This window comes from Calypte anna, chromosome 4B, assembly GCF_003957555.1.
Source record: "Calypte anna isolate BGI_N300 chromosome 4B, bCalAnn1_v1.p, whole genome shotgun sequence".
Taxonomy (NCBI): domain Eukaryota; kingdom Metazoa; phylum Chordata; class Aves; order Apodiformes; family Trochilidae; genus Calypte; species Calypte anna.
The window spans coordinates 342,895-399,719 of NC_044249.1; the positions used below are offsets into that span (position 1 = coordinate 342,895).

The 56,825-nt window shown below is 39.1% G+C and overlaps 1 protein-coding gene across 1 annotated transcript; it reads right to left on the reverse strand.

Moving 5' to 3' along the window:
• Nucleotides 1-806: 806 nt before the first annotated feature.
• Nucleotides 807-32,233, reverse strand: TRPC3 (transient receptor potential cation channel subfamily C member 3). The gene is given in 12 exon segments (XM_030450650.1): nt 807-966; nt 2,992-3,067; nt 4,077-4,160; nt 5,027-5,236; nt 5,895-6,090; nt 6,561-6,825; nt 7,890-8,123; nt 9,653-9,894; nt 23,259-23,737; nt 23,739-23,783; nt 23,785-24,010; nt 32,132-32,233. Coding segments are annotated over 12 exon segments (2,202 nt in total). The 5' UTR covers nt 32,134-32,233; the 3' UTR covers nt 807-823.
• Nucleotides 32,234-56,825: the final 24,592 nt, after the last annotated feature.

Here is a 56,825-nt window from a genome sequence, read left to right on the forward strand (position 1 = left end):
ACAGACTACGGCGGAGTCACAGGGTACCGGTAAAGTAGGAACATTTTATTTAACAATGAAGCATCGGAGGCGTATTTTGAACAGTGTAACAAAATACCAGCTCTGCACAGAGTCTGAATTTTTAAAAAAATCATTACTGCCACATAAAGAGTAGCTCTGGACAGAGGTCACATAGCCTCCCAAAGGGGTTTTTTTAAAAAAAAAAGTCTAATCCATCCTCTTGAAAGTAAAGATGCTTAATTAAGAAACAGGAGTGGTGGGTACATGTATATACATACGTGTTAAACAGTGCTACTGCAGTTACATTCACACCTGATTTTCATTAATTCCTTATAATCATAATTGAGTTCTCAGTTTATCCACATCCCTACCCTCCCTAATAAAGAACAAAGGCTTCAAGTCATCCTCCACTCATCTCTAGTTCATTTATGGTATCATGAAAAACCCTATTTCAACTCAGCTGCTGCAAGGAACAGAGTGCTATGCTGTATCTGTTGCTGTAATTTTTTCTTACAAATTTAGTGCAGAGAATTCTCAAAATGTACTCATGAACCTGTTAAAATACCAGCAATCCATACCATTATACCTCTTTAATGCATACATGAAAAAGAAAAAAATAAAAATCTTGCTTTTAAACAGTTAAACTTGAGAGCAATCTTCTGTGGTGAGTTAATAAAATTTCCTAAGACTAAATTCCAGAGCAGCTGTACATAAAGTTATTTAGTGCTAAAAATCTACAATACATTTTTCAAGTATAAGATACTGAAATATTATTGCCAATAAATAGTTGTGCTGTAGTCAAAGCCACGGTTCCTTTGTTGAATCATTCACATCTCAACATATTAGGATTTAGTTTCTCACTGAGTTTGTGTATTAAAATTGCTAATTCTTCTGTTGCTTGGGATTTATCCTCCAGAAGTTCATAGCGAAGACTGGAGATGTCCTGTTTGATTTCCTTCAGTTCACCTGTATTAATCATTGAAAGAAAGACTTGTTAGCAAAATCTAATATTAATTCAGTACTGTTAAGTGACATCAGTGTGTACTGCAGAATATTATCTCAAACTGTTGATGTGGACAGGCATGGGGCGGGGCAGAAAGCTTTACCTTTTCTTCACTGCCAGTGAGACATCAGCGTGTCGTCACCCCTAAATAGCACCAAGGGGTTTGAAGAGTCAAATGAAATCTAATGTTGTGCTCTACATGTATAGAGAACAAAGGTTCAAAAAGTGCTGTACATAGGTTAATGAATTAACACAGCAACACTGCTGAGCAGCTGGTGAATATTAGTATCCCTCTTTTAGAGAGAAAAGACGGAATTAAATTTTTTTCTAAAGTGATGTGCCAAAATCACACGGGAAAATTGTGGCAGAGCTGGCAATAGAACTCACAGCTTCTGAGTCTCCTCTTCCTTACCTGTATCCTTTGAATTAGAAAAAGTCAGCCTATTTAAAATTGTTACAATTTGACACATTCAAAAAACACATTTAAAATAAAACAACTGTCAAGACCAGACTCATCAGAAGCAACAGCGTATTTTCCATTATAGAATATATAGTTCAAGAGCAGAAACCTCAAATACTGTTCTTCCAGCAAGTGTGATGTATGTGAATTCTTACACAGTAGAAATTACCACAGGAAATTATTTGTCACATAATAAGACTATGTGTCACCTTTATCCTGGCCCAAACCAGGACACTATGAAATAATACCTGAGTTCCCTAGTGATGCAAAATAGGGAAACATTTAAAATAGCTGCAGTGCATAACAGTGAAGAAGTTCTTTATTTAGAATACAGCAGGCTTTAAAATTTGTATTTTCAAAGGTGGTATCTATGCTTTGGGTACCAATGAGATGGGCAGGACACAAAGAGCACTCACTACCACTACTTCACTAGCATTGAGTAGCACTCACTACTTCAGCTGTGCAGCTGAAGACTCAGTTCAGTTATTGGACTTGCCTGAAGTGGACTTTTCCCTACACAACTGGTGATAAAGCAAAACCATGATGTCCATGGACGACGATTCGCTTATCTGAACACAGATCCACCAGTACAACACAGGCATCAGAGAACAGGAAAGACTTGAAGCCTCTGATGCTGCTAGTCAGAGAGCAGTCTTTTCATCCATCACTAGGGAGGTGACTTTCTCTGTCACAGAGCAGGAATGGGAGGAAAGCAGTGGGAATTCAGCAGAGTGGCACACTGCGAGTCAGACACCTTTAGGAGCTTTTCTGCTTTTGTCAAAAGTTCTACTCAACAGTCACAAAGGATGGGGAAGAGTCAGGATAACAGTCAGTGCACACTGCTGCCTTTTAAAGGCACCGAATGGGATTGTATTTATATCTTCTTTTCTGCTCCTCACTCCAGAGTTAAAGCAGAGAGAAAGTAACAAGAAAAATAATTCTGCCTCAGTTCCACACCATAACCAGATGCCAAGCTCAGATCCACCCTTTCTCAAAACATCTCTTGCCACACACTAAACCAGTGGCTACAGTTGTCCTATTTCTGACCACACAGCTAACTCTATGAAGCTTTCTTTAATGATGTGCAGCTTCACAAATTAATATTTTGCACAGATTTATGAAGGAAGGTAGAACAAGTAGTTCATGTTGATAAGTGATAAATTGTATGTTCATTTGAATGGAATAGAGAAAAAGATACCCTGCAGCTCTAACTGGGACTCAGCAAATGTGACAGAGTTAGTGACTTCCTCACAAACTTCCTCTGTAACTGTGTCATGTCCATGCTCTCGTTTTCCACCTGTAAAATGGCACCCATATTTCTCATTCCTATTTTGCTCCTACTTGTCAATTTTGTCAAACTTTGTCAAACTTGTCAGAGTTATACTTCCACTACTATCTACTTGAGTTCCATGCCTTTGGAGGAGCAATAAAGCCTCTTATTTGAAACCTCCATGTACTGCTGTAACAGTGACACCTAATACGTGACAAAAATTGTCTCTGAATGTTGCAGGTGCAGTCTCTCTCTTACCTTCATTTACTTCATCATTTTCTTTATCCACTTGTGCTTTCAGAACGTAACGTTTTATCAGTCTTTTCATTATTTGCTGCCAGATGAAAACAGATATATAATCAGGTGAGTATATGTAATTAAACACTATTCATTTTTCTTTCTTAACTATCCTCCTTGTATCTGTGTAAATGAAAGAATCAACAGTCCTAGATCAAGCAGTTGCCTCACACAGGCTGCTGATTCATCATTACAATCAAGTGTCTTTCTCATCCAATTACCCATTATTTACATAAATTTCTGTAGGGAACAGGACAGCAAGAAAATACGTTTTGTAACACCTAATTTAGGTTTTAAAATAGGTCTATGTTAAACTAAGTTCACATGAAAGGGTGTGTACTGCTAGGAGATAGATGTTTACCTTTTAAAAAGAAAGAAAAGTTGACATTTTATGAATTACATTTTATGAATTACAATGCAGTGTCATCTCTAAAAGATTCATTAAGATGATATCTGTAGTCTTATATTGTAACTGCAGGTTCCTGGTACGTACTAATACTCTTGTACTGTGTTACCATACCTAATCTAATGTAGCTCATTCAGCAGAATTTGCACAGGTAGTTTACATACCTTCAACATTTGCACTAGAGAAACCTAGAGCTCCTTTTGACCCTTTTATTTCTGAGCTGGAAAGAAGACAGAAGGTACTATCTGACAGACTCCTCTGAGTCTGAGGAGCATTCCCATCTGCAGGAATGCTGAATGCCTCATCTCAGAATGTGAGAAGACAAAGGGAAAGTAATGCCAACATATTCAGCTCAATGCTTTTGCATTGCTTCCCCAGAAATCAGTTTCAGATGGTTGACTCTAACACTCTCCAGACTGGGATACTGAAGGAAAACAAAAGCTTAGTATGGGCTAGTTCTAAATGTTTCCAATAATGGGGCTTAAGAATAACTATCTTTTTTTTCAGTAGCATCCCAGAGTTTTATTTCTATTGGGGGTTTCTTCACCTGGTGAAGGCAAAATGTACTTGAAACACAACATTCAACTCATACCTTTACACAGTTTCATTATTCAAGACAGTGACCACTCTATGTACTTACCTGATAGCGTGTTGGCTGATTGAGAATGCTGTTAAAACTGTGTGATTCAAAAACTCTGGAGTTCGACTGAGTGAAAAGGTTTAACTAGAAAGAAATAAGACAAAAGTAAAACATTATGGAATTCACAGTTAAAATTCAGCTCAGTTTTTTTGTTTCTGGAAGACAGTTCAGTCCCTGTAATTTCTGTGACATCTTGGGGTTGTCTCCATATTCACTGCATCAGGATATCATTTTGAAAAAAAAAATAGTCTTTATTTTTAGTCTTTGCAATACACAAGACCTTGAGGCTAATTTGTAAATTTGTAAAATTTGTAAATTTGTAAAAAAGCCACATGTATCCTCTTTAACCTGTCTGTGCCCCACTCTGTCATCAGTAGAACAAGGGGAATTGTTACCTAATTCTTACAAGGGCACTGTAATGCTGCATTCCATTAATATTTGGAGAAAAACATTTTGATACTCAAATTTAGCATGCCTCTTTCCTGTTGTCTTCTCTTGTGAATGTAGCTTTTGATTGTAGGTTGTGACTGTCATGCTGACCACACTTCATTCCTTTCCTGTCTTAGTAAAAGGAAGTTTTCTCTCCCTATCCCCCTCTCTTTTTTTTTTTTTTATGTTAACTAAAAATCTGAAATGCTGAAAGCATGTTTATTCAACATTTAGGTCATTCCTTATGGGAATTATTTTCTTCTTTGAATACTCAGTTATTTTGGTTTTAATTGTGTTTTTCCAGTCATGGGATCTTCTTGTCCTGTGAAAATACATAGCTATTTTTTGTTTTTATGCAGTATGTTTACACAGTCTGAAATACAGATCTTTGAATACAAATGCTTAACTAATTACCATACTCTCATCAGAAGCACAGATTATACCCTAAAACTTGAAGAAAAAGTGGAATTCTGGAATGGACACACAGTTCTTTACTGCAGTGAAAAGATTTTAGTACCTACCCGAGATTTGGAATTGCCCATTCCCATTTCAATATCCTTCTGTAGCCGTCTCCTCCTGCACTTAAAAAAGTTGATGATCCTCATGATGAAATAGAAGAAAGATTTGGGGCTTGGTACAAGACTGAATGGTGGAGGTAATGTTTTTCCATCATCAAAATATGATAACCAAAGTTTAGAACGAGCAAACTTCCACTCTACATCACTGTCATCCTATGTTAAGATATAAAAACAAGTATGCAAATATTTAAGTTTCATTTCTATCTATGTGAATGTAACACTGTGAATAATGTCAAAACTCATGGTCTGGAAAACTTGTGTTTCCCCAACTTGGTATTTATTTAAAAATCTAAATATCTTCTCTAATTTCAATTTTTCTGTAATTTTTATTGAATTGGATGCTAAATCTAATTAAAAATAAAATAAAATATACTTTGTAATCATAACAAAATTTAAATAAAATACATCTCTTTCAATAAGCAATGCAGCCAGTAATTTTGTGTGATGTGTTCGTTACACTGAGCCATTTGGCAGACTTGGAGCAATACTGCCCCTGTGTTTTCAGGGCACATAGCAAAGCTCAGTATACCTAGAAACAAGTTTTAATATGATACCTCAAGTGGAAAAAAGCATGTATAAGAAAAGAAGCATGTAAGCACTGTGAAGTGTGACTCAGTCACAACAATCTTGAAGGTAAACATCCGTATCCTAATGATCTGTCCTAGGAACATGGTATTTCTTGGTATCTCCCCAACTGAGGGAATCTCTTCACCACACATTTGCATATCAAGATGCACTCATCAAAATAACTCCTAATAATTCTGATTTTTTTCAAAATACCAAAAGAGAGAACTTGAGAACAGAGCCCCACCTCAATTTCTTGATATGAACTGTTGATCATAGCAATCAGCATGTTGAGCAGAACTACCACCATTGTTACGTTGTATATGCCATAAAGAACATATCCAATATTCTCTATGAACTTATGATCGTATTTGAGAACAACAGAGGTTACTTCAGACAAGCCAAATATTGACCAAAATAACGTCTTGAAACTTTCTTCTACTCTGTAGGAAAAAGAGGAAAGCATAATTAATAACGACACAAATGAACATACATTGTGATAAGTGATAAGCAATCTCAAATCATTTGTCTGTGAATCAGGTTCGTAGAACATTAATCAGAACAACAAATATGCAAGAAAATGTTTTTCACAGTTTTTCTCCACTGTGCTTCACTTATCCATCACAGATAATAGAGTTGTAATAGATGTGACACACAGGTCTGTGTGATTAACAGAACACACAGGCAAAATTATCTTAGGCTGCAATGAAGGATTCCATTATACAAATAGGAAAGAACTTTTGCACTTTGGTTTCTGAGGTTCTGAGATACCCAATTTTCCACTGACTTCAGCTGTCTTCAGTTTCATTTTAAAGCTAGGAGAAAGCACACAATATCTCACAGACTTTGTTACCTTAGTGAAAAACTAGAAGTTTCCTATTGCCATTTCACTTAAACATAATTTCATACTTACGTTGTAAAGGCTGGGTTTAGTTTAGCTCCAAGGTAGTAGGAATACAGTATGAACATTCCAATCATAAATGCGAGAAATACCATAATAAAAAGGACCATAAACTTGAAGATATCCTTAACAGTCCTTCCAAGTGAAATTTGCAAGGGCCCAAAACTCTCATTTGCAGGCAGGATATATGCAATCCGAGAAAAGCTCAGAACCACTGCAATTGCATAAAGGCCTTCAGATATTATCTGAGGATCAGATGGGAGCCATTTATCTCTAGCTGGAAGATATGAAATACAGGGATAAATACAAGCAGTTACTAATTTGCCACAATGTTGAAAAAAAATTTTTTACCGTATTTTCTATTAACATGTCTGAATTTATCTGAGAAAAACACGTAGAGAGTCTAGTCTAGTAGCTGCTACTCTATTCCCATTTCCTTTAAGTCATAAGAATGAATAAAAGTTACATTACCTTTGGCTAGAAGAACAACAATACTGGAAGAAACATAACATTTTCTTCTACAGTTTGCATTTTACCCTAAACTAAATAGCAATAAATTGTTCAATATATGCACAGAAACAATTAGGTTACATATAAATTAATGAATTGTCTGTTACATGAATTAATGCACCATCTTAGCCAAATACCACTGAAATAAAATGTATTTCATATCAAAACACCACGTTTCTAAATGTGTATTCACTTACATAAAAATTCACTTAGATTATACAGCAATTAACATAATTAACAAAACTAAGTCTGCTATAACCATATATTGAAGTCAGTAAAGTATATGTTAAAATACACCATCAGCAAATATAGCCTTTGCTGGTGTTCCAAACAGTGATTCATCACACCTTTTATTACCATTTCTGCACTGCAATAACTGTTTTGTACCTTTATTCTATTTGAACAGATCTCTCCTGACCTTTCAGGGTATAAATTATTGTATTAAACAACTGAATCAATCAAGAAAAAAAAAATCACATCAAAATTTTATCTCTTGTGCATTAAGTCAAGAATAAAATAAAGCCTGCAAATACTTAAAAATCAAGAGGGTCAGATTTGGCTCTAGTATGAACACTTAGACCCAAATTATGGACAGCTGCATTTGAATTGATTTTGTCCTAATTCCTGCTGTTTGATTTTAATATACTGGCAAACTTACCTGTCAAATTAGCATCATGGCAACTATTGCATAGAGACAAAATTACTCAGGGAAAAATGGTTAGATGCTGTGAACCCAAATACGTGCAAATATTGTTTTAGAGCTTTAAATTACTAGTGCAGCCTACTAGTTTATCTGTGTTCAGATCTGTGTTGCAGAGAAGTTCAACTCACCATAAGTAAAATACTCTATTTCTGGAGGAAGTGTGACCTCTGAGAGATCACTTTCCTTAATGTGATTGTCCACATATTGTTGTGCTTTTGTGGCCTGCAGGAATGCCAGAAGCCTCGCTGTGAAAGCTGCAATGAAAATGGACAGCATCCCAAAATCCAAAACATTCCATAACTGCAAAATATATTCCCTGGGTCCTTCCAGCCACAGCTCTTTGCATTCTGACCACATCATACCTGCAACAAGAAATGAAAAAAACTATAGCAATCTCAGCCAAACTCTTTTCATTTAAACACTCCGTATTCTCCCATTTCATGAAATCAGGTGGTAACCCGGGCAACAAAAACTGATTTCTTTGCAGTGCCCCAGCAACCTGAAGTTGTACCAGGGGAGGTTTTACATTGATCTGAGGAAAGATGTAGCAAGATGAACCTCTCTTAGGTGTAGCAAGACGAACCTCTTTTAGGGAACGGCACTTCAAGGTCCAACCAGGCGTTCCAGCAGAGACTCACGAGCAATGCTCTAAGCCTATGGCTCTCAGGGTTGACTAGCCCGGATCAGTGCTGCTGCTCCAAGAGCAACTGGCCTCTCTGCTGGCTAGCCCAGGACTGAGCTGAGCCTATATCTTGGGCCTCACCTTTTATTGGCCCCCTGGTCCTGCTCATACGCAGTGGGGGCCCACCCTAAAAGCTCATGCTCAGTCCCTGGCAATTAGTGGCACCTGGTTGCCTCATTTCACTACAGAAACATTTCTTTACTAAGAGCAGTCAGATGCTGGAATGAGCTGCTCAGGGAGGTGGTAGAGTCACCATCCCTGGAGGTATTAAAGAACTGTGCAGGACATTCCTACTGAGCATGGAGATTTGTTTTGTTTTTCTTTTCTACTTTTTTTTTTTTTTTTTTTTTTTTCTGGTAGCATTGGTAACCATTGAATGCAGTGATCTTAAGCATCTTTTCCAACCACAGTAATTCTCTAATTCTGTGAGGAGGCTGCTCACAACAAGTATATGCTGGCACTATCAAAAGAGAGCATACAAGGGATCTGTATCTCCCTACCCTAATGAAATTGAAGATAAAGCAGTGCTTAAACCAGGAGATCCAGGCTATTACAAGTCAGAGTGAGGCTACTTCATGCAGCATCCTTTCTATCCCCAGTCTGTCACAGCTGAGAGTGTTGCAGTTATCATTTGGCCACCTGACATTTTGCTACCCAAAGGGCTGACTTTGATGAAATGCTCTAAGATAGAATTTTTCTGCCATACAGTTTCAAACAGACTGTCAGCTAATCAGGGTTTGCATGGGGAGGGGAAAAAACACATAGGCAGAATTGATTCATTAGTCCCTTGACAATGGTAGAAACCGTGATTTCCCTCAGATGTTATCTCAGCAGCAACACCACATGAGCACTCTGATGCTTATGAACTCCTGACTTTGACACATACAGCAGCACAGGTTTCCTCATTCTGTTTAAGCAAACTGCTTCACTGAAGTATGATTTCTGTGGTGTTCTCTTCAGCAAACCTGTGCTCCTGTTACAAATTGCAGGATTCCCAAACAGAGCAGCAAATCAGCAAAGTCTGACCCCTTGCTGCAAAAGCATGGAGATGCTGTGATCAGTTCCAGTGGACTTGTCACTGCCTCAAGAACTTCTTCTAACCACACAGCAGCTGGAGCAAAGTTTGGGACCGAAGCTTCTGTGCTTTCTTTTAGAATTTATATCTGCAGGAAAACAGCTGAAATTCAGATGGAGGGGCAATATACCTACCCAGTACCCACACCATGATCAGCATTTCTGTCCAGGTAAACTGTGTAGTTTTCACCCTAAAGATCTGCTTAGGGTAATCAGTAACAGTGACATTGGGTAGTGTTGTTATGCCTTCAAATCTGTCTGAAGCATTGAACACCAGCAGGCCTAGGAAAATAATGAAGGATGCTGCATGTGCCACAAACTTCATAAATGGACTTCGAAGAATTCTTCCAAGCTGAAAGGCAGAATGAAAGTAATTACTCATATTTCTCGAAGAAACAAATCTATTCATCAGGAATTCCAGAAGCATAAATGGGCACTAAGAGCTCACGACAGTCTAAAAAACTCATTTTACAAGAATACTCCTTCAACTGAAATGAACTATGATGCTTTACCATTTCAGACAAAAGCCTCCCAAAGACAGCCTCAAGGATTATGTTGTCCTGTTAGTGAGTGTTCATGTGATTACATAAACTGCAGATGACAACATCTTCACTGCAAAGAATTACAAATATACAATGGCTTTGATAGGAAAGTTTGATCTACTGCCCACATAACAGAGAAATCTTCCTTCTGATTTACCAAAGATCTATCAGTAGATCTATCAATGTTCTTTGCTTGCAGAAAATTCACATGCTATAAAGAAAATACTGTTATTTTCACTGTGAAATCATCAGGGAAGCTGGAAGCATCCATATTTTTTCATGTAATTTTAATGAGGTAAGAGTTTACAGCTGTGCTCTTTAATGAAAATATACTACCACATGGTTGGGATAAGGCTTATAATTTAATTTCTGTTCTATGATCCACCTGGTAAACATAACTCCTAGGGCAGGAATAACAAATATTTTACTTAAGATTAGGTTCTGCATCAGTGAAGTCAACAGATGTTCTGTTAATGTTTTATATAGGAACAGCATTAGACCTTAAGGTGTCATCAGAGGAGACCTAATATAGAATCAGAGTGGTGATTCCATGTTCTTAATACAAATAAAATTACATAGCAGAGACTGTGAGGTAAGCACAATCTATGGAAATGTAAAAGGAAAAAAAAGCTCTCAGAGAATGGTCTTTTTCCTTTCTTTAAGCTTCACAACAATTTATTTTCATGCTTCATCACTGTTAATAGTGCAAATAAAACAAATAGCATCTTTTGGCTCAAGACTAGAGACAACTAAAATTATCACTAATTAGTTAAAATGTGGAAGCAGCAGAATTAAGGTAAAATACTGCTTTCTGAATGCAAGAAAAACAGCTCCCAGAATAGCACAAGATACATAATTTATAAAATTCATTACCCTGCTACATGGTGCAATCCAATAGCCAATGGCTAGAAATGGAAGTCCCAATGCCACAACCAGCACAACCAGACACTTGATAGCTATGGTCTGCTCCCGCAGTCCCGAGAGGTTTTCATACCAGATAGTCAGTAGCTGCTGCTGACAATTTGGATGGGCAACAAACTGCAAAAAAAAAAAAAAAAAAGAAAGAAAACCAAGACATATTCTAATTTATAAAAAAATTATGTTTATTATATTACATTTATAAGATTGTATTTATTATTATTATAATTCATCAGGTATTTAAACACAAATGTCCTGACTGACAGCAGTCTAAGCATACACAGCTACCACTGAATATCTATTCAATGAATATTGGGCCATTTTTAGAATGTTCAACCCTATATCCAAATTTTAGCACTCAGTTCTCTTTTACCCAGACATGGACATGTGAAAAATGATTTTCAAATATACTCACCCAGCTCTGATGCCCACTGTAGTCCATGGTAAAATTTCAACTAACCTTAACCAAAAAGAGCCAAGACATCAAAGATTTTTGTAGCCAACTGGTTTAAAATAGGTGTGGGGTGAAAATAGACAAACATCAAGACAAAAATAGGGCACCAAGTGATTTTATCGTGATTTAGTCATGAAGAGATGATCAGACAAGTGGAAAATAGGCTTAGGAATAAAGCTCAACTTCTTCTCAGTTATTGTAACACAGACTTGCTCTCCTAAACCTTTTGTGTAAGTTTCCTTCAGCCCTAGCTTCCAGGTGTGTGGATGCAATTCTTCCCTACATGTCCCAAAACTGAAGGGGAGAAGAGACTGAAATGTTAAGATACTAAACTGGCAGCTGTTAAGGATCTATTGCCCACTAAAAACATCAAAAACAAAACAACAAAATAAACTACTGAACAGTCAACTTCTATCTGTCTTTTATGCAGAAAATACATGCAAAGATTATTTTTCTGGTTTCAGTAAGATTTCAGTATATTCACAGGGAGAGAGAGTGATTCCCCCATTCATTGTGAAATGATAAAACAAGCTGATGCAAACAACTGCATTTGTTTAGATATCCTTTAAGTTTTATCTTACTAAAATCACTTCTGGTTGAGTTTGTTGAAGCGGGAGCATGTGTTGCTCTCTTAATAAAGCACTATTTTATTTCTTTAGGATTAAGAGGAGACTGTGCAGCCACTCCATCAGGATCATGTCACATAAACAGGAGTGTGAAGACCATATTGGGTGCTGCTGTTGATGGAACATAAGGAGGTGGGAAAGAAAAATTCTATAGAAAAATTCTATGTTCTTTGTCCATTATATTGACATGGTTAAGTCCATCTTTAAAATGTTATTGTACGCATTCTTATCACTATTATACCATATCCTTTGAGACTGCAACATCACAAGAGCACATGGGACATCATTACATTAGCACAAGGGCAAACAGACAACTTATCACAGTGATTTGAAGGAATATGGAAATATATTTGTCACATCAGTTGACAGTAACTAGTAAATCTGAATGAAGAATGCTAGGCAGTTTTACAAAAAGGATTTGAAAATAATTCTGATAACTCCAATAATCCGTGTTGGATTAAGAGCATGATTTGATCAGTGTTGCTTATACTATAAAAACAAACAAACAAAAACCTAAAAAAACCCAGTGTGAACACTGGATATCCATTTTATTATCCTTTGTACTCTGTTGAGATCATAATGTACTATATACACAGTTGTTTGCCAGGTCTTGCCTGTAAATCTCCAGTTATATTCCAAATCTCATTAAAAAGTGCATAAAGTAGTACAAAAGGGCAGACTTAAAATATCAAATTAAATCATTGGCAAGGGAAGCGAAGAACCTTAAAACTCTGAAGAGGAGTAATCTGAAGCTGTTGCATGAACTTTTAAAAAGGAAGTAATCTTCATATTTTAATCTACTTTGCTCTAAAATTTAAGGCCCAAAGTATTTTGTATGTGATTCATTATCCAGTTAGATCACACTTTCATGCTGTTTGCACCTGTAGTGGAATGGCCAACAGAAATAGTTCAAAGTTTTTAAAGATCTTTTAAGAAATTAATCCAAACTTGAACTATTCTTGTATTCTTTTTAGTAGGCTATTGTCTTTGAAGGTTATGAATCATAAAAATGTGTAGCCTGGCAGTTTTTGAAACAAAACCCAAAAACCTGTTTTTTCTGTGTTTGTGCATTCTCATATATGTCCCTGGTCTCATCTTTTGCTAATATAAATTTCATTCTCAACTCAGAGCATCAAGGAGCACATCCCACAGCAGACTATCTGTGCCTGAAGACAAGAAAGCAAATAATTATATTTCAAATTACAAAGACATTTCTAAAAAGCAGGCTTAAAACTGTAGGGGAGAGAGAAGAAACAACCCACGTCATTCCTCCTGTCACCAGAGGGAACAGGAAGAAGGAGCAAAGGAGCTTTAGGGGAGCTCACCTAAGGCTATGAGTCAGACCACAGGCCCTCTTGCATCTCATGCAGAGCTGTGTGCTGCACATTCCTCCTGGTCTATCAACATTTTGATCTGCCTGTGATATAATTTTCCCCAGAAAAGGGAGGATTTAGTGAATAAGACATTAATGGTTATGACAAGCTCTTCTCTGGCAGTAAGTCTAAGGGCTCTTGGGAAGATCCTTGCAACTTATTTAATTGTTGGCAACTGCTCCACTTCCACGCCCTCAGAGTAACTTATGTCACTTCTCCCACCTATAAAAAGCTCTGAAATTCATCCTTCTTTCCAGCTCTGCTGGTATATTTATGATTTTTTTTGTTTGTTTTTCTTTTTTAGCAGCTGCAACCTCTTCTTGCTCCCATCCTCCCGTCCCCATTTATATCTATCTCCCTCCCAGCTTAATCTCCTCCAAGGACAGCAGATTCACACCATATTTCACCTACCAGTCACACCATCTTACAACCTTATTACTTCTGCATTTCTCTTCTTTCAGCCTACTTTCTATGCAGGTTCTTACTTTTCATTACACATTGATTTTATATTTTGGGATCCCACTCAAACCCCAGTGAGTAACAAAAATGCATGAGGACATTGTTTGGTCACTGAAAATCAAAATCCCAATTTAATTTAACAGCTTTTTGAAGCATAATTGACTGTAACACTTCAGATGCAATCAGCTGCATGACTAACGAACAAGTAAATATTTTTACGTATCACTAAGAGTGATTATCATGTTATTTATTCATAAAATCATAATGACTGAGTTTAGGCATAACAGGAACATATCCTGACACACTCTGATACACAAACACACAATGAGAATGTTGCATATTCTTTCTTATCTATCAGTTTTACAACTTCAGTGTTTGAAAACTAAATCCTGTGCTTTTACTAAAAGCTCTTACTGATTTCATGTGGAAATCCCACTCTGATTTTTATCTCAGCAAGAACTGCAGAACTTGGCTAAGTGTGAGCAACTTCTCTGAAATGTCAGCAATCTGAGTACTAAGACACAATACTAAAAGCACTACTGCAGCAGCAGTTCAGCACACAAAGCAAGACTACTTGTTCTAACCAGTTTGTCTTGCTTTTTATTTTTTTTTTTAATTCCATTAGTCCATTAGGGCTGCAGCTTCACTCTGGATCTCAGCTTCAAAATCATACCCTGTTTACAAGATGTGCCTCAGGTATTAAGTCCAAGACTTTCGTTACAAAGAGAATTAACAACTCCATTTCCCTATCAGTGAACTCCTGACCCAGAAGCACAGCTAGAAATACTGAAAGCCAAGAAACAGAAGCCACATCCTTGTCTTCTTCCTACAGCTGTAGGGTTGAAAGCATCCTGTGTGGAGATCCCACATCTGAATCTCTTCTACAGTCAGAATATTGCTATTACCTGCCACATCTGTAATGGAGCCAGTCTCAGCATCAAAGCACCACCATGGCAGGGACATTCCTGGCTCAATACTTGTCACACTCTCTGTAATGGTCTTTTGCAGGCAACAGCAATGTAAACACAGAAACAACTCTGTACCATATACTTATTTTCTCCCACCAAGATATTTTTTTCTTGTAGGTTCTGAACTGTTTTTGTCACAAATTGGAGCAAAAAGCTTGAGTTTATATGCAAATAATTAATCTCTTGAAAGAGAACAAGCTATCTACACGGAATTGTCTTTTTTTGTCTTTTCACTGCATAGGTTTTTATTATTCTTATAGACCAGTGATTCCTTTAATCAGTGGCAAATACCTCCTAGAAAAAAAACACAGTCTTCAGCAAGGAAGTCTGAGACACAAGACTCAGCAAAGGTTTGCTAACATTAATATGAAATAAAATAAAGAACTCATGTTACTTAGATTTGACAACATGCTTATGTATTTTGATTCCTTCCCTGTTCCATTCTTGTAAATTAATTTAATACTTTTATATTTATACCTTGAATTTTCATCGTTCATATGCTGTAGACCAGTTTTATATTGGAGAAATTATTTGTTGTTTGAGATTTGTGCTTATAGTTTTTGTCAACCTGATTTTGGGGCTATACTACAGACCAGAACTTCCCAGTTGTTCTGGCAGGTTGCTTTCACAATTCATTTTACATGGCAGATTGGCTCAACAGGTGGCCACAGCATACAGTGTTATTTATTCTGAAAGACACCCTACTTCCTGCAGAGATGATGAAACCTTTGTGGCTGTTAAAAATGGAGATTTATGATAACCTTGTAAATAGGTAGCTGTAAATAATACATAGGGACTGCTGTATCTCGAGTCCCCTCACAGCAGGATGCACTATTAACTATTTTCTGTGCCAGGGTAGTGAGATCTTCAAAAAGAACAACATTCAAAACTACTACACTGAAAGGATATAAATTATGTCAAATGTGTGACACACAGCTCAATTTTTCAGCATGTAACATTCATTCACCAAATACCTGTTCACTAAAAGGAACTTGGAAAGAAGTATCAACTGAATACACATTACCTTTTACCAAACACTGATAAATACAGGTGGAAAGATAAAGGACTGAAATGACCTGATTAACTAGCCAGATATATTACTTGCATTTTCAGGACTGAATTTAAAATATTATTTAAAGAACACACACAGTAACTCATGTAGAATTTCTCACTATAGTCAGATAGACAAGATGCTTCATTTAGTGTAATATTTCTAAATAAATTTTAAAATAATATACTTACTGAGAATTTAGACTTCTCTTTTCCATTTTCAAACCAGTAAAAGAGTTTTGTTTTGTTTTTTTTTTCCAAAAAAGACCTATGTGTTAATAGGAACACTAGTAGAAAGATGCAAATCTTACCTCCCAGAATTTATTTGTCTGATAAAGTTACTTAAGATAGAAAGCAAAAGTAGCAAAAATAAATAATGCACGAACCAGTTCTTGTCACTGGTTGAAACCAACACTTTCACCAATACAGCTTTCTCTTTGATCTAGATATTTTCATGCCGACTGGCAGAAAGACACATCCTGAATTTCTGTTTGGTTTTTTTTTCTGATTTCGCTAAGTGAAAATCTGGCTCCACTGAAATGTCTTCTTTTGGCTGTGGAGGAAGGAGATGACACTGTTCCTACAGCACTGTCTGAAAGCACTGTCTGTGAGGAGTTACCTTTTTGACTTCGTATTTAATGGCCAGCTTCACACGGCTCAGTGATGCTCTGTGTCTCTGTGCTTCAACAGGCTCCGAATTCAAATCCCCATTCAGAATGGCCTCCACCTCTTCTGAGTCTCTGCACAGATCAAGAACACCCACCACAAAATCCTTGCACTGCATAGACAGCTTGCGATAGTCATTCTGAAACAGAAGGGTTAAAGAAAATGGCCTGTGACACACGTGCTTAGAATCACTGGCAAGCCACTAACCTACAGCCCCCGGGGTGCAGCTGTGCTGTGTTCTGCTATGGTCATACCTTACACCTTGTGATGCAGCTCACAGGGATAACTCTCCACATCCTCACTTTTGCTGCCTCCCTCTGAGCAACCTTATGTCTATCTTTCAGGTGCTATCTTTAAACTACTCAGCTGCTCATATATGCTGTCATCATGAAGATTTCCATGTATCTGATCTCTTCTCTCTGCTACCAAAACGTTTGTGGCTACATTTCAAAATTTTAAAGTAACTCTGTTGGCTGCTGCCAATCTTTGCTGGCACTTTTGCTTAAGCTTGTATGTCTTACACCACCCCTGTGCCATTACCTCTAAGTTCCTATCTGATACCTGCTTCAGCAGAAACCTTGGTCTTCATTTATGTGTCCATTTCCTCCCACTTAAATTTTTAAGAGACTTTTTAATCTGAGATGCAGATGTTGATTTCCTCACATGAGGCTATAGCTGGACATGGAAATTGACCTTTTATCAAGTGTTCCAGTCTTCTGAAGCTTTTCTTTTTCAACTACTTCATAGCTTTTCTTCATTTTTTCCCCCACTAGGCTGTGAGAAGTCCAGTCTAAGCCCTCTGTTAGTCTATTTTTGTGTTGACTGTTAATTTTCAGACACTCTCTTTTTTAAAAAAACTTCAGAGGGGTACAGACTTTTCCTTTGTGGTTCTTTCCTTCTCAAAAATTACTCCTTACTGCTTCTGCCCCCATCATTTTCTCACTTAATTTTTTTTTGAGAAAAACTAACATGCTTTCAGCAGTTTCACATTATTTTGGGAAAAGAGATTGCATGGGATAACTTGAGGAATCAGCTATCAGTCCCATAGGTCAGATTCAAGTATGAATCAAAATGAAACACTTGTGTCAGCTCCTAGGTACTGTGTTATTTTGAAGGCTAACACCCCAGATAGAGCCTTAGAAACAACCAGTCCTAACAGGATACCTAAACAGGACCCAGTTATTTCCTCTGGTCATAGATGATAAATTAATTCAGTCAGTGACCCAGCAGGATGTAAGGTTATTTTAGATTTGTTTTTGGTAACCAAGGACAACAGTACAGAAGAGCCAATTATAAAAATAATACTGGGATGCATGATTAAATTCAGTGAAAGGATAAGCAAGCATAAGCATGACTAAGATTTAAGACTTTTTAAAAGGCAAAGTCTAGTAAGAAAGCTAGACAAGGGAGTGAAACATACTTGTAAGCATGGAGGTCTGAATGCAGAGGCCTTTCAGTAAAAGATAAGAAAGTGATCAGAGACCAGATCCTACAAAAATAAAAACCTTGCAGAGGAAGACTCCAGAATGATGGCTAGAACAGCAGACTTAGAAAAGACAAAGGGGTTCAGTCATTCTTGACAGTCTTGCCAAGAAACTAAGTTTCATCACAGAGGCCAAGAAATATATGTATAAACTGCTGGGACAAGGGGCAGTGGTCTATAACTTGAAGAGGGGAGATTTAGGTTAGACACGAGGACAAAAGTGTTTCCTGTGAAGGTGGTGAGACACTGAAACAGGTTGCCCAGGGAAGTTGTGGCCCTGGAAGTATTCAAGGCCAGGCTGGATGGGGTCTTGAGCAATCTGATCTGTCGGGAGGTGTCCCGGGCCATGCAGGGGGTCCCTTCCAGCCCCAGCCACTCTGTGATTCTATAAACCCAAATTTTGTCCTGGCGTGAATGAACACGGGCTGTCCAGCTGTGGGGAATGGCTTCACTTACAGGATTCTTTTCTCATTCCTTTACAAAGGAAATTCTTTCTCTGAAGAAAGAGAAGGTGAAATAGTAGACTTTTAATAGTTACAAAATAACAATAGTCACTCTTGCTAAAGAGATGCTAAATAGTTACTCTTGCTCCTTTCCCTTTACCATTTTACCATTTTATTCTTAAAATAACAGAAGAAATGTAAATAGTAGAGTTTACATTACCAAGTAGTTTACATTCTCTAACAGCTTCCAATACAAGTTTCCATGTGCTTAAGCTACAACCAACTCTCACACACATACAATATGCAAGCACTGCCTAGAATAATGTTCATAAAATGTAAATATTCAACTAAGCTTCTGCTGTAGTGACACACACAGTTTAAAAGATCAGTTAAGATAGTTTTCTCAGTTAGTACAAACAAGAAAAAGAATAAATTTTGGAAGGTATTTTCAAATGTCAAAGTGGTATAAAAACACCTTACTTTGGCAAAAGTGGGACAAACTGAGATTGAAGTATCACATGAAGGCTTCTACATACAGTGCAAGTAGTTCAACAGACCTGACTGCATTGCTAATCTATGACTCAGGATTTGAATCTTACACTAGGGAAACTTGTCAGATTTCCCTCTCCAGGTCTTTACTTACTTAAGCAAATAAAATTTATCTCATTCTACTCAATCACTTTATAAAATTAGACAGACAAACACTACCCACATTGTATCTATGGGACCTAATTCTTAATCTTCTATCTCTAGGGTGTCGTATGAGTATCAGAAACCAGAATTTGTCACCTCAGACATCAACATACACCTCTGCATACTCTTGAGAAGATACAAATGAAACCACCAGATCACTACTCTTTTCCACATCCTAAACAAGGCTACCAGAGCTCCCTGTGGGTAGTATCCATATTTGAAAACCTCTGCTACATGCTGTGCCAATTTCCAGTTCATTAACATGAAGCTAATCTTCATGGGAACACTGTGCTAAGGCATCAATAGACCTGCTTATACAGTGGGGACTTTTGCCTGTATCTCGTCACAATGCAGAACTGTTTCCTTGATCAACAAAGTACTTCTTCACTTAATTCACAACCTAACTCAGATGGTCTGACTAGTAGTATCATCTCAAATTATCTCTCCCTAAAAAATAAAATAAAATTTTAAAAACTAGGTTACACAGACATATTTGTAGCATCAAAATATCAGCCTGTAATCTGCATTTCATAGGTACCATGGCTGACACCAGTCTACACCTGATGATGACTGGAATTGCAGAACTGTGTCTCATGAGCAGTTTTGGCAGATGCTGGCACATGGCAATGATTGGATCTCAGCCTGACTAACTCTGCATATTCTGTTCTCATTCATAATATTAAAAACCACCTTGTGAGTTCACCTGGAATCTTCACAAATAAACAGCAATCTGTGTGCAAAGAATTAAGCATAAGAATAAAAATTTTTCAGCTGATTTCATTCATGTTTACGGTTCCAATGGGAATCTATACTGAGTAATCAAATGCAGTTCAACAAAATTCACATATCTGTCTTCTATTCTATGAGTCACATTCCTGTAAGCACAGCAGTTTGTGACTAGGCACAAATGTGTAACTCATGCACACACATCCCTTGCAATCACAGACTCATGTTGAGCACAACCTCTTTAATGGCCATGTTGAGATCACGTAGGCAGTCAGTCTGCCTAGCTGCAGGATCTGCATACACAGATCAAGCACAGCATTGCACGAGCTATTATGGATCTGGGCCCTGTTCTTTTAAAAGCTGGACCTAAACATAGATTAAGCTTGAACACTCTTTGTTAGTTCAGCTGAGATAACACTATGTAAATTTACTTGGAACAGTGACAGATGCTGCTTTTAGATGCACGTCTACATCTTCCATTGGTTCCACTGGCTGGAGTTTTTAGCAAAACTGGGTCAGGGATTTATCCTATATAAAGCAGGACTACAACCTTTTTGATCCTTGCTGTGTTGGACCAAATTCTCACATGATACCAGCTAGTGCAACTTCCACTGGGAGAACCGAGTTTGCTTAACCCAGGACAGTATCTAGTTGAAAACAGGTATACAGAGACTATTCTGTGGCTTTTTAGCTACCTAGTCCTATTTTTTTTTCTGTGGTGACTCCAAAGGAAAGTTCCATCAGCTGCTCTGACGTTTAATGGTGATGCTAAAAACTTCCTTGCCTCTTCATTTTTCTATTCCCTCGCTCCCTTTTCCACTACAACTTCTCCCCAGGAAGGGTAGCCAACCAGCAATGACAGAGGAAAACAAATAACTCTCCTACCAGGCCTGGTAGAAACAGGAAGAGCACTCTGAGATGCATAAGAATCAGAAAGAAAAGAGAGATGTGATGTCATTTGGAGGAATAATCATTTCACTGAAATGTTTTGATGTTGATGAGAGGATGGAATTTCCATGCTCACAAGATGCCAGATTCAGTTACTGCTCTAGGCGCTGAAACTGAATTTTCTTGCACACATGGCTAGCTATGTAAGTGGTATCAAAAATACTGAAATCTGTGAAAATAGCGGATTTCTTGGATTCTTAGGTATCCCAGAATATCAACGAATACCAGTTACAAAGTTGGAAAGAAAAATGATAAAATTTAAAACCAGAATAGTTTATTCTGTGACAATTTAACATTTTTAAAAGTGAGATAGTTGCTTAAGCTCTGGTTTGAAATGAGTAGCTCAACCAAAAAACCATGTTCTCAAAAACGCCAATCCTTTTTCAGATGAAATTTGTATTCATGGTATTAGTACCTGTAATACATGAGCTTGCCATTAGTTTATATTTTTACTGACATTTTTCTATTCAGTTTTAATCATCTACATCGACCCCTAGAGAGAGTCCCCCCCAAACAAAAAACCACAGTGATATAGCTTGCCTTAATTCATCTTTTCATGGCTGAGATCGCATTTTCAGTTCCTAAGTAACTGTGTAATACTCAAATGGAGTCACTAAGCTCACCAGTGTTTCTGAACACAAGTATAATACAAAAATTTTTATGCGGTATCAGAAAGAAAAAGACAGATGGTAGAACTTCAGAGGTGCCAACCCAGATGAAAAATTCTCTTTTAAGAAACTACAAGAGGAAAAAAAACCCAAAACAAACCAAACCACGCTTGTATCAAGACCACAAAAGCGTTATTCAGAAAATCCCTAAATCTCCACACTTTGGGCACACGACTCTGCAGACCCTAACACTCTCAGGTTGCTGGGCTAGTTGAAAAGGAACCAAGGATAAAGAAGACAGAGTTAGGCACACCAGAGACTTAACCTTCTATATGGTCTCTCTATGAGGCCCCATAACTGTTACTCATTGTGTGAAGCATACAATGCAATGGGCTCAATGCAAATGATAAATTCTCCAGTTCTTCAATTTTATGTTCACAAAGAGCTTACTTAATTCAGTGCTTTTTCAGCAGAGGAAAAACAAAAATCTGACATTTTTCCTATACTTATTAAAAAATACATTAAGGAAGTACAATAAGCAGCATGGCATGAAATGGCTTCTTCAGCAAAGGAAGGAGAGGCAAGGTTTAAGTGTACCTTTACACTTCACTAGTGTATGGCATAGTACAGGAATCCTTCTCGGCACTGAAACCTTATCATATTATATTATATTATATTATATCTCAGCTACATCTGAAACTATTCTCTCTCAGAAATTCAAAGCTTTTCCTTCCTGTGCACTTCATTAGTTTCTGCCTACACTTCTCCAGTTTGTATATTTCTTCTATGTACTCCACAGGGTCAGCAGTGCTTGCTGCCCTCTGTTAATGGAAGTTAATGAATCTTCTGCCTCTCTCATATCATCTATGAAAATATTAAACAAACAAGTGCTACCCAATACAGACCCTGAAGAACCTTATTAAATTCTTTTGTTAAAGCCAGACACAGTGCTGTTAACATCACTACTCACTGAGACCAATTTGTCATTCCCCATGTCCAGCTTCTGTTTTTACAAATAGTCTACCAGTGTTAGATTTTTTTGGTGGGGCTCGGTTGAAGGGCAGTGGGCAAGGGGGAAAGGTGGGTGGGTTTGTACTTTTTAAGGTATTAAACAGAACTGCAAAATAATTTTTTTAAAAAAGCAATGGAAAATAGATAACTAATTCATTATCTGTCTGATGGAAAAGCTGAAATAGATAGAAAAGTCAAGGTACTGACAAACTAAACCAGATACAGCTCAAAACCAGATAACAGGACTTAAATCTGTCATCAGTCTAACAGCTGGTTTTGAACAAGTGACATTTCTAAAAGATGCATCAAACCTCCCCACATTCTGTAGTCTCAACAATGTGAAGACATCATTCAAAATTAGTACAAATAAAAAAATAGGAGTAAGGTTAATGCTGCAGTATGTTCATGAAAAGTAGAACATTTCTGCTTTCTGCGCTTACAGCATTTGTAACTAAAACCAACCCTTGCCTGCTTACAACAACCAATTTTTTTTTTTCTGTCTGCTTCAAGGTTATTAGAATGCACACAGAATTTTTCCAATTTCCTCTGTACACAGCATGTGAAAAAGTAATTTCGTTTCATTTTAAATATCTTTTTCCAAAGGCTTATGTACTGAAAAACGCACAATCAGGAACAAAAACATGAAAGCATTTGAAAAAATAAAGACACGACTAATAATTTCAAGCATCTAAGGATATCATGAAATAGCAACCACTTAAAAACAATTACAAAGACAGAAAAACACCATTACTTGAATTCTTTTTCAATGTGGCCAACCTTGGGCAAGTTCATTGCTGAGCTCTAGAGCGGTGAGTACTGGATCCTCACTGGAGAGGGACAGATAAGCTGGACTAGCCAGTCCTTTGTATGCATTTATTCTGGACCTAGAGTGACTGAAAGAATCATGCTTTTGCTTCTCTGTACAGTCATTACATTTGCAGAAGTAATCATGAGGTCTTTCTATCCTTGCTCCTTTCATCAACAGCATGTGTACAACTTCGTACTTTTGGCAGTGGGCAGCTAAAATGATGGGAGTGATATCTGGAGAAAAGCGGGTACCGTCTTCATCATAGGAATAAAAATCATCATCCTGAAGCTCCTGCTCACAAGGGCTCAGAGTCAGTCGCTTATTTACTGAAAACCCAGGATGATTCAAAATTGCTTCCACTATCCTAATGTAACCCTTGCTGATTGCGAGCAGCAGGGCATCTCCGATTCGTGCCAAGTTCTCTTTTTTTAACAGAAGTTCTGTCCACTTCCAAATGTTCATTCCCTACCGCAAGCTGCAAGGCGTTTTGGGCCCATGTAGTCAACACAGTTGACATTCAGTGTTTTGGACTCCTCCAGCATTTTGCGCACCACGGGGATGTTCCCGTACTCAGCGGCATCCAGGAACCGCTCCTCCTCAGCCGTCAGACTGGTGCCCCTGTTGTTGAACATGAACGCGGGCCCCTGATGGCCTTGGCGCCTGCCCTTCTCCCTCATCATCGTCATCCGCCTCAGAGAAGGGCTTTCTTCAACATACCTAGTGAAAAAAAACCAAAAAGGTAACAGGATTTGGCTGTGTTGATTATCTGTAGCTTCCACTTCTCTCGTGGCTACAAAAACAATGACTTATTCTGTCCCTTGTCATTTGCCTGTCTACTGACAGGAAGTATCTTTTGCTGTTAGCCTCTCTGCCTTCATGCTTGTTTGTCTGCAACCTAAAGGCATGTCCAGGTTCACTGCCACAGCTCACTTCTGGGTTTTAGCATGGGCTTTTTTTTTATTTTATTTAATTTTTATAAGACATCACCTCTCTTCAGAAATCCCTCCCAACTCACTTCAGTACCTATATACATAAAATGAAAAACACATCTACTATGCTACTTGCAGTAGTAATATTACTGTCCAACACAGGCAACATTCAAGCTGATCACTTAAGGCAGGCAATAGTTATGCACACTGTATCATAGTTCACATAAATGAGGTGAAAAAAAAAATTTTTCCTGATGTCTTGCCAAGCAATATCCAGTGAACTCTGCCCGCATGCCTTCTAGTTTTACTACTAGAAAAATCAACCAAATCTGGAAGATTCTACCCACAAATCAATTTAGACAAAGCACAAGTATTTGAAAAACAGCAGTTTGTACACATTGAACAGACTTTCTGAATGTTTGCAGCTAAACTGCTCACAGATTCCAGACGCAATTCAGCGTATAATGGGGACCAGCTCTCATTCCAACTGGGCTTCTGCAATGCTGTGGGTTATGTTGGGTCTATTTCTATTATACACCTACCATTCCAGAAACTGAAAGGAAGAAGCTATCTAATGTTATGAGTATATACATATTTATAATACATATATAGATATATATATATGTATCTTTGAAAGTCCTCATGCATTCTTGTAATGCAATCAAGAAAGTGGGAAATCAAAGAGTTACCAAAATGAAAATTAGGACATCAGACTGCACTGGAAGAGAAAACCTGAGTGCAGAATAGTGAAATTGCTTAGGAAAGATAATGAGAACTGGAGAGGCTGTGAACTCCCCTCAAAAATTAGATGCAAAAGCAGAAACAGAGGAAAAGTTAAGGGGAACAGAAGAAAAGAAAGCGTGATAAAGCTAATTCAGAAAAAAGAGAAACTGGAATTATGAAGCAGTGAAGATACTGACTGACAGCAGTAGAGGGGGGCATTCTGCCCTGGTGAGGCCACATCTGTAATACTGTGTTCAATTCTGGGCTCCCCAGTTTAAGAGAGACAGGGAGGGAGTCCAGTGGAGGGCAACAAAGATAACTCGTGGATCTTACAGGGAAAGGTTGAGAGCTGTGACTGTTTAGCCTAGAGAGAAGACTGAGAGGAGACCTTATTAATGTCTGTAAGTATCTAAAAGGTAAGTGTAAGGAGGATGGAGCCAGACTCTTCACTAATCCACAGCAATAGGACAGATGCTACCTGGCTGAAGAAAGAAACAACAGGAAAAAACTACTTGGTGAGTTCTGAAACAACAGTTGTATTCAGGCTACAGCAGTCACAGCTGGGAGAAGAAAAAAACATTATGCCTGCCAGAGCAGGGGACAAAAGCCTGAAAATGCACTATGTACACTACAACCTCCCTTCACAACTGTCTACAAATAAATGTGAAACCCATCAGCAATCTCCCTTTCCTTGCTAGTCCAGCTCAGTATTGAGAGGGACAACTTCCAGCTGCCATCAGTTAATCTATTAGCTTAAGCAGATTTCATGGACAGGGAGATACCACTGCAACTGAATTAATAAGGGCATGTTTTGAATATATATAATATATATATGCTGCATAGAGTCAGACAGGCCTTACAGTGTTACAATTTGGCCCTTAAGTACTGTCTGCCTCTATAGAAAAAAGAACAGTTGGCTTCCATTTTACAGGTGCATTACGAAAATTAATTTTGTCACTTTGTCAAAAAACTCATACAAGAGTAAAAGTATAGACAGAAAACTGAAGAGGAAATTAATCCTTTTAAACCCCCAGTGTAAAACCCAGGTAATGTGCATAAGGAGAGCTATGGGTCCATGTAACAAATGCTGAGGGCAAAGCAAAACATGAAACAGCCTTCTAAGCAAACCCATCAGTCTGCAAAATGCCAGAACCAAGGGAAAATGCCACACACACCTTTGGGCACACACGGTATTTATGCATTTAAGTGAATATAGTGGAACCTTGCATGGACAGCCTCCAAAGTGGCACATCCTAACTGCTGCAGGTTCAAAGACACAACCAGAGCAAGAGCCTCTTAAATGCAGATGGGGCTTTTTTGGGGTTTTTTGGGTTTTTTTGTTTTTTGTGTGTTATCTTTCAACAATGAGCTTAGCTATTTTACCACTGCCTAAAATAATGCCTGTTGACATCACTGAATTTCTTCATATGTAGCAATGTCAGTCCTAATGGTTTTCACTGGGCATAACTAATTCAGTTCAGGTCATAAGGATATGTTTGGCCTTCCAGCTATCTCCATCAGCTGTAATAAATTCAGCAAAATATAAATCTTAATCACTTTATCACAGATGCAAGTATCATAAAAGCTAGTCTATGCTCACAACGTTTCTATTAACACAGATGGGCAGTTTCAGAGCAGACCAGGTGAAGAGATTTTAACACTCGTTACCAAGGGCAGGTTTCTCCTGGGATAAAGCATTTGATTATTCCTCATTTTCATGTATGGCTGGTGCTTATAGACTACCAGAAATGATCTGGGTGGCACTGCAGTATAAGTAATGCTAACTAGTATTTACTTTACATGTGCTAAAACTGCTCTGCTGAACAGGACAGAATCCTTTTTTTCTTTTTCCACTTCTGTACCACTTTCTTCAAGTCTGTGAGAAAGGCATAACAGAAAGGATTTGTGACCATTAAACACAGAATTGATTTAACCTCTTAAAGCTCAGGCATATTTCACATATGGGAGTACTTAAATTTGAGCCCAGAGTGTACGTGGTGAACAGACAACGTATGCTACTACCTTATTCCTCAACAAAAACTCAAGTAAAGCAAGGCATTCTGTCTTTTCATAGTTACCTTTTAAACAAGGTCTTGCTGTCTGCTATGCTGTTGTGTTTCTATTCTTTCTTTACATCTAAAAGCTTACACCTTTTTTCCCTACATAGAGAAATGTGGTTGTTTACTGTAATGTCATGAGGAAAAAAAATATATGTGCATTAACAAACAGGAAAGACAGAGAACAAATTGACTCACGCCGACTTGACTTAAGAAGGCTCTAAATTGCCATCCTGAATCTCATTTACCTTTTATGAAATACAAAATATACATTTCTTCCATATATATTCAGTGTAATTTTTCAGCATATTTTTAAATATGACACTAAGGTTTATCTTTCTTTCAAAATCCACCGACTAAGGTGACTCATCTGACTTCTGTAAAAAGAGATAGATCCATCTAAAGGTGTTGCATTAGAATATCTTCCCAATAAGGAGGATTACCTTAGCTATAAATCCTGTGACAGAAATCATACATTAGAAGTGATTGCAGCATATTCTCAAAACAAAGATGAAAGTTGCTTGATATTTTAAAGAGTAAAATATTGTCAAGACCTCTCTGAGAAATAAAATGCAGAAAATCTGGTCCACCATCGTGCAGCCAGAGGACTTATTTATGCTAGAGGCATCAGGTACAAGGTCTCCTATTCCTGTTCTTACATCTAATATTTTTAAGCTGTCCCAAAGCATGTAAGAGTGGTTACAATTTCAGTTTTAACTATCTGACCAATTTCAGCAGCTTTTACATGTAATATTTGCCAACTGTAATAATAATTAAAACAAAAAAACCTAAAAATTCCAAATATCATTAGACTGGCTTAAAATATGATTAAATAGAAAGAAGTGTGGCATTCATTACCTGTGTTCTATTTCCTAAAGCCTTTAAAGTTTATATTGTCAACATTGTCTCTGCAAGATGACAAAAGGAATAACAGAAATCGTGACGCTCCCTTCCCAAACTGTTCCCAATAGTTAAAAACAGAAAAAATTAAATATTGAAAAAAAATTAAGCAAGAAAATGCCTAATTATTTTTATATTAATTCTTCAGCAGAGATACGCAACTGTTTTTCACATTTCACATCAGAAAAATAACAAAAGCCTTAAGCCTCTGCTGCTCAGCACAAATAAGGATGGATGGAATTGGAGAAGAAGGGTCACATTTAACTTCAGTACATCGGTTCTTGCCACATCTGGACAACATCTCACTTGGCCCTAAGCATAACACCACTTAAGCAGCTGTTTTCAAGGAACCAGAGCTTCCCTGGCAGGATGGAAGCACTTCAGAAGCAGTACACCAACCTTCAGAATTCATTCTGCCATGAGTTATACAACAAGGATGGTCTCCCTGAATTGTTAAATGCAACAGCTGGTATCAACAATTTAGAAGCAGTTTACCCCACTGCTGAACTGTACAATATTGGTGATCTTGATTCTATTCAAGCTCTGAAAAGGAAATGTGAGTCCAGTTATCCCAGACAGCTCAGGTGAGTACATCATGGAAACAGTGACACGCACACACATTTAAAAACAACACAGGAGTCAGCCACACAGGAGATGTGGATTGTGCCTTTTGTTCTGCCAAAAGATCCCATTTTTAAAATGAAAGAATGGTAATCGCCCTATTCCCAAAATGCTCACACAAATACATACAAGCAGCATTTTAGATCATGACTCCTGAGCACCCTTTAAACTAAGCAATCTCAAATGTTTGCCATCACAGGAAAAGGCTGAGTTGTTCCGTGTGAGGTAGCAGCTCCTGGTTCTGCTCAGGGCCACAGACAGCATTACAGGGGCAATCCCCCAGCCTCACTGCCTCTCACAGATGAAGGTTTTGCTATCATCCCTCCAAGCTGTGCTACAGCCACCTGCCAGAAGAGGATGCTGATAAATTTGTTTCTTCACCAGCAAAAATACTGTCACATTCATTTATGTTTGCATGGAAGCTTGTTCCACACTATTTGGCAAACCCTGCACCAAGTCTATAAAGTGGGAGCTTCCTTCTCCCTTCTGAGAACTACTGAGGCTTTCCAGAAGAGGGAGGCCTATTCAGCTGAGCAGCAGAGCATAAATCAGGACAGCTGCAAAGTCTGACTCGGGTCTATACTCTCCCACTGGTCTGAAACGATATAATTCATCATTCAAAATGCCCTCATGTCAGCTCACAGGAGTTTTGGCTCCAAATTGGAAAGAATTAGTCAAGAACTGGAACAAAACACAATGAGATATCAGGAGGTATACACATACTTAGTTTGTTCCTTCCCCCCCTGCCCCACAAACTATGCAGAGCTTTTTCCTACCATTACTCTTCATTAACTCAACAGAAAATACCAACCATTTGAATTCCTGTGGGAAATAAAGGTCTGTATTTTGATGACAGGACATCTGTGCATACACAGGAAAAGGCAAACCTCTCATCAGAAAAGAACCAAGTTAACAGAGCTGCAGCAACAAAGAATTTTAAAGCACCTTCTTTACACGCACTCCCTTATTTTTGTTCTATAATTCCATTCAGGAAACTAAGCTATCATTTCAGAGAGACTCAGGAAATCAGGCATCCAAAGCCTGTCACAACTGATCTACAGGTTTTGTCCACATTTTTCCTACTGGGACATATAATACTTTGTGAACATATATAACATGTACTCTGCAGTCTTGGGAATACAAGGCTAATTACTTTTTCCAGTGATATTTGGCCACCTGTACATTGATGGGTACCTTGCACAGGTCACAGCTCTCAGAGCAAAGACATCAAATACCAAGCAGTGCATCCTCTTGGCAAAGAAGGTGCTTCATGACTTTGTGCCTCGTTGCCCTTGCACTGCTTGTCAGTACTGAACATTTAGACTACAAACACTTCCAGTCAAGGATTCTCATACTCACTTTGTGCACAGTTAGGCCTTACATGTGTCAAGCTGAATGCATTATGAGCAAACAGATACTCATTTCAGTACACACAATATTATTCTAGACATTGTACTCTAGGTGGCCCTAGAGTTGGACTGGCAGGGGGGGTTGGACTAGATGATCTTTTGAGGTCCCTTCCAACCCCTAGGATTCTGTGATTCTGTGATTCTGTGATTAGCACCAAACAGAAAATGTTACTCCACAAGTAAAACCCCACTGCTATGCCCAGGATGACCATGGCACATAACAGGGGAAATGGTAACTGTGGGTCTTTTCCCCTATGCCCTGCCAGTTCAACACATTCCTACAACATGGACTCATGTCAGCCTTTTGGTCAGTCCACTGGGCTCACAATCACTGCTGCACACAATTCACCCATAGACTTCCAAGGCAGGATGGCAAGAATTTCATACTGGGGAGCAATTCCAACAGAGAGAGGTCACTCCAGGCTCAAATGCCTGTAATTGTGCAAAATGAGCTCAAATTTTAGTCCCTGGTGGCATATCTTTAAGAAAGAAATATGCCAGCAGTTCTATGAGGACTGTAACCTAAAAGGGCTCCAGAAGTTGAGGGCTCATGGCTTACAGTTCATCCAAGTTAGCTTCAACTGTCTAAAAATAAAGTGTCCGCGTTTAAACTTATGCTCCAGGCTCTTCTTTGGTGAATGGAGAAAGACAGGCACCTCAAGAAATAAGGTAAATGACAGTGGCCTGCCTACTGCTAATCCCTCTCTCATCCCATCAACTACAGAGGGAGTCCAGACAAACAACTTCAGAGCAACAGACTTTCAGACAGCTAAAGATATGTGAAAGACTCCTTTGCTTTAAGTCTGGATTGTTGGGCACATGGTATCTGTGAAGAATTTCTGCACTCACATTTATCTGTGGTTATTTCATTCTAAACACTATTCCAATTATTTCTGTACTTTACAGTTGTCTCTAGGGTGATTTTAATTAAGTGCTGGATATGTTTTCTTCAAACTCAAAATAAAGTGTTTGTCATTCGGTAATTAAAGTATTTAATTAAAAACTAAATATTGCCCTGAAAGTATAAAATACTCAAGTATTCATCAGAGGTAAGTCTATTTAAACTGCAGCATGCTACAAAAATAAGTAAATAATTCATGGACAACCTACATGTTTTAAGGCAGAGGAAAAAAAGCTAATATCCCTATTAGTAAAACTTAATTTATTTCTCTTTCAGTAAGTCTAGTCATAGCCAGTAATTATACATATGTGTGAATGCATCTTAAAACAACAACTGAAATTTCCAAAGCCAACATCAAATAGGGTAAGGTGTATCTCAAGAACTTCAGGCTTTTCAACACAAGTATGCTGTATTTCTGTGTGGAATCTAGTTCCATATTTTTAAAAAATATAAAAGGTCTGCATTAGCACTGCTAGTACAAAGACGTGCAATGGGTTTTCTAAAGCTTGCCTGAGCCTATAGTTAGGTTTTTGTAGCAGCTGTACTCCTCATAGAATGCCAAGGGTTGGAAGGGACCTTAGAGACCATCTAGTTCAAACTCACCAGCCCAGGTTGCTCCAAACCCCATCCAACCTGGCCTTGGACACTGACACGGATGGGGCATCCCAAGCTTCCCAGGGAAACGAAACCACGAAACCTGTGCCAGGGTCTCACCAACCTCACAGGAAAGAATTTCCTCTTAATACTAATCTAAATCCACCCTCTTCCAGTTTAAGGGCATTACTCCTTGTCCTGCCACTTCATGCCCTTGTAAAAAGGGCTGTCCCTCTCAGCTTTCCTGCAGCTTTTCCCCTTCAGTTATGGGAAGGCCGCTAAAAAGTCTCTCCGGAGCCTTATTTTCTCCAGGCTATACAAGCCCAGTCGTCAGGGAGGGGAAAAAAAAAATAATTAAAAAAACTAAAGAATAAATCTGTCATTCCCCGGTCACCCTGCCTGCCCTCAGCGATGTGCTGCCCGCCGCCTCATCGCAGGAGCTGAGCGGAGGGAGCGGAGCCGGCTCCGTCCGCATCATCCCCTAAACCTCTGCCACCTCAGCCAAACCGACCGGCCCTCCGTCCCTCGCTGCACAGCTCAGGCCCCTCCGCTGCCAGCCGGGCGGGCTGGGGGACGGAGAGAACCGCCCCACAGCGCCGGCTCTGCCCGCGGTGGAGCGCCACAACTTGCCGGGTACCACGAGAGGCTCCTCCGGGTAAGTTGCCGGCCAGCGCCCTCATAACCCACCCCGGGGCTCGACTTACATGGTGCTGACAAAAGGGGGGGGCGGGTAGTAGCCGTAGGGCTCCCGAAGGGTTTTAACGGCTCTCTGAGGTGGCGGAGGGGGCTCCGGCCCCCCATTGACGCCTCTCCAGCCGCGGCGCCAGCGTTGCTGCTCCTCTTCCTCTGCCCCCTCCTCCTCCTCCTCCTGCTGCGGGGGGAAGGTTACTCTCCCCTGCTCCTTGCTCTTCCTGCTCTTGCTCGATGGTCAGTGTCCCCTCAGGCGGCGGTGGCTGCTCCCGCTGTCGGCCGGCCTCGTCCGGCAGCCTGTGTGGTGGGGAAGGAGGCAGGAGAGGGAGGAGAAGGAAAAGGAAAGCCCTGCCCGGCTGGGGACGGAGCACCTGGAGAGGACAAAACCTTCACCACAAAACCACCGCCGCCCCTCCGCCCTTTCCTTCTGCCGCTTGTCAGAAAGGCGGCGCGATGCTCGGGCCCGGCAGCGGGAGCCGGGAAGTGCCGGGGAGGCGAGCAAGAGACAGGGCGGCTCTGCCCCGGTCCGCTCCCTGTCATCATCCCTCGCTAGGACAGCATCGTTACTGAGGCGGAGGGGACAACCCGCGCCGGAGGGAGCAGCTGCCTACCGCAGCGAGCGCTCCGGAGAGGAGGGGACGCCTCCTCCCTCCCCCTCCCCACCTCCGTCTCCGCCCCGGGGGGCGGTGAGGGGGAGGCGCCGTTACCACAGGGCCATCGCCGCTGCTCTTCGCGGGTCGCCGCTGAGGTAAAATCTTCTCCCTAAACACCCGGGCTTCAGGTACCGGTGTCGCCCCTGCTTGCAGGCAGTCCTCGGGAGGTTCCGCACCGGCATTCGGTCCCTGCAAAGACGGTGCCGAGTCCTTTTCCAGCGGTGCCCGCCGGTTCCGAGGAAGCTGGAGCTCCAATGAAACGGCGATGGCGTGAGGCGGGGGCTCCCGCCAGCAAGAAAGTGTTCGGCAGCGCGGTCCGCGCACAGAAAGCGCTGCACCTGTCAAATCCTCGTTAAAGCTCCGTCCTGATGTTGAGAAATATTCCGCCCTACAGTAGAAACAGTTGAAGTTAAAATTTTCAGGTAAAAACCGCAGCTATATACTGGCTTACCAATGATAAGAGCGAGTAGAGATTGCCAAAGTGTTCCAGACGTCTCTGCCTCAGACTCGACTGGTTTAATTCTGCCTGGTGTCAAACTGAAAAACAGTGCGAGGATGTTAAGACACCCAGCGTATGTAATCAGAGCAAATTATACGCTATAGATACCAGTCATGAAGGTTCTTGCTGTATGGAGCCGTATTAACTCTTTTAATATTACGAGACTTCCAGTGCATTATGCCATACGGGAAATTATTCTGTGGCAAAAGTGCAACCCCATTAAAATCAAGGCAATGTGTGGTTTTGATATGCAGAATATGCAGAACAGTAGGTACACAGAGACTGTGGATTAATATATACAATAAAGCTATTCCTTTGTCTACATACTGCTGAGATGCCATTTTCTGTTGCTTTAAACTTTTTTGAAGTGTTATGTGGCTATCAGTATAAATTTGCATGAGTTGATTTTAAAACACAGATGCAACTGCAAATGAAATTCATATAAATTTTCAGATTACTTTAGAGAAAGTGGACTTTACAACCACACATGACTGCTTAGAATTCTCACTGCTAAGCATCATAAAGTACTCTCAGTATAAAGCACTCGTTGCCTCATACTGTACAGATTCTCAATATCAACAGTGGGTTTGCCCTTCTTGTTTTCCAGATACACAAAATTCACGCAGAGCACAGGAAAAGCCAACAGTTTCATAGAGGTAATTTACACAGCTACAGCTTTGAAGAAAGAATTGAGATTTGTTTTCATCCCTGTAATTAGTTTGCATCTTGAACTATTTAGGGAAGCAGGGTTTTATGCCTTTTGTCTCATACAAGAAACCCTTTGACATTTTAGAGGCATTACATACATGGTGGAGAAAATAATGATCTCTAAGAAACTAATGTATTCCTTTTTCAAGAAAAAAACTTGTCTTATTACAATAGTCTAGAGGAATGGAGTTTCAGTTGCCTCTAGAATTTCCCTTGAGAACAAAATAAAAAAGTATAGACAAAAGCATATGAGAAATGCCCTTGATTCCCAAATGTATGCTCAGAGCAAAGCTTTCATGTGTCAAGGTCTATTTTCTTTTCAGAAATAGCTAAAAAAGGACTTTAATATTGGTTATTAGTAAGTCACTTCCTTGCATTTTCTATTGTGCTTCCCATTAGTGATTAGAATTATGTGCTCCGTGTTTTTCATTATTTCAGTATTGTCTAAATGGAGATTGGTTTGCTTTTTATACAATGAAAGATAATAACTACTCTCTAATCCATTATCCAAATCACTGATAATAACTGATATGGAAGTCATCCTTAGTGAAGCCTTCATAATATATCCCTCCATTTTGAGGGGCAAGTGATGATAACTCTCCAAGTAATTACAATACTATAGATTACAGTATGTATGTCATGCCATAGAACTTTCACCTAAGCTTTTTCTGTAGTTTGCTTCTGAGAATTTCACTGGAGACAGTGGGAAAAAAAGTCTTTGTTAAAGTCAGAGTATAACATTGGAAGTACTGTCTAGAAAGCCACTGTGTCTACTACACAATACTCCTGCAACATGGACTTCTGAGAAATCTGATTCTCTTCACTGCCTGTGCTGGAGGGGAAATGCCAGTCACATTTTTCAGGGAAATGAGCATTCCTTCTTGATGCTGAAGGAAAAGGATAATGTAAGAAAAATTGACCAAAATCTTTTCTCTTTACCATCACACTGTTACCAAGCCCAAATACATTGTCCTTAATGTGCATTTAGATTAAGTGCTTTTCTTTATCCTGCCTTCCCTTGCTTTACTTGCTTTCTGGTCAATTTTGGTCAGCACTTGCTTGCATTTAAGCTCTACAGTACAATCATAGTGGAGAAATGTTCCCCATTGTTTATCTGGAGGAGATCCTGCCTGAAAAACATCCAGGATGGCAACAAAAGAATCCATTACAAATCTCAAATCTACTTTGTGTGGTTAAAGTCTTAGAAATATTTTGTATTTCCAACTGAAATGTGTGGGGAGACAATCTCAGTCACAATAAAATTATGCATAGAGAATACACCCCAGTTTGAAATATCAGGCTGCTACCAGAAGACAGTATCAGAACAGGGATATGAGAATCCTTGTCTGATTAAATTTCAGCCATCTTGCCTTATCTGACAGTAAGAATTTAAAGATCATTGCTGTGTCTCAGTAGTGTGGTTGAGGCTCCAAAGGGACATATTCAGACAAATGAATTGCATGAAGCTAGACTTTTAAAACACCAGAACAAGCAAGAAACCCAGTAGCAGTGAAATTGCACCTTCGAAGTCCTAAGCATGACTGAATGTTATCAAAAAAGGGTTTCTGTTTGTGAGTCATTTATGGATTTTCTGAAAACATTCATGTCCATAATGCCAAATGTCCAAATGTCCATAATGTCCAAAACCATTATTATTGAAGTATCTAATGTTACCTGAGCATCAGATAGATGTCAACATAGGCAAACTGCAGAAAGTGAGGCGAAAAGAATGAGTTGATTTTAAATACCAGGCAGAGCAATATACAAAACCTTATGCTATCTTTTGTTTCAGCTGGTTAAAGACTTGACAGTCAAAGGCTGCCAGTCTGGTACATTCTGTGAATGCGACTTGAATTTACAGGGTTTTGAAGTGATGTAATTTTAATTTAGAAAACTGCTTCCTGGAAGTTGATTAGATGGGAGTAAAGTAATGAAAAGGATACTTCTCTAAGTATAGTGACTGAACAGAAAAGCATGAAACATTACAGGAAATAGTGAAACAGTATTTAGGAGCAAATAGCAGATATGGTTTTATACTACTGAAAGTGCTGTGTTATTCTTCATGCTTTTGTTTTTTGGGTCATGGACTTTAGGTCGTAAGTATTTCATGTTCAAGTTGGAAACGAAGCCAGAAGACCTCTTTTCATCAGAGTAGCCTGATCAAGACAGGATGGAATTGGAATGGAACAGGGTTTCATTTTGATCGATTGACTGCTCTCTGGTAAAATTTTTCTACCTAACTTCCTCAAAATTATGAAAAATACACAGTTCAGATTTTCAAGTTTCTATTGGCAGTATTCTTCAGCTGGAAGGGAGTGATCAAAAATAGCTTTTCTAAATTGAAATAACCCATCTAAAGAACCAACAGCAATAAATTTCCTTGAAATATTGTCAGGAAAGAGTTCAATATTTCTCTTCTACATTTTTTCAGCTACTTTAATGACATAACAGTCTGAAACATGTAAAGAGATAGCAGAGCTGGCATTCAGTATACAACACTATCAGAAAATACTTCCAGATTCTTAGACTCAACTCACATAGCAGTAATAATTTCCAGGTCTATGAGACACCTAACTGAGTGGATATGCAAATCAGTAAGACTGTCACAGGTGATGGGGGGGGAAAGGAAAAAATATGATGGGGAAAATATTAATGTAATGAGTATGCTCTGGGGTTTTCTTGTACCAGAATTTCTCTGAGAGGTACATTTAAACAGTGTTAATTAGAAAATAAATCTAACCTGCTTGTTGAAAATTGGATTGTTGACACTAAGACCTTCATGTTGAAACTAAGTGATTTAGATTTAAGAACCAGCAAAATCCAAGAAACTTCTAGAAACAATTGGAGAACAACCTTGTATGTCATATGATTATACCAAATTATTATTCTGCTTCACAAAAAGTTAAGGGTATCTGCTCTCAAGAGACAAAGCTGGTTTTTATTTGCTGAAGTGACGGGTGAAGAGAGGCAAAAAGACAGTCATGGTAATGCTAGAAATAGAATCCAGGTCGTGCAGTACACTGAACCTGTCTCTAACGTGTCTGTACTACTTTCATGAAAATTGGGAAGTTGGTGGGAATAGCAACAGTGTAATGAAAGCAAAATTGGCCTTCTTTGCCTCATACTGGGAATTTGCCTACTTGCCAAGAACCCCGTGTTTTCAAGGACGTTCCACTCTTATATCAAGGACTTCTGTGAGAATCTAAACAGGTTAATCAGCATGAAGAAAAAAGGAATGATGTGATGTCACTGATCTGTAAGCAGATCTCAGCCTCAGAACTAATATTATGGTTAAAGGCTTTTGAATGAGATGAAAAGAGAAATTCCTGAGACTTGAGCCTGTAATTTTGTGCACAATGTGCAGCAGTTCAGGTCCGTGCAAAGTGTGTGGCTATAAAAGACTGGTAAATCACCTGCTGGAAACTAGGCCCGCAGAGCTCTGTGTTGCAGTTATATTACATAGTCTGCTTTATGATATTAAAAAGCTACCTAGGTCTCCTGCCAATAAAACCATTAGATAGGTACTAGCTACATATTCAAAGGTCTGCAAAATGTCTATCTTGACAAGATGGACAAACACTCCTTTTTTTTTTTTTTCTTTCCTTTTTTTGATGAAGTGACAACTGTGTGTACTTCTTTGTATTGTGTATTTGTACCTGGTACTTTCTTCTTTTCTAAGGCAAGCCAGATATGTCTTTAAATAAATGTCATGTCTTTGCACACTTTTGAATGCATTTACAGGATCCTAAGCCTATGCCAGTACTAGCAGAAACTGGAAGTTTATGGAAGTGCTACTGGGAAAGGCCTACAGAACCAGTTCCTATATCTGTATATTGCCATGTGGGCTGTATGTAGCTTATAGACTTGAAAAATTATACTTTCATATGATTTGCTTTACTTATGGATATATAAGGCTTGATTTTCTTCCATACATTAGTTTCCTTGTCTCTGTCATGGTAAATAGACTTGGAAAATGTAAACATACATCTTAGCCTATTTCTGAGTGCTAGCAGCCATGTAATAGGTGAATTTATTGCTGCATGACATCTTTAACTAAGTTTTGTTTTTTACAGTGTTTCAGAGATGAGTGGATGAATGCAATGCACCCTGCTGTCCCCTTGCTAGTTGACAGAAAAAAAGTATTGCATGGATGTATCCAGTGTTTCAACTAATGAGACTGAGGGATGTGTGGAGAGCAGAGTAGGTCTTATTTTAGCAAATTAGCAATGATTCCAGTCCTGTGCAAGTAATTAAGTCTGGATATATTTGGACAGAGTTCGATCTTTCCCTAAGAGGGGGAGAAGGATTTGAGTCACTGTGGGGATCAGAAAGAGGAAACTGGACATGATAAAAATATTAGTAAGAGACAAACAGGTCATGTGATGAATTTAAACAGTTCACAAATATTTTTAAACCCAGAAACAAGTGGGGTTTTTCACATTGTTTTGTGAACTGATATTGTAACAAATATATTTAATTTGTGGACACATTCTCTGTTGTGATGTCTTAGCAGGAAGAAATTTAAGCAGGATCTTACCATTATAAAAGACAAATCTGAGTTAAAAAGTATGGCATTTAGAGGAGGAGAAAATCATTCATCCTGGTTTGTGCCACTCAAAGCCCAGCTGTCGAGAATGTCTGGGATTTTGACTGAGATTCTCCAGTGACCAAGACTGGCAACTGGTGGATGAGCTGTAAGCCTCCTGGCAGTAAACTTAAAATGAAGAAGCCACATGTCATCTCTGAAGTGAGAAGGGCTCACAAATGTTCACTAGGGGTTCATCAGAAGCAGTTTAAGAAACACAGTAAAGCTATAGACCTGCCTGATTTAAGTAGCCACAAGATGCCAACAGTCTGCTTTTGCATACCACACAATGTATTTTAACTTAGGCCAAGTTCAGTTGTCCTGCGAGGCTGGGGATCCCACATATATATGATGTATTACAAAATGACAAAGAATTCCTGTCTGTACTTTTGTTTTTCAGCCTTATATGTAAGGAAAAAACACTTTTCAGAAAAGCGAGTGAGGAAATGCCAAAGTTTCTAGCAGCTGAGAGGTGATCAGTTACAGGAAAAAAGGAAAACACAAAACCAAAAAACAACAAAGAGGATGTTTCTGTGAAAAGAGCCTACACTTACTGCTAACAGTCTTCAAAGTGACTGACACAGAAAATGGGAAAGTGTGGAAAACGTGAGACATGACACTACTTGCAAATTATTCCCTGAGCCAATTTGAAATTTAGTGAAATGCAGTATCTTTGCCAATATTAGAATAAAAATGCCAAAATTAGAATAACTCTGCTATTGTTGGTAACAGCTATATGTCCCATTCAATTAATATGGGTTTTGGGTAGGAAGATGATTTTAGAGATGAAAGTGACACCAGAGAACCTCAGCACTCCTGTCTTGTCCAGTCTCTGTGTTACCCTGGTATGGGACCAGGTGCTGACATCGAGGTTTGAATGACAAATTTCTGACTTCACTTTTCAGCTCAGGAGTGCAAAAACCTTTAAGGATATTGTCACTTCTTTTGGTAAGTTCAGGTCAATGGAAACCTTGCAGTCGCCTTCAATGGAGTTTGAATTTCATGTTTCCCTTTTAATGAGAACAGTAACCCATGTTCATGAAAAGCAGGAAGAAATTTTCCCAGGTGTTAGAACATAACCAAATCCAGCTGGTCTGATACCTCAGACAAATTAAGGAGAAGAAGCAAATCTCAGGAGAGCATCGTAAGTTGCATTAATTTTTAAAACACTCATGTCCTGGTTTTTAGGAGTGAACAGCAAATAGAGTTCCCATTAAAATTTAGAAAATGAGACCTAAGATGCTTATTCAGCAGAAGAGAAGTAGAAAGCAAACTATTTTTCAACAACATGACAGAAAGACATAAGGAAATGTCTTTCATGCAGAAAGATTTTAGATGCCCATAATGGAGGTTTCCATCTCCTTCAGTTCTTTTGGTGATGTGAGGAAAGTGCCTGCAACGATGAAGTCTTATCTAGGAATTCACCAAGAAAGCAAATGTAGTGGTCACTGTAGTGCTGCTTCTGACCTTACTTTCCAGTCATCTCCAGTTGCTCTGCCTTCTGATACGTGTGCATAGCTCAGAATATGATGCTCTTGATGTAGGAGGGTGGACATAACAGACATATCTGAGGTGGGTTGATTGACCCAGAGTCCTAAATTATAACCAAGGTTCAGGACAGCGAAAGGGAAAGAAAGGTGAAAACAGTACAAAATACATCCCAGGCCCTCAAACAGTAATGAAATCCTGAAGGAAAACAGCAGAGAAAAAGAAAACAGAAATGTTATTCACAGAAAGTGATAAATAAATAAATACGTAAATCATATCAAAAGAAATAATGAAAATATCTTTCTGTGGTTTCTGGTGTCTAACAACACACTGGGTCCCTTAGCCAACAGTTCACTAGCATTTGTTAGGCATGGGTCAAAACTGCAAAGTATCAAGATGTGAATTACAACCTTTTCTCACCTCAGAAACTTAAAAATACTCCCATGCAGCAACAGAATATGATATGATTCAACTGACAGAAATTAAGTGGAGCACTATTGTAATGCTCTGGTCAGTAAACACTGTTTTGGTACACCAGGAAACAGAATTTCCTCTAATGTCTATTTAAAATCATAACAGATTTTTCAACAATGATGTAAAATTGTGGGAAGTTGCTAACAGACTCAGTTTGCTTGGCTGCTGAGTTGAAGTGGAAATAGATGTAATGAGAATGAATGCAGAACACTGTATACAAAACCAATGAATGGACAATTCAAGAGAAACAGACCCAATAAGAGCATAAACATAGCCTTAAATATTATTAAAACAGTACATTGGGTCATTCGTGCCACTTGTTACCATAAGATTTGTAACCATATGGGACATATGGAATGGCTTTTGCACAATGGACTGTTACAACTGAAAAGTTGTCCAAGTGTATGATGGGTGATGCTCCTGCTTTTGCCAAGCAGAGTGGAGAATATTGGATTTGATGGATCATTGGCTTAATGGAGTATGGCAGATCCTATGTTCCTCTGAAAACTGACTGGAGGAGGGCATTGTTCCAAACAAAAGTTTGGTATTAAAAGTAAATGGGTATGCTCTCCTGAGCTTCCCTATATTTAAAAATTACAAGTTGCCTGGTTTCTGTTGAAACTTATTAATTTTATGTAGCCTGATTTTCTTAGTGCTGCACTCTGATTTACAGATGACCTCAGAATAACAGCAATTTATTATGCGACTGAGTGAGAAAGAAAAGAGCTATTCTGAAATTTAGAAGGGAATAGTGGTGTTGGTGAATTATTTTGTATGTCGCATTTCTAGGTTGCTTTGCTAGAAGAGGATCATGTCAGAGAAGGCTGTTTTTCTCAATTGCCATGTAAACAAACAAGGTGTTAAGATACGTGTAGCTGAGAAATGTGGTGGTCTTGTGACACAAGAAGTACTTCCAGCTAAAAGGAAGAGAAGAGACTTGAGAAACCAGAGATATAATTCAGGGATCACTGTCTTTATCATCTTTCAGCAAGCATACTGCCACAAGCCTACTTAGCTCACAGGCATAAAACCTCTTATCAGAATTAACCCAACATTGAGAAATAAAAAACATTCAAGCCTTTTTACAGGCAAAGGCAGGGCTGGAATGGACAAATATCTTAGGATTACATCATTCTCTGCTTTTGTCTTTGTTGCAGGTCCAAAACCTTGGAAGCAGTGCAAAGGAGCTCATCTAGTGTGGTTGCCTGGCTGCCCGTGAGCGCTGCAAAATCCTCTCCCGAAATTTACAAGGGCCTGTCTTGAAACTGGTTAGGTGTTTTATCTGCTGCTCTCTCCTCCTTTTTTTGAAAGTTATTCTAGAACCTTATCTCTTTGTTCAGATAACTCATTTGCCCTGCTGACCATTGTGGCTGTGGTCTAGGTGACTACATGCAGTAACACAGCACTGTGCAGCTGATTTGTGCATGTCTTTTTTTCAGGGCACAAGCTACAAACTGTCACAGTAATAAATGCAAAATCCTTCTACCTCCAATTCATTTACATCATAATAATTAGATTACATCAGAGCTTGGGTGAATATCCTGCAGTGAGCAGTAATAGGAGTGAAGGTGACTATCACAGGACCTAACTGCTGCTATCTAATTCAAGTAATGAATTAAGAGTCTGTCTTCCCAGCTTCTTCATATATCAAGGGAGAAAAGGAGTGGAGGGATAATGGTTTCAATCTTGAAGAGGGGAGATTTAGGTTAGACTTTTGGAATAAATTCTTTAATTTGAGGGTGGTGAGGCATTGGAACATGTCTAAGGAAGCTGTGGCTGCCCCCTCCCTGGCAGTGTTCAAGGCCAGGTTGGATGGGGCCTTGAGCAACCCAGTCTGGTAGAAGGTGTCCCTGCGCATGCAGGAGAGTTGGTACTGGATGAGCTTTAAGGTCCCTTCCGACCAAAACCATTCTGTGATTCTATGATCTTCCAAACAGTCATTCTAAATGCCCACATTAAGGAATATAACAAGAGCTTTCCAATTTAGCCACCTATGTTTGGTCCCTAAAGTCAGGCGGTGCATTCTAGTCAGGAAGAGGAAGCTCTAAAAGGGATTAAAAACCCTGGCTCTGCCAAAGGATATAACTTTATATCAGGAACAAAGTGTAGATGGGAGAATTCTAGAATTATGTGAAATACAGAAGTTCCAGGGTCACCGTATTTTAACACGAATTTTATCCGATGCCATAACTGAACTAATAGAGGTCATTTACAGCTGCTAACATATAATTTATGATTATGCCTTAGTCTTTTTTACTAACAAATTGCATTTAAAAACCTTGATATAGGAGCAGAATTGCAGGCAGAGCTGAAAGGCTGAAGTGATTATTTGGGTCCAGAACTCACTTCCTGAACACTTGGTTTGTCTTCTTAAATACATTTCCAATCATTTTTTTAATTTTTAGCATGATAAAATGAAGAAAAAAATAGTGGAACTCAGAAATGTAAGTCATTCTCGACACCTAATTTAATCTTTGTGCTTTCCTCTTTTTCCATTTCTGTTTTTACTAACGTAAACAAGAATTTATGGGGGTAACAAAACACAGCTTTACTTAATTGTGAGACTGTCATTTATGACAGACAAGATTTCTTTTCCCTTTATGTGCTAAAGACTTATTTTTGATTCTCATCTGGAAGAATCTGGGGCAGGAAATACATTTTTAAATATATTATATTTTTTTTTCCTCTGCAAAAAGCCAGTTCCTATGTATTGGCCCGTTGTAGGACAAGCATACTGAAAAGGGATCACATCTGCATGTGCTGATGACTGACTTCAGAGTAAAATGTTATGTTAAATATGGAATTACTGAAGTTAATAGTTTTATTGTTCTTGTGCTTTCCTTTTCGGTCTCGGGCCTTTTTTTGTATGTTTCTTTTCAGGTTTTCAGGAACTAAATTCTTTATATCATTACCTGCTTGCTTTTTCTTTTTTTTCCCCCAAAAGCTTTTACATAGCTTTTTCCAAGGTCCCAAATGCAAAGCTGTTTCCCCTTTATATTCAGAGCCTGCCGGGTTTAGCCTCCTCCATCCTGCTAACACACACTCAGCCAAGAGCTTCACTTGCAAGGAGTGACATGAACGAGTGATGAATGAGCATTGCTTAGAAAGGCTGGTGAGAAAAGTGCAGAAAAAGAGACTCAAGTGTATCTGAATTTAGTGCTTAAAAAGTGTTTTCAGTTTAGGTCTTTCAACATTGTACCGGTATTTGCTTGGGAATGGCCATGTTGCCAGACAAAGAGATGCTTAATCTTTACAGACTGCTTTTTTTTTTTTTTTTTTTAAAGAGCTTGAAGGATCTAAATAATTGGTATTGAGTACCCACTACTGAAAATGTTAAATCATATCTAAGTTCAGAACAACTTTAGGGACAGATCATCTGCTCCACGGCAAAAAAGTCTTGAAATTGCTTTCAAAAGCAGTTGTATCTGGCAGCTATGGAGATGATCCCTTCTTCTCTTTACAGCAGCAAGAGAAGACACTGAAAAGACATAAGCTGTCATTAATAACAAACATCTTGTCATGGTGTAAAACAATGAGCAAAGTGGTAGTTTTTCACTGTGGTGACATCTTGGCCACAGACTTAAGTAATTTCTGAAAACCCTGATGATGAAAGTGGAGATAACAAAGAAGACAGTTGCATGAAGAGATTGCTTCTCAAATTGCCTTATGATGCCTTCTGCTCTTTGAATGTGTTTCTTTAGAGCATGGAAGTAAAAAAGTTACGTAGGTCTACACAAATGCCTCCTATCTTCCAGAGCAACTTAAAGCTAAGGTTTACTGCAGCTGTCAGGTTGCATGGATTTATGAGAAGCTTGCCCTCATCTGAGCAGTTCTGTACAGACAGGGAATAAGAGGTCTCAAGGACTTTTTATTAGAACAAAAACAGTTTTATGAGCTTTTAAGTAAAGCATTGGCTACAGCAAAAAAAAAAATTAATTGATATAAAACATGCATACATCTATATCTCTGCAAGAGAAATTATTTTCAAGGATAAAAAATAACTGTGACATACATTTAAAATCAGGACAGGCTGGAGATAGGGAAAGTAAAACACTCTGTGTAAGAGCTGATCCCGACAAGCAAAATGTTCATTTCTCATCCACTAATTCACAGCTCAGGAAAATATATTTGGGTCATTGCCCAGCTCCTTTTGCCCTGAAACTGGATTAGCCATCTTGCTGCTGTATTAACAGCCACTGCCCTCTTCAGGGAATGCTTCTGGGAATACGTTTTTGTATTGCAATTGCACTAACAGTAAATAAAATTGGTCTTTCAGGCTATGAAATACTGCTTGTGTACAGTTCACTCCACTTAGTGCTGGCTGCTTTTAAAACGTGTTTTCTCTGCTGTTTTGACAGTGAGGTCAGTAAGTTGGACAAGAGTGATGACAGTTTCTTAGTCAGATTGTAGAAGATGCATATTAATATACATCCATTACTAGTGTACAAAATAACTTATAAATTATGCATTGAACTTTTTTACCTAGGTAAAAAACCACTATTCAAAAACCACTCTTTAGTCTTCTCAAATCACAGGCTTCAGGGACAGCTTCCCTGCAGGCAGCTTGCACTGATAGTGGTCAAGCCACTTGCCAACACAGCCATGGGCAGGTATATAGATAACTGAAGTCACATTGGACTATTATACTTCTTTTATCCAAGTACAGTGAATCAGATTTTATGCATTAAAAAAAAAAGTATTAAGTCTCTTTTTTGCCATTTCTCTCTTGCCTGTAATTCATCTCTTAAGTATCAGGCTGCTTCAGTATCTCCAGGCAGATATGTAAACAGAGAGGTTGCAAGCACTCTTAAGAACAAACACTTTTTGTAGCCTTTAATAACAAGTGAATATTGTTGAATTAGTAAGAATAGAAGACTTAGACTATTCAAGAATTATTTTTCAATTATCACAGTTCTAGTAGTTTTGTAGAGGACTTCTTTGCTTTTGCACATGCATTTATCAACAGTTTTGGAGATAATATCACTGTTTCAGCAAGAAAAATATTGTGTGTTCTCATTGGCAGACATGCAGCATTTTTTCACTAAAGATATAAGGACCGTATAACCAAGCATGGAGTTGAATGCACAAACTAAGATTAACAGTCTAATTTTACCATCTGATAAAGCTGGCAAGCCCTTATATGCTATACAGTTTGCTGAAGCAGATGCAAAATACTTGGCCAGCTAGAATATGTGCACAGCCTTTATAGAAACACATTAGAGATGCTTTTATCAGAGCAACATTTCTTCAAAATCTGGCGTGGTAGAGGAGACTCCCTGCCTTGGTAGATGGGATACAGGGGAAGACAGAGGCCTCTGAGGGGTGCTCCAGTCTGGCTGAATGTGTTTGTGACAAAAAATTACCACTTAATGGCTGTATAATGCTCCATGCAAAACTACCAAGTGGTTGGCTTGTCTGTGGGCAACCACCTTGCAAAGGTCCCAACCCTACCCCACCCAGCAGCTCTGCAGTCAGCTTTGGTGACTTGGTGCATCATCTGTTCTCCCAGAACTGATTCCAGGTGTCTTGCAGACCTGCTGACAGGTCAGAGCAGTGTGGGGCTGGCTGCAGCACTGCTGCTGCTGCTCTGCCTGCCAGGGAAGGGCAGACAGAATCGATTTCTGGAACTGTTAGTCTGGCATTTCAGAATCAGTACATCCAGTCCCCATTCTGAGAAACTGCTTTCTAAGAACTGCATGCTCACATCTTTTCATTTCTGTCAGAAGTCTTAGTTGGCTGAAATAATGTGATTGTTCTGATAATAAATGCTTATTTCCTTACCACTGTGAAGTAAAAATAAGTTTCTTTTAAGATAATATTTGCCTCTAACCACACTTACACAACACGCTGAATTTCCGCTGAGAGGCTAAACTAATGCTTTAAACTCAGCTCCGTGGGTTATTTATAGATCCTCTGCTGGCTGGTGATAATGATCCTCCTCAGGCTTAAGTCACAGGCAGAATAATCCCCTGAATTCAAGGCCTTTTATTAATCGTTCATGTATTTTTGCTTTGTGGGAGTAGAGCTACATCCTACCTGTGTGCTTGGTTGCTATTAAAAAATACCTCCAGCAGAGAGTTGGGTTTTTCCGAGAGTCCTACCTCACAGAACAGGAACCTGTAGTACTTTAGTTCCTACAAAGCTAATCCCAAGAAACTGCACAAACAGTGGGTTTTGTCTTGAGAATACACTTGCTCAGAACCACCATTACTGTCCTCCACGTGTCCACAGCTGCAACTCTCAGAAGTAGTTGTCCCAAGCCATACAGTCCAGCAGCTGTGTTGTCAGAGGTATTCAACTCTGTGGAGTACTAAAATAATTAATTTCCTCTCTTATTTTAATTGTTAATGAATTTGGACTGTAGCAAGCAGTAATCAGATAATAGGAAGGATTGCTCATTATTCAGAAAGAAACAGACACGGAACAAAAGCTCCCTCTTCTATGATGTGCCTTTGGAAACAAACAAGCAGGAAAATTGGAGCAGAGAGTCTTCACAAGAGAGAAACTATGAAGCCTTTGCTGTAGTTTCTCTGATCAGCCTCGCTCAAGTCTCTTCCATGTCCTCAGTAATGGAATGGTGCAAGTGCTACACAGGAGCAGGAGTGCACATGGTACAGGGAGTGGTCCCTGACTCCCACTGCCCCCCAGCACCCATTTTGTATCCTGTGGATTTCGGCTTCAATCAACTTCAACATCACTTCTCCTGGGGTGGTGAGACCAGGAGTCTCCAGAAGGCACCTCTTTCTGTGTAAAGCAGCATCTGACCCTAGGATTTCTCTGCTGGAACAGAATCTGCTGAAAAATTGTTAAGACAGGAATTTTCTGTGTTATTCCCCTTAGCCATGTGTAAATTTCTAGGATGAAAACAACGGGGTTTGTGCTGGTTTATAAAAAGAGGATGCATCTTTTTTTTTAAGTAAAAAAGTTTAGCAAGGTTTTATTTTATAGAATACTGGGAAACAGATTTTCACGAGTTTTTTTTCCCAAAATTTTACCCATTTTTATGCATATGTAGGAAAACAAAAAGCATTCAATGAAAATTCAGAAGAAGATTGAAGCATTTGAAAAATCTTTGGTATTGGAGGTTCCATACCAGCAATTCCACTGTGAGAACGCAAGGAGAAAGCAACTGGTAGATTTTCCCCCTTGCTTTCCAGGCTCCTAAGCCCTGCTGAGAATTACAGGTGGTAATATCTTAATAAAATCTGCAAAGACAATTCTTACACTGCTTGACAAAATAAGAAGGGCCAAAATTTTGTTAGAGGATCAGGTCCTATGCTAAAGGTAGGAAAAAAGGATGTTTAATTTATTGTCTGCAAGTGAACCATACCAAAAGTGAACAAATGTACAGAAAACCAGATTAGAAAAAGGAGACTTAAAGGTCCTGCAAGGTACTCAGATCACACAGTGCACAGGGGGATCTGAGAAAGGTAAATAGTCTGCAAAGTATTAATGCCACAAGAACAAAGAACACAGCAGAAATTAAAGAGAATGGTAATGAAATCCTCATCTTCCTTACTCTGAGTTGTGAGGGACTCTCCTTGGCAGAATGAGCCTCTGCAACTATAGAAATAACTTTGTCAAATGGTGCACAATATGAATCAACTGCCAGAAGAATAAGTGCAGACTGCAAAGATGGGATCTGCCAAATGAACTTCTGAAGGTACGAGCCTGGCTTCAGTTTATCCCTGGGTATGCATACACTGGGGTACATTTTTCCATCAGACAACCTTATGCTTTTTTTCACCCCATGAAGCAGGGAAGGGCCGGGAAGAGCCTGGGTGCAAAATGGAATTCTCACAGCAAGAACCCCATTTACCTCATACACAGGCTATGTTAGCAGTTCAAATCTGTTAGAATTATAAACAGTTGAAAATGGACTTTTCTGATAAGAACTATTGGATGTTTTTAATATTGATGTTGCTGTTAGTCTCCAAAGTAGTGCTCTCCTGTGCTGGTGTGTGCACAGATGTGTCTGTGTGTGTCTACATAAAATAAACACATTTTCTCTTACTTCAGTTCTGCTTCCTGCAAAATGGCAGCTGTTGGTTTCCAAAAGGAATAACAGTAAAGAACAGAGAACAGGAAGAGTATTTGGAATAACTGAACGATGGATACTGATAGTGTATGAGTAGGTGATCCATTATGAATGTTTTGTATAGACTACACAGTATAGCAGGGTACAGATATGTCTACAAGTAGAACAGCTTCCTATGCTTAGAAGTTAACGTTACAGAATAAAAAACCCAAAACATATTTGTAACCTGTGTTTGTGTTGCTTCCTGAGATTGCCACTGGTAAGTATGAGAGGGAATCCCATAACCAGCTGCCTCGTTTTATTTTGAAGAACTAAGCTAGTAGCAGCATAGTGAACACAAAATATGCTATTCAGTCACAGCTTTACAAAGCATCTGCAAAATAAGTAAATAAATAAAACCACAGAGATTTTGTTAAAATTCTTCAAATGAGCCTACAAAAAACACTTGCCACAGACCTTCATTAAACAGAATTAATGACATAATGTCTCTGTGTTTACTTCTTCAGAACAATTACTTGAGGCAGGAAATCTTTAGATAAAAACCTCTAATGATGCTAAGTCTCCTATCTAACCTCCTTCCCGAAAACATTACAGTTAATGATGACAAATTCTTTCCTTTTGTACCATAATACAATTCAGTCTTGTATGCAGTTCAATAAGAACAACAACAGACCATTAGGCCTCCTTCTTTCTTTAAATTTAAACTGGTAATTAACTTAGAAGTTTACACATGTGGAAAAATGTTGTTCTTTTTTTGTCACTGTAGTTCTTTGCTCTGAACTTGCACTAACAGATCTATTCTAAAAAAGGCCAGAAAATTCAGAAGTCCAGGGTATAGCAAATGAGGGACTTTGCATGTGATTTTCTCTTTTACTGGGCTTCAGAGAAATAAGCTGAACCTCCACGACACAGTCAGGAGAAGCAGGCCTTCTTAGATGGAAAAAGTAAAGCTTCATGTGGAAGAAAACCTGCTCATGTTCATAGTAGGTAAATGATAAATATATAGTAAGATATGCTCCCCTCAAGTGCTGATAAAAAGCTTTCCTGGGGCTATCCATAACCACCCCAAAGCAGCGAGTGCAGGCTAGGAGGGAGCAACATCCTGCAGCACCTGAGCTACCACTGTATCACTGGTGCAATGAGCTTGGAGTCCTACAAACCTGTGCCCATGCTGGTGACATGCTCCGTGGGCTGCTGCTGTCTGTGGTCCTGTGAAAGGCAGGAGCAAGGAGAAAGAACTTACAGACCAGCAGGAGGGAAGGGAAGCAAACAATGCCTCTTCAACCATGGCTTGCTGTGCTGTGCTGCTCTCAAGGCCAGACCGTGGTAAGTTCTCAGGCAAAGAGCTTCAGTTCCAGATAACAGTATCTAGGGGCCACATGCTGTCTGGGAGCACAAAGTGTCAGCTGATCTGCTTACCTAACTGATACTGCTAATGTGAGTTTATCAGAATTTTCAGCTATTCTGCAAAAATTAACTGTGGCCAGTTTCTATTTATATTACCTGAGAAAAGAGTTCACAGTTTTGCAGAAGAAATTATGGTGATAGGAATTAAGCATACAAGTAAGGATTGGAGTGTCATTCTTCAATTTACACATGATTTTGCATCTGAGTCTATAAAAAGTGCTATCAATATCAGTAACAGTTGCTGTGAAGACTCCTTATCACACTGGATGAAGCCAAAGACTTTACAGAACGAGCATCTCAGTGCTTGGTAGTGTGAAGCTGATGTCTGGGGCAATGTAGGTCTACTGACTCTGGATTCATTTGAAAAGCTCTTAATGAAACAGCAATGAAATTATCCAAATTATTTTGTCTGAGTGTGCCACTTAGCACTGCACATGCAAAGAATAAAAACACACATTCAATCCAACATTGCATGTCTCTTAGGAGAACAGGTAACTTTGTAAAGTTGTTACCAAGTCCTAAGGAAGCTCTTGGCTAACAGAAGGTTGTAGAAGTCACTCTGCTGCTGGAAGTGAGTCAGAAAAGGCTGAGGAAGAACTTTCACAGCCTCAGAACATTGCCAATACTTTCTAAAAAGTCTAGCAACAGACATAGCTAAAAGAATAGATGATACCTTAGTGAGGCTGCACCATGTGTTCTGTGTGCAGTTTTGGGCACTGCTGTGTAAGACACTGAGGTGCTGAGAGGGTGCAGAGAGGGGATAACTAGGGGTCTGAAGAACAGACCTTATGAGGACAGGCTGAGGGAAACTGGGGATGTTCAGCTTGGAGCAAGGGAGGCTGGGGGAGACCTCACTGCTCTCTACAATTAGCTGAAAAGAGGCTGTAGTGAGACAGATGTTGGCCTCTGAGTGACAGTGACAAAGAGAAATACATCTAGAGGACACCATTGCGATCTAGAGATGCCACAGGGCTGCTCCCGTGGCAGACTGACGAAGATTTTCTTTCTAGATTGAAATAACTAAGTCAGTACCTACAATGGAGTAGCTCACAAGAGAGTAGGTTTCCTTTTTGGGGGTTTTTTGTTTGTTTTTTGGGGCTTTTTGTGTGTGTGTGTGTGGAAACACAAGTGCTAAAGTAAGCAGTTCCCTTTTTGCTAGGTCTGCAATAGCAATTACTATATTATGGTCAAAGCAATACTGGTCAATTTAGCAGAAGACCAGTTGCTAAAGAATTTCAAGTCATACTTGTAAAATCTGGTAAAAGCAAAGTTGTTTATATTGCACTGTTAATACTGAAAATAGTGTCCACAAGAAGTTTGGTTTCCAGGTTTCTCTCCTTCCCCATTCTTTGTAAATGTAAATTTAATAATAATAAAATGTAAACTCTGTAAACAGTTTCAAAGCAAAAATCTAAAAAACCTCTGGTGTTCTCTCAAGCCTCAAGTCACATCTTGTCCTCTGGTAGAGTCTCCAAGGGAAGTTTGCTTTAGGAACTCACCAGAATAAAGTACAGTGATCATGAAATGAATCTGTAGACTTTTGCACTTTTCTACCATTTTTTTGACTCGTGGCAAATCCTGTATTTGTTGACACTTGTCTGAAAAGCCTAGGTGTGTTTTCTTTATTCACAAAATAGTAAAAGGTTGCATTTCTTTATCTTTTTGAGCATCTTCAAGAAAATGCATTAATGCTTGTCACATTTGCCACAGGGCACCAGCTTTGTCTTGTTAACTCTGACAGTTTAACTCAATTTAAGAGTCCTTGCTAGTGGATACCTGTTTTCAGGGATGGTTTATGGACCTTCAGGTGGATGGAGAAGGCACCATGTGCAAACAGAGAATGTTCAGCTGTCATTTAACAGCTACACATGAGAAAGAAAAAAATGAAGATAGCTGATTTTTTAAAAGGCAAAAAATCAACTCAGTCTTGCACAGTGACAAAGACCACTACAGTATAGTCAATATACAAGCAGTGGAAACTACATAACTTAGCAAACACAAATGTGATAAAGCACTTGTTTATGAATTCCTTATTGCTTGTAGATATAAACTGTGAAGTATTTTTTAGGTAAAATCATCAAAGCCTCATGTCTCAAGGGCTGTGATCTGCACATAAGCAATGAAACTCAGATTATTGCTGCTACCACTAGCCAGTTTTCATAATAACATTTTCATTACCTGTAACAATACCTTTGTTTGCAACCGCTTTGTGTACTACCCAGGCTAAGTGGGATCTGCAATGATTACACGTGCAAATGTGTCAGCAATATTTCACCTGTGTCTCTGGAAAATATTAAAGGCTGGCACCCATGGATGCCATGGTCAAAACTTTCAGTATTTTCACAGAGACCAAGGCCAAGGCTTGCACGTGCTGCTCTGCTCTCTCCGGATGGGTTCTGCTGGGTCAGACTCTGAAGTGAGAATCAGCAGTTTTCTGTGGGTCAGAGCTCTGTAGCTGATCCTGACTCCTCATTGCTTAATTCCCTGACAGCAGTATGTCTTGAAATGGCTCCTCTCCTCTTTCTACTGCTGCTAGTTATTTTATTAACATTTTTAAATGTTAAATGAATCACCTTGCTTAAGTGCTGGAAGCCTGGAAGGTAAGATGAGTAACTTTTCAATACAACACTATAGCCTTTACATGTGGAGGTATCTACTGTGAAATAGACACTGCCCTTACAGCTTTGTCAGTGCTTCATCTGTGTTTTCCTGTTTATCCTGGGAAGACTCTCAGAAGATGTGGAAAATACCTGTACAGCAGTCACTTGACTTTCCCATAGAAGCAGGCACTGCACTTGATGGGTGTTGTCACCCCGGTGGTCTTGTGGTAATACTGCACAATGCTGTCCCCAAAGGATTGGAAACTGATGACATTACAGATGTGTAATGTGTCAGAGGAGCTCCGGGCAGCTTCCAAAGCCCTTGGACACACAGGGCACCAGCATTTCAAGAGCTGAATGTGGGTAAGTTGCATTGATATATTTTTGCACATCTGACTAGTCGTTGCCTCCTGTGTTACATAGCTCTCCATGAGCACAATTTTGAGAGCTTTTGGTCTGGTTTTCTGTGCCACAATTACTGCTGTTAAGCAAATAATTTTTTCCCCCAGCACGTTTGACTTTTTCCTGTCTCTTCTTTCACTTCTAAATTATCTTGAAAACTGCACTTAAGCTCCATTATTCCCCCAGATGTGCAATTACATCACTCCTTAAAATGCAGGTTGCACTTGTGCATGGAAAATTCACTGTTGGATTCCCCACCCTGTTGTTTTGTTTTTTACCAAAAATTGAACAAGTAATGAAAGGAATAAACTCCCACAAAGTCTCAGTATTATCCTACTACACAGCAGTCATCGAGGCTGCAAGTGAAAAGCAGCTTCTGCAACAAAAACGCTAGAGGAGGGTTAAAAGAAATGTAGGTGGGTATTTGACATTACAAAAGGCTTGTGGTACAGAGCTACTATTAAACATGGTGTGACATCCTGCATGTGCCTTTCTTACACCCCAAACTTTAAGCCTGTGGGAATTTCCAGAGAGTGAAAGACACAGAATCTAAGCCAAAATTATTTGTAACATGGGATAGATGAGATTTATAGAACAGGCTATTGCAGATCTATGAATCCAGGAAAGGAAATAATTAACAAATGAAATTAAAGTTAAAATAGTCATGAACCACAAAAGGACTGTGCTTCACCACTTTCTCTGGCAACACAGCATTACACCCACTTGCTGGTGTGCCAGTTCATTCTTCTAGGTAACTAGAAGGGCCAGGAATGGGGTCTCCTGTTTAAAAAAGAAACCATACTTGGTAAATACTTCCTATTGTATGTTCAAAATAGCTTATAGATTGGTTAGACAAAAAGCTTACACAATTTGCCTATACATCTAGCACAAAAAGTCTTCTAATAGTGTGTTTCAGTACAATCCACTTCTTCTAAGAGCAGGAATAACTAAAAGAAAAAATTAAGAATAAAAACTAAAGCTAACCTGCGACCCAATGACATTACCAACAGAACACCATATTGTCTTGTGTTGTTAATAAGTGACATTGTACAGCTAGAAGATGTAAATGCTGAAGGAATGGACATAACTGTTGTTACCAGACTGACAATTATTTTGCAGGCCTGTAGGCACTCAATAAAAGGCAGTATAAATCAATACACAGAAACAAAATGGGGAGAAAAAGACAAAAGATGTAGCTTTGCAGTGCTGATATTGCTGTTCCCTGTTGTGCATGTTGTGGCACTGAGGTCACATCAGAGAGCAAGAAGGCTGGCCTGGGATCCTTCCTTTGGGAAGCCTTTGAGGCTTCCAAACACCACACCCAAAGCCAGGCAGGGGTTTTTAACAGGTCTGAGGAACAGGTCACCGGAAAGCACATTAGTGTAAAGGAAATCTCTGGGACTGTAACAACTTCCTTAATAGCAACAATTTCCCTGATAGTAAGGAAGTTATAATCCATACCCAAAGAATCCATACCAAAAAAAGGAAGTGGTAACACAATTAAGCCTTTATTTAGTGATTGATGTGGGATATGGGCAAGAAAGATGGGTTTTTAAAATAGTAAGTGAAGGACTTTGTTAAAAAGCACGTGCAGGGGCAACACAAGGAAACTCAAGGATGTGTTTGTGATTGTCAGGACACAGTGATGGCATCTCATGAGATCCTTACCTGTTTGCTTGTTTTCACCTGGCATTTTCCAAAATGTTTAGTGCCATCTGAAACCAGTTCTGATAGATGAATTTTACCAAGTTGTTGGTAAAAGCTTCTGGCTTCTACAAGCTAAGCCCTGAGCCTGCTGAAATCAGCATTCATTTTATGTTGTTTGATGCCAGTTTCCTCACAAGTTAATCTGTATGCAAGAGGTCTGAAGGAGATATGTCAGATCTTTCCTACAAATTTGGCTAACAGCACCTGCTGTGAAATGCAGTGTTATTATCACTGCTGATTTACAATCACATTCACTATTCATATCACGAGGAAAAGGTTTACAAAAATTTTGGAAACAGTAAAATAAAAGCTAACATGTTTTGTTAGTGATCTTAATATACCATTCTGACTGCTAGTCAAAGTGAAAACTATGCTGCATGAGAGGAGTATGACAATATATCCTTTGTGTAGGGTAAATTATATTATCATTTACATTTTATTGAGGGATTTAATGAAGGATAGCTTGATTCTTCTATATTTTTCCTATATTCATTTAAGATCTGAGTATACAGATCCAGACACCACTAAATTACTCTCAGACCAAGGAGGAATTTTCCCAGCTCAGGAGGAACTTGTTTGGGAATCAGTTTTTGGAAACACCAGGAGACAGAAAACTTCCACTGAAAGACCAACATTCAGTGAAGCTGCTTGGGCTTTGAAAGCTAAGACAACACTGTGAGTACTGAAAGGTCAAGTATAGCATAAATCAAATCTGTAATTGATAATAAATGTCTTCCAGCTCTGGCAAATTATGTACTTAATACGTAGTAATGAATATTGTTTTCTGAACTGAGTGTCTGTGATTTTATCTTCAGATGAAAAGAACCAAAAAATTTCAGATTTTGCAACTGAGCTAAAGGATGTGAATGTTGTTGAATCCATCAGCTACTGGCCTCTAGCTTGTGTTCTAGTGAGTTTTTGCAGTGTCACAAATATTATGCATAAGGAGTATTTATATTTATTTGTGTCTAGGATCAGTGCTTATCTTTAATGTAATCTAGAATGAACTCTTACAGTAAACACTGAAGTTATTAGAGAAATTGTAAAATCAGCCAGTACTTCCATTTATACTCACAGCTCCAGCAATTTCAAAACACTTGAAGAAGCACAACTGAAGAGTGAATTTAGTTCCATAAAACACAGATCAGCAGTAACATGCTTTTTTCTATTTATTTGTGATAATTTTCTCAGAGCTGGGAGAAATATATATTTTAAATTCAGAGTGGTTTTTTTGTGCTGCTCTTGGGTCCACCAAGCCCAAGGTGTGAGATGTCAGTGTCTACACTGCAGACTCCATGATACTGACACAGCACCAGGAAAGCAATTCCCTAAGAATTTTGCCACAGAGCTCCCTGTGAGAGGATTGACTGACAAAGATTTTTCAATCTGATGAAGAACTAAAAGGGGCTCTTTACTCTTTCCAGATTAAATGAATTGACTCATAACGTAACCCATGCTGGTGAATCAGCTTCTGATTCAGGTAAATCCTGATTCTGCTTACCTGGACTGTCAGGGGGCTGTTGGCAGGAGTGTGGTTGCTTTTGGGGGTGGAGATGAAGCATGGGTGATGGAAGACAGGGTGAGGACAGACGCAGCAGAAAGAAGGGAAGAAGGCTCAAGCTTCTGTGGTCTCATCTGGGACTGGGCCTTGCCTCCTCTTGCACTGCCTGGAGAGGGGGTCCTGGTGAAAAGAAGTCTCTGGGGTTACCAGGCCGAGAAAGGAAACAGAATCCTTGCAACTTCAGCAATTGCCTGTGCTGGTTTAGTAAGAAGTTGCTGGTTTAATTGCTGGTATGGGAAGGATTTCCTGCCAGGTTCCTGGAGGGTGGCACACTGGTGTGCCCAGGCCTTACTCTTGGAGGAGTTGTATCAGCAAATATCCAGGTAATGTCAGATGGGACTGTTCAGCAACTGTTCTGTTTCCCTGGAAAACACTAGGAGTACCCAGCTGCCCCAATAAGGTAACGCAGAAGTGCAGATGTTCCTGGTCACATTTCTCTTTTGTTAAATAGTGTCATGTACCCAGCTGCTTCTGGTTCTGTATGAATAAATTCTGTCGGCCTCAATATTAGCTTGGCTTTGATCGTGGTTGGTTCAGCCACAGATAAATATATAAATCAAAAGGCTTGGGAGCTTTTAGAACAAGA